Below are 53,637 nucleotides of genomic sequence, written 5' to 3' on the forward strand. Positions count from 1 at the left end.
CAGGACCCCAGAACCCTGAGGGATGGACCAGAAATGCAGCCAGAGCCGTGGAAGGTGTTGATGCCCATGTTCAAGAGGCTGCAGAGGCACTGGGGGTGACCCAGCTCCTGCTGAAGTGCTGAGAAACCCAGTAAAGTCTCAAACCAGCCCAGCTGGCTCTGGGGAGGGGACATTCCCCCAGCCCAGGTCCCACATGTCACTGCTGTGCCCACTCCCCCATTTCTCATCAGTCTCAGGTCTCTGCTGCAGCAGCTCCTCAGTGTCCTTCACCCCCCTCCATCCTGTTTCCACCTCCACAGGCTTTTCTGGGTCTGGCATTCCCAAATCATGGATTTGCTCCATGACTCTGCCCAGAGGCTGAGGAGGTGTTTGCTGTCAGGGTCCAGTGCTGTGACCCCAAGGAAGGGACAGAGTCCCCTCCTGTCCCTGCTCACTCAGAAGCATCTCCCAGGGTTTCTACAGCAGCTGGACCCAAACTAGCAGACAAATCCAGTGCTCCACAAGCACTGATTTGAAAAACGGGTCAGCAAAAGAAGCAGAGGAAGTTTTATTTTCTGTGTTCTCAGAATTTTAAACCCTGATCCTTGGAGGATCAGGAATACAGGGCTCCCTGCCTTAGAAACCCTGTTCTTCTGCTCCACTAAAAACGAAGATGAAGCAGTTCCTGCTCCTGGATCAGCTCAGGCTCAAATAAAGTCACAGACTTGGACAGAGGGACAGAAAGCAGGAAGATGCTGCAGCAGCAAAGTTAGAGATGAACAACAGAACAAAGTGTGCTGCCCCACTGAGCTGTGGGTGTTCATAAAGGTCCCAAAAACATCCCCGAGCTGGAAATCCCGAGGCACAAACAACTCCCGGTGTTCCCTGCATGGCTGGGATTCAGACCCGGAACGATGTGTGGCAGCTCATAAATCAATCCCAGCAACGCTTTGCCTTTCTCTGCAGGCACCTAAAGCTCAGCTTAACAAAGCTCCGGTTCACCACTAGGACGAGTCCAGCTCCGAACGGCCCCGCGCGGCTCCATCACCCGAATTCCAGCCGATATCCCCCGAATTCCAGCCGATATCCCCCGAATTCCAGCCGACACGGGGACGCTGCGACCGAGACACAGGAAGAACAACTCGGCTCCTGCTGCCGGGCGGGAAGTTGGCTACGGAGAATTTAACTGTGAGACACAATAATAAATGTCCGGGATCAAAAGAAACGCGGGAGAAAACAGCGGGAGGCAGCGAGGAAAGGGTTTAGTTCGGAGGCGCTTTTCCAGCCAAACTCGGCGCTCAAAAACCACTGGATTAGGTTGATACTGTGGGGAAAAGCGAGCGGTGAGAGGTTTAATCCGAGATGATTGTTTGCAGCAGGAGGAATTCCCGCACAGCCACGAACCTTCCTGGGAAGCTCTGGAAGTACAAGGCAGGAATGACTTCTCTGCTGACTGACAGCAGTTGCAGCCACGGTGTCGGGAGGCAGGAAAAAGTGAAAATAAAAATAACCTGCCCCTTACCCAGGTTATTGAATCTCCTGTCGCTGCAGGATGGAAGCAGCAACAATTCCAGGGATGGGGCGGCCACAGCTGTGCCAAGACCTCCCCACCCTCCCAGGGAAGGATTCCTCCCCAATATCCCATCTGACCCTGTCCTCTGGCAGTGGGAAGCCATTCCCTGTGTCCTGTCCCTCCATCCCTTGTCCCCAGCCCCTCTCCAGCTCTCCTGGAGCCCCTTTAGGCCCTGGAAGGGGCTCTCAGGTCTCCCTGGATCCTTCTCTTCTCCAGGTGAACCCCCCCAGCTCTCCCAGCCTGGCTCCGGAGCAGAGGGATCCAGCCCTTGGAGCATTTCCGGGGTCTCCTCTGGACTCTTCCCATCAGCTCCACGTCCTCCCCTCAGGTGTCACACCCCCACCCTCACCCCAAATTCCACCCCAGCCCATTGACTGGAAGCCGGGGGCAGATCCAGGTGACAGGTGGATCCCCAGGTAGCACAGGACAGAAACCAGCCCCCGTGTGCCCCGAGGTGTGTCCTTAAACCCTTCCCAACCTTTGCCACACTTCTCCACCTCCTGAAGGACAAATACCACCCCCCCATCCCAAAGCACCTGGGGCTAAACCTGCTTTTAAAAGTAGTTTATTTGGATTTTCCACATCCTTTAATGAATCGCAAATATATTAACAGAAAAGACTTTTTTTTCCCCCCTAAGACTGTACAATTTTTGAAATAAAAAGTCAAGAAAAGCCAAAAAAAAAAAAAAGGACAAATTACATTGTTTCAATGCAAATAGTAACACCACACCCACACTTTGCATTTTTTTTCCATAGTTTTGTTGTAAGAAATTCTTTTCAGTGGACACTTGCTCTCACCTGGCTGCCAGTGCCTCCATGCTCGGACTCTTCCTCCCTGTCCCTCCTCAAAGAGCCAAATTTTAGTCATTCAATAATAATCTTGTGTTTCTCCTTAGAAGGTAAAATAGCAGCAAGGGTTAAATGTGACTCGGGATTCTTGGAGAAAAAAGGAAAATCCCTTCCAGGTATGATGTACAGGTAAAGCCAGGGATGGTTTTATGTATTAAACCTTGCAGGTAACATGAATATCCTTGTCAGATCCCAGCTGAATTAAGAGCTTTTTCCAGAGGGTTGGAAGTTTTATTTCATTTTTTTAGGGAACAGAAGAAAAGGGAAAAAGCCCTTTAGATTCCAGGATCTCTGGTCCCCACCTAAACACCACCACTTGTTACGGACAAGGGAATAGCACCTGCTTCCTCCTGCTTTGGAAAACCTGCTGGGAACCAAAAGGAAGCCAATTAACACATTAATTAGTGGCATTCCACAAGTGCTGCCTCCAGACCTTACAGTGAGGTGCTGCTCGGACTCCTCCACGCCAGGGATGTGCTGGGAAGCTGCAGCTGGGTGGGAAAACCACCCCAGGAGAGACAGAGGAACTCAGAGCTGTGCCACAGGTGCCCCTCAGGAAACCTGAGCCCTGAGCCTTCCTCAGGGAAGACTCTGCAGGAAGGGGAATCACCCCTGACAGCTGCAGCCCCAGGAGGGGGGTGAGAGCTGGGACTCTCAATCCAGCCCCAACCAGCCGTGATTTTCCAGTCAATCCCTCGACCTTCCAGCCCCAGCACAGGGATGTGGCAGAGGCACAAAGCTCCTTCAGTGTCTTATTGTTCCTCAGACTTTGGAGATTCCTTTTCACACTGTGAGGGGGGTTGAAGCCTGTTTTCCCCTGCTCATCCTCCAACCTCAAAAAACACCAACGAACCAGAGAATTTCTATTTTTGCTCTGAACTTGGGAATGATTTTTCAAAGGGTAAAGGTGTCCATGTGGCTTCTGAGCAGAGAGGAGCTGGGACAGATGATGTCCCTCATGTCCCAAGGACAATTTAAAAGAAATTGAAGTGTAAAGGTAACTAAGAGACCCCTAAAAACTAATAGATCTTTAAAAAAAAATTAAGACTGATCACAACAAATACATTGCTATGAAATTTGTATCATTCCCAATTTATTAGGCATAAATTGCTCTTTAAAACTGCTTATATCATACACTTTCTTTGTCATCACTGCACAAAGGGCACCAATTGCTGCTGCAGGAGGCTACAGAGAGCAGTTTGGACTTGCTAATGTGGTGCAGCTTCCTCCTCAAAGAAACAGCCCCTGGAGAAAAGGAAAGTGTTCCTGGAGTGAGAAACTGAAAGAACAGCTTAAAAAAAAAAATAAGGAAAAAGACTGATAATTGCACATTTTTGCATCCTGCTTGGACCACACTTTACAAAAGAGTTTTAGAAGTGATCACAGGTCTAATGAGATACTAACCCGAGACAGTTATTGGAGGTGTTGGACCAAGGTTCTGATTGTATTAAGGCTTCCACAGTCTTCCCAGTCTCTCAGGATTAAGGGTTTGATGTTGTCACATTACACTTGTATCTCGTTTGTCTCTTGATTTTGCCCTTTATTAATTTTTATTCTCAAGAGGGGAAGAACAAGTCAAGGGGTGTACGAAGAACGAAGCGAGGTGGTGCTGACTCAAGTACAAAGTAAACACTGACCTTTCCCAAACCGGGTGAATAAATTAATTCATGGTTAGAACATGAAAGCATTTGATGAAAGCTTTGATCCTGCCATGTGATTCTCCTGCAGTTTGCACTCTAAGCAGGGCCACGGGGTGTTTTCCGTGGTGGGACACGCTCCCCGTCCTGTGTTTGCTCACTGGAGACACTGCAGCTTTAAGGTCATGGACACTCCCTGGCATTTAAGTTAAACACTACAATATGCAAAAGTCCTGTTTGTCACCACTGTCCTTGGAGAACTTGGAAATGAGGTTCAGCACTCTGCTTACCAAGAAAGACCCAAACTAAGACACATTTCTGGAAAAAGAACAAGACACCTCGTCATTAGTACTATCCCCACATCTACCGCCTTCCATACAGCAAACCACAAGTCTGTCTTCCATGATATTTTTTTCCAGCAAAGGGGAGTCCAAAACCAGCATTTCTTCCTCAGTCACTTTGATAAATGTGTAAGAGCCAAGTAGTGAGACTCAGCAGCAGCTGGATATTGCACTGCCACGGACCCTGGGACAGGTCGGGGCTGAGGTGCACTCGTGGTGTCAGTGGAGGTCGACGACAGTGCTGGCTCAGAGAGGTGAAGACCCAGGATGCAGAGGAAGGGGAGGACACGACAGTACCAGTCACACACACTCAAGCTCAGACAGTGGCTCTTGGAGGTTAAAATTCATCGCTTTCCACCGCGTGGAGCTGAGTGTCGTCCGCGTCCGTCATGCTGCTCTCCTGGGACTCGTCTGTGCCAACTGCAGACAGAGGGACACGGAGGGTCAGACCCCACGGGGCTGGTTCACTGCCAGGATCCCCCCACAACCTTCTCCAGCACCTCAAAAGCAACAGGTTTGGGCTTCCCCCCTCCAAGTGTTTTAAAGTCATGTGGCTTCTCCCGTTTTCCTTCAAAAGCTGAGCCCTGACAGCTTGAAGGGGTCTAAAGAAATCACAGACACCTGGAATGGTTTGGGTGGGAAGGGACCTCAAAGCTCATCTCAGTCCATCCCCTGCCATGGGCAGGGACACCTCCCACCAGCCCAGGGTGCTCCAAGCCCTGTCCAACCTGGCCTTGGACACTTCCAGGGATCCAGGGGCAGCCACAGCTTCTCTGGGCAACCTGTGCCAGGGCCTCCCCACCCTCCCAGGGAAGGATTCCTTCCCAATATCTCACCCAAATCTCCCTTCTTTCACTTTGAACCCATTGCTCCTTGACCCTAAATGAATTTCCAAAGGAATTCACACAAAGTACACACCAATAAACCACAAAGCACGTTAACAAAACCCACTGCTTGGCCCCATTCTGTGAAATGCCTGCAACCTCCAGCACTGCTCAGGGAGGGATCCATGGAGGATCCCAAAATTACCTCAGGAGGGTTGGGCAGCTCTCCCTGCTCCCCTGACACAGAACATGCCACACAGTACCTAAGGCCACCCTTAAATACTGAACTTCTATGCCTGTTAAGGTCAGAACAAAGGCAAATATCTAATGATGGGTTGTTCTTCCCACACAGGAATGTGACTGGACTCTGCTCTCCAGAGCACAATCGAGGAAATTAACTGTAAATTCCCAAATACTCAATTGTTTCATGTGGAGAAACACAGAGGCACTTTACTGGTTTAAAGAAAACACTCCAGGTTTCTGCACAACAGACACAGTCAGTCCCCCAGGGGGCAATTTAATGCCCAAAATGCCTTAAACTACCCAAAATATTCCAAACAATTTCTCCCTTTCCCCAGAACTACCTTAAATTACTTCAGTTTGTCTCATGTATCCCAAGAGATTCGTTCAGCTGAGGCTGTGGAACTCTGGGACAGTCTCTCTGCACAGTCAGGGAGGCTGGACTGTGGCACACAGCCCAACACTTTGGTTTTGTTTACATTTATTGGACAAATTAAGCTGTTGGTTTTTTTGCTTGGTTTTTTTTTTTGGGGTTTTTTTTTGTTGGTTGGTTGTTTTTTTTTTTTTTTTTTTTTTTTTTTGTTTTGTTTTTGTTTTTGTTTTTGTTCTTTTTTTTGTGCTGCTCATCAGTTCCAGTCTCTGTCTCCATCTCCTGGTCAGAACATGCTCAGCCCCAGTGAGCTGGGGCTTTAAATTAACCCAATTCCAGTAGCAGGAAAAAAAAAAAAGATGGATACTTCAGGAAGAGCAGTGCAGGGTAAGTTTCCCATATTAAAAAGCACACAGGATCAATTAAAAAAAAAAAAAAAAAATCAATGTGATAGACAGCTGTCAACTTTTCCTACTTTTTCAGCTGAGGATCTGGAATTGCAGGACAATATGTTTATTAATAAGAATCCCAGCCCTGCTATATTTTCTTCTCTTCAGGAAAAGAATTAAATTGCTTATCAGCATTTATTTTCTACCTCTACCTCAGTCTGCAAAGAGGTCAACACTTATGATTCTCAAAGGAATTTAAACTCATAATTAAAAGCTGAGAGAAGACAAACCTGGGCTACTCCTTTTTCATGGATTATTCCCCAAAGTGTTTTTATTTTATTTTCTCTTCATTCAAACCAAACTGCTTCCATGGCTTCCATCAAAAGCCACCTTTTATGTTTAGCACACCAAGCATTTTCACCCAACATCCATTTTAAATTCCTGACAAATTTCAGTTGCCTTTCAGTTACTTTGGAATGATTTGATGCTTTATGATGGAATATGTGCAGCCCTGGGAAGGTCTTGCTCTCCTGGGATGATATTATAGCCCTCATGATTTGCAGGAATTTACAGTTATCACAATCTCTGCCCTAATACACCTAAAGAAATGTCCCAGAGCAGGAAAAATGAAGGGATCCTGCTGAAGGAAGAGCCTCTGGAGTTCTTACTTGCTGAGCAGAACGTTTCACTTATTAAACCTGGGATTCTTCCTACAAGTGAGTGGGAAAAACCTCCTTAAATGACCAGGGGTTGGGAATACAAACCTGATTCATAGGGGTAACATTCACTGATTTGCTCCTCTCGAGTTATTGGCTCCTCATCATCAGGAAGGTAACGTTTATCAATGGCCTCTTTGATCTGGTTGTTGGCTCCTTTGGGATCCAAGTCCATGGCCCAGGAGAAGTTCATTAGGGCCAAATGGGTTTGACCCAGTTTTTTATAAACCTGAAAATCAATTAAAAAAAAAAAAAAGAAAAGAAAGCAGAAAAGGCTCCATTTACACGAAGCTGCTGCTTGAAGGTTTGGGCAACAAATGTACCAAGCCACAGTGAACTGGTGTTTTATGAAAAGCAAGAGAGGGAAGGGATGAAAAAGTTATTATATGAGTCCCAAAGGAAATAATAACTATGTGTAGAAAGAGCATTTCCATCCAAAAATTAAATTAAATCAGCAGCTCACTGATTCCTTATCATTAAGGGCAGATGAGCAAATAATTTATCTGTGTTAAACATTTAAACAGTGAAAGTATTTAAATTCATCAAGACATGGCAAGTCTAATGTCAGTTTAGGGGTCCAGCTACTCCTGGACAAACACCAATCAACACATTTCAGCCCAAACCCTTTTATCTCTCTCTACTTTAAAAAAAATAAAGAAATCTTGCTGACTGAGGGTTCTCCAGGACTGTGCCAGAGGTTTGTCTGGTTGTTTCCAAGTGCAGGAGTTATTTAAAGTTCCATAGCAGAGAAGGGGGTGGGAAAGGAGGATTTCTGTCACCAGGTCACTCCTCTGGCATTTCAAACCAAAAAAAAAAAAAAAGCAATTATTTCTTATTCAGGATTTCTGACACAATGCACTGGAATGTGATTCAATATTTAATAGGTACAGCTGCAAATAATCAACTCTGCTGGTGGATGGGCTACCCCTCCAAATTTTAAGGATTTCCACTGCTAACATCATTGCTGTTCTAAGCATCAAGTCTGGACAGAATTCCATTTCCAGGGACAGATGCAGTGGTGATGACACAGCCATGTGTCCCTTTTCAGTGAAATATCTTTATCAGGACCAATTTAGAGATCAGTTTATATGTATTTTATATCCTTCCAGGGCCTAAAGGGGCTACAAGAAACATGGAGAGAGACTGTTTCCAAGGGTCTGGAGGGACAGGACACAGGGAATGGCTTCAAACTGCCAGAGGACAGGGTTAGATGGGATTTTGGGAAGGAATCCTTCCCTGGGAGGGTGGGGAGGCCCTGGCACAGGGTGCCCAGAGAAGCTGTGGCTGCCCCTGGATCCCTGGAAGTGTCCAAGGCCAGGCTGGATAGGGCTTGGAGCAACCTGGGCTGGTGGAAGGTGTCCCTGCCCATGGCAGGGGGTGGCACTGGAGGATCTTTAGAGTCCCTTCCAACCCAGGCCACTCCATGAAAGCTTTTTAAAATTAATTATTTTTTCAGTTGACAGTGGTAAAATCAAAGCAGGCAAAAAGTAACACTGGCCTGGGTGATTTTTTCCTTGGTTTGTTTTATCACAGGAACAGCCTCCAGCTCTCTTTAACTGTCCTCTGCATTTAAAAGCTGATCCATAATAAACCTGTGAGCACTAAGCCTTATTTAAAGCTTTGGGAATTTTTAGAATACTGCTCCAAGTGGAAGCAGCTTAGTGACAGGCATCCCATTTTCTCATTAAGCAGCAAAGGAAACCAAAGAACTTGTGATCACAGTGAGGTTTTACCTACCTTTCCTATTAAAAAGTAAACAAGAGACTCTTTGGGAACAATCTGCTTCAATTCTTCAAGTTCTTGTAAAGCTGACTGAAAGGAAGGGGAAAAAAAAGTGTAGTGAGTACAGGCCAGAGATCTGCAACCAGTTGTGACATCACCAAACTGTGACTTATTAATTTAATAAGAAATTAATGTTGGCATTTCCATCCAGCTTATTCCATCAAGAACAACAGCACAGTCTCATGAGAAGCATCTAAAATTCCTTTTCAATTAGTTTCTCATTTAAAACTTGCAGCATATTATAGCCCCATTATTGCAGAAACAGAGCAAGTTTTTTGGGCTTTGGTCTCCTACAATATCTAAACTCTGATATAAAATGTCTTGATCCCAGCAAGGCTGAACAGGGCAGAAGACAAGCAGCTGGCAGTGTGTTCACAGTGGATAATCAGTGGAACTTCTAAAACATAACAGTGATGTATTTTGGGGTGTATGTACTAGTCTCAAGCCTATGCTTTTGAAAAATTCTGGGTTTAAATGTGCATTTTGGGGACTTCTACAAGAGACTCTGTTTCTATTATGCATTTGAAACCCAAAATATTTAGTCAGACTTCTACTTTACTATTAAAGTAATTGTTGATGCTGGAGCTACTTATTCTGCTGTGACAGTCACCTGGCATCACAAAGAAATTCAACATAAAAATACTTAGTCTGCAGTTGGAAATAAATATTGGTTTTAGTTATAAAAGTTCCATTCAATCCCCTAAAACCTGCTCATGTGAACACAGTTTCAAGTTGGGGTTTGCCACAGAAATTAAAGTGTAAACCCACATTCCTTTACCCAACAGCAGCAACATTTATCCCACTGTCCAAGTTCCCTCAGCACTGGTGCTAAAGGCCAAGACAGTTCATTAAGTTTTATGCAGTTTATGTGAACAGCACAACTTCAGTCTTGTAAGTCTGAGCCTGGGAAAGAAAGAGCCCAAAACTTTTATTTCACTGCTTCACCAGGGTCAAAAAATTCCTTCACCAGCACAGGGGCAATAAGATAGTGGACTATTATATTTTGTTTTCAAAATGTAAAAGCAGAGGAAAAATATCTATGAATGGGCAATTAAGTCCTTAATCTTCACACATTTTATAATTAATTTATTCAGTTATGAATTAAAATAAGAAGTTTTAAGTAAAGTTTTCCCTTTGCATGTGCACACACATTTCTGAAGTAAGGTTTAAAAACCAGACTGGGGCTTGTTTTCTGTGGCCAAAAAAAAAACAGGTCAGAGGAAAAGTCACTGGAATGAGACTGTGGGAAGATCTTCTCTTCTTCTAAACAGGGTTCAGGTCATCAGGGGATCAGCCCAAAACTGCTTAACTTCTGATTTTTCCCTCCATAACACAACCTTTGAAATAGCTGGTTTCTGATGCTGTAACTGGATATGGGGCAGTTTGTTGAGGTTTTTTTTGGTAATTTAGTATAAACTCATGATAATGGGTCAGAATAAAGTAATAACAACATAAACATGTAAGAAATTAAACATATATAAGGTATAAATATAGAAATAATTTTTAAAATTAATAATAATAAAAATAGTTAGAGTAATAAAATAATTAGAATAAATAAAATAAAAATCTGTTGGCCCCAGATTTTATTATAACGAAAAAACTTAATACAGTTCCCTTGGTGAAGGTGGCACTTTGCAAAGCAGATATTTCACAGGTCTCAGGCTCCTCCTGCAAGCCCTGATGCTCCCCAGAGTGTTCTGTAAACATTCAGCTTCCAGGGCATCCCCATTCCCAGCCACAGGAATTCCAAGGCAGCTGAAGGTTGCCAGGAGCCCCAAACCTCACCTTGTACTTCTCATTTGCAAACAACACCGAGGCTCTGTGGAATTTGCATAGGGGGTTCTTGGGGTCGATGTTTATGGCTTTGTTCAACGTGTCCAAAGCCTTCTCAGATTTTTTCAGTGCATGTTGGACCTGTCACAGAAAGGGAGAACGATTTTGAAATGGGAAAATAACAGCTCAGCTGCCAGGCAGGGACTCTGCTTACATTCTGATCCTTTAAAAATAATATTGGCCCAATTCCAGACCAAGGTTTAACAGGTTTCCTCACAGGAATTAAAATCCACTTTGTCTCCACCCCAAAACCTTCTCCCCACCCAAGGCCTTGCAGAAATCATTTAACCTCTGACCAGGAGTGAACACAAAGTCTTCCTCTGTATTTAAGGGAGAAGCAGCCACAGTCCCTGTCGGATCTGACACAGTTTTGGTGCCACAGAGCAGGAAAATGAGAGCCAGCAGGTCACCACCCCTCACTCCCACACAGACTTAACATCCAAGAATTATTTCCCAACTCTGTGAGCAGGATTTGCCAGCGAGGCCACGGGTTTTTCAGGACTGCAGGAGCAGAGGGACACACGACTGACTTTTCAAACAGCCCCATAAATTGAACTGAGGGGTGGTGCCTGAGGCCTCCTGCATATGGCCTGTTAATTAATTCCACTTGGCATAAAGTGGCCCAAGGAGTGGGTTGTCACATCTACACCTGCCTGGAATAAAAAGGCAAAGAGGACACAGAGCCAGGACAGAAATCACTGCACTCCCAAAAGCTGCAAAAGTGATTTTTCTCCTGCAAAGTACAGGATGAGAAGCCAAGGATAAAGTACAATTACTTACTACTCCGATGTGACACAGCAGGACTGAGCTCTGAGGGTTGATATCAAGTGCTTTCTGGAAATGCATTTCTGCTAAACTGAATTTCTCCTGTTTGTAATAAATCATTCCTAGCCCGTACCTGCGAGCACAGAAACAATTCTGTTAAGTAACACTTGTATTTTAATCCAATTAGCTCTTGGCAGTGAATGTGACGTGGCAGGAATGGTTTCTAGACCTGCCAACCCAGGGTGGGAAGGGATTTCTTGGGGGAAAAGCTGTATCTGAAATTTACTTGGTTTTCTTTATCAATTGGGCAGCTGAAGAACTCCAGGAAGACTGGCTAAACAGCCACAAATTAAAAGGAATACAACAGTTAAAGACTAAGTGACTTACACTCACAAATTTAACTTTTAGTGCTTTATATATTAAAAAGCTTTAAGAAATTAACTGTGTCCCAAGGTATGAAGGGGCTGAGTTCCTCACTGAACTTCAAGTGAGGAAAAAATAACTGGATGCACGAGGAATGCTGCACAGCAGAACAGAAGAGCTGGGGTAATACAGTCTAAAAGACCTGGGAAAAATCAAAAAACTCCAATTTTTTTGCCCTCCTTGTGAAAGTAGTTTAATAAAGACATGAATCCCACATCTTCTGCAGGAACAGCTTTGCTCTCTTCTGAGAGAGGAGTGGGAAGTTGGTTGTGGACTCCCCACCCCTGGAAGTGTCCAAGGACAGGTTGGAGCAACCTGGGCTAGTGGGAGGTGTCCCTGCTCATGGGGATGAGCTTTAAGGTCCCTTCCAACCCAAACCACCCTGGGATTCTATGAAATCACAGCAGTGGCAGCATCCAGAAGATATTCCTCCTGAAGGGATCTTGTATCCCACAGAACAGCAGGGGATAAACCCAAACCTACCACGCGTTATAGTGCCTGGGGTTGACTCTGATTGCATTTCTGAAACAAGCCAGGGCTTTGTCCAGTTCCTCTGTCAGCACAAACTCGTGTCCCAGCAGGGTGTAGGCATAGGCATAGTTTGGATCCACCTGGATGGCTCTCTGGAAGAACTTGATTGCAATGTCATGCTCCCTTTGGAGGCTGAAACAGTTTCCTGCAGCACACCAGGCCTGGGAAAAACAGGACAGGGTTGGAATCCTTTCTGCAGCTCAGAGTGACTAAATCTGAGCTGAACACATTTTTCCACACTGCTTTACATAATTAGAAATAAATTCCTCCTAGATTAAAAAAATAACAGTAATAAATCAACAGTTCAGTCTCATTCCTGTGAGGCAAAAACAGGCCTAAACACACCTCATAAAATAAATAAACAGCCAAGCTGAAACACAGAAATGGAGAATCTGAGGACACTCGACAAGTCTGTGCCAATTAGATCCTTTGATGACTAATGACTAAAGCTTTTGAAGCTGAAAAGGCCAAAAATAAACCATCTTTGATATTTAAGAATAATGAAGGGGCAGATGGTACTTTCACTCTTAAGTGACAAATCTGGAAACCTGCAGGGGAAAAATTTTAGCAGCAACCTCCCCTTTCCCTCCTGCACAGGAACCAGCAGAGACTGGGAAGCATCACAGCCTGGGGTCACTCCCTTCCCCCAGATTTTCAGCCTCAGTGCCAAACTACATAACTGTTCTCCACTCCTTGGATTAGAAGCTGCATTTCCCTCTCTCCAGCCTATCTCACTGCAACCCCCAGCTGCTTCACTGGGTTTGGTTTTTCCACTCTTAGACAAGCTAATGACAATGTGAACAGGAATTCTCTCCTCCAATAACAACAACAAAAAAATCCCAATATCCTCTACTCTTTTCTCAACTCTTAAGAGCACCTTTATAAATATATATATCTCTGATTTTTACTGTGGCACCAGTTTTGCCCCCAGTTTGTGGGTCCCAGGTGTTGATTCCTGGCTTTTTGTATCTCATGACTTTACACTGACAGACACTCTGCAGTTTAATGGACTTTGGCATAAAAATGTGCAACATCATGTCTGCAAATAAACTCTAGGACAAATATTTTAAATGCCAGTGAATTAACTACAGCAATTAAGAGGTGGTACAGGAAAAAGATATTCCTTATCTCTGCACCCTGGCAGCAGCAGGAGTGACTGATTAACCCATGATCTTCCTGGATGAATGGTGCCAATGCAAATTTAAATAACCATTAACACATAAAAGGTTTCAACCTGTTCCCTGGGAGCAGATACTTGAATTTTAAGAAGCCATTTTGGGCATCAAGACTTCAAAAGACAATCCTGCCACCTCCCTCTCCAGTTTTGCCACGTTCAGGTGTATCCCCACAGGAAAAAACACGATTAGAGCTCAGAGCTCACTGATTTTGCCACATCCAGTTCCCCTTCTCTCCCTCAAACCCAGAGCATTTGATACCTCCGGTGAGTTTTTATCCATGTCCGTCAAATCCTTGGAAAGAACTGAAAGGGCAACATCCTTCTGCAGATGCCAGAGCGTGGTTGAATAGATCTCCATGCCTTCTACTCTGTAGTTTTCAATCCTCCTGACTTCTGAAAATATTCTCTCAGCCTAAGAACAGAAAGTGAACTGAAAACCAAGATTCCACCACCAGAGCAGAGCACAGAGGTCAAGGTTAAAGGCTTCATGTCCAGCCTGAGTAGCCTCTCTGCTCTGGAAGTGTTCTACACAGAGCTGCAAGTTCTGGGACTTTCCCTTCCAGAGCAGGAACTGACTGTGTCCCAGGATATCTGTGCCAGCAGGAATGCAGCCAGTCCTCCCTCCTGCTGACTCCGACTGAATTCCCGTTTCCGTCACAGCGCTTGAATGAGGCAAAAACAGTCCCCACAAAACCAGGGAGAGGAACAGACTTATGGGCCAGTTATGATTGTTAAACATCCTAATAAATAGTGACAGGACACAGGGAATGGCTTCCCACTGCCAGAGGGCAGGGTTAGATGGGATATTGGGAAGGAATCCATCCCTGTGAGGGTGGGGAGGCCCTGGCACAGGTTGCCCAGAGAAGCTGTGGCTGCCCCTGGATCCCTGGAAGTGTCCAAGGCCAGGCTGGATGGGGCTTGGAGCAACCTGGGCTGGTGGAAGGTGTCCCTGCCCATGGCAGGAGGTGGGACTGGAGGATCTTTATGTCCCTTCCAATCCAAACCAGTCTGGGATTTGAGCTGCAGCCTCAGCTTTGCAAATAAACTATTAAGCAGCCCAACGGGTTCCATGTCACAGTTTAAAAACCCCCTCTGAAACCTTCTGGGTCTGCCTCCTGCACACATTCTGCCAAAAAGTGTTTTAAAAATTTGAAAAAAATTTGAAAAAAATTGGGCACATCAGCTGCCAGGAACAACAGAGCCAAGGAGAGTTAATCTGTGGGGTTACCCTGAACTGCTCACTTCTGTTTTGGAAGCAGTTTGCCACCACCTCAGCTGTGCCAGTGCTGCTGAGGCTGAAAGGGAAACTGGGTCACTGATGTGATCTGAATGAACTAAAACACAGAGGAGGTTTTTGGTTTAGGGCTCAGATTGTTTCAGTGATCTGATTTCCAACACTGTACAACCAGTTCCATCAGCACAGCTGATGGGGAGAGACGAGCAGGAGACCCCAACAGTTGGGTGCAAGATCAAATAATATGAAAAGAAACCTTCAGGAAAGCTCAGTGATGAAGCTCTACTGATGCAGATTCAACACCTAAACCCATTCCCATCTATAACCTTCATATTTCCACACTTATCACAACTGCAAACTTGGCACAGATTTCGCGGGAATTCCGCAGGTTTCAGGCAAAAAACTGCCAAAGGAAAGTGGAAAGAGGAAAACCAACCCCCCCCCCCAGGTCCTACCTGCATGTACTCTGCCAGCTCAAAGTAGGCTCTCCCAATTTGGCACAGCACCCAGCCCGTGTAGTAGTGGTGGGAGGGCAGATGGCTCAGGATATTTATCGCTTCCTTGCAGTTGTAGGAACACAAGGCCAAATAACCCTTCCCCATGTCCCGGAGAAGGCTCATCAAACCTTCTGGGAGAAAAACACAGTAAGTAAAGAGTGGCAAAGGAAAAGAAGAACAGCTGAGATTTATTTCCTCGAAGCTGCTCATCCCAAAAGCTCTCCCAAAGGCTCTGGGATTTGCCTCTTTCCAAACACAGCCTTAGACACTCCGAACCTGGGCACGATATTCTGAATATCAACCTCTGGGAGGGAAGTCAGATGGTAACGAGTTCCTAAGGAACTCTGGAGCTCAGGGCAAAAGGAATTCTGCATTTCCAGCAGCTTTTCAAGCATTTCACTGGGTCTGAGCACAGTTTCCACGTGGTAGCCATGGATACACATCTTCCTGCTGCCTGGAAACACTGCTGAGCCAAAAGGGAGGGCTTCAGCAGTTTGCCTAAGATTTTTCTCACAGTCTCAATAAAGAACTTGTTTTTAAACAAATGGGAAATATGAAGGGAGAACAGACCACATAAACCCCACTTTGAGGGAAGATGGCTGGGTTATGAGCAACTCCTTTGAGCTTCCAAGGATAATACTTGAATCATTAGTACTTTACAACAATTTATATTATTCTATTAGTATTTTGTAATATAATGTTTTAATATAATTATAACAGTATAATATATTGTACTGTTATAATTAATATACTAGATGTAATTTATAAGACTTTATACATCAACAACTAGAAAATACTTTAATAATTAACAAGAACCAGAGCTTGCAATATATATCTGCTGACAATTAGCCACTTTTAACACTTCTTCACGTGTTGTGAGTTAAGAAGAGACTGAATCAAATGAGTTTTTATAATCATACAAAGGTGAGAGCTGCAGGCTAAATGAAACAGGAAACAAAGGAACACTGAAGCAACATTATTTTTTCATTCAACATTAAAAAAAAATAGATATATTAAATTTTACTACAGTCCAGTAGTGTTCAAACAGACCTGCTGCTGCCTTCTGGAGCGTAAAAGCTTGGATTTGTGGTGCAACAGTGGAAATTTTCCCTTCTGAAATGATGGAAGAGTCCAGTTTGGTGATTTCCAAACTGTCATTTAAGTTTGGTTGAGTTATTCCTCCCTTATTTGTTTTACTTTTTGTTTTTCTGTTTGGAATCTTAGGTGGAAACTTCATTTTTAATTTTTTGCTATTTTCCTGCAAGTAAGAAGAGTGAGAGTTACATATCAAAGAGTCTTTTAAATTCAGAAAACTAAACCTGAGTGAATCGTGTAAAATTATATATATAACACTAAAGAATCACTAAAGAATCTGTTCTTAAGCTGCTAAAATTGCTATAAATATTGGAAATTAAGAGCTGGCACAGTGGAATGGGTTAGAAGCCCCAAATTTCCTGAAGGATGGGGTTTGTTACCTTTGTTGTAGAACTATCACTAGTAAACAGGCGAGAGCTTCTTCGAGGCAGTGAGTTTGGTGGAGCAGCAATTGTGGGGCTCAATACCTGAGGTGTTGTACTGGAAACCAAAAATAAAACAATTACACACTAAAAAAAAATACAGCCCTTTGCTCCTTTTTTTAATAATAACAGCTTTTATGTTTGTTTTAAACAGAAATGCTCAAGTACTGTAGCACAGATATTCCTGTTTCAAGGGATTAAACCCCCCAAATTTACTTGTTGCATGTCAAGAACAAGAGCAGAGTTTTCTTCCAGCTATTTATTTACTGATGAAAATGGTGTAACTGCACAGGAGATTCAACTGTTTAATTTAAATTACCTCAACAAACAACTGGAGTTATTGCACCTAACAAAGAACCCCACACTTCCTCATCCAAAGAGGAATTCTGCAGGAACACCTCACAAAGTTGGACAAATAAAGCACCAAATTCCTTCAAGAAAAACAGAAGCAAAAGTCAACCCCAAGATGATTTGATTTCTTACCTTGTCTGGGGACCAGAGCTCTGTGTTTGTGCAACAAGAACTGGAGTGACTTCCCGACTGTTCCCACTCTGGGAGAAGACAGATTTTGTTCCAGCCTGGCTTATCCTGCTGACAGTCTGCACAACACAGAGTTTCTACAGGTTTGTTATTATGCCACTGAGGAATCTCCACCTCTGCCACACCAAACCCAACCCCTCCTGCCCACCAAAAACTGCCTGAGGAGGAGAAAGGGAATTATTTCAATAAAGGGGAAGAGTTCACCCCTTCCAAGGAGAAACCATCCAGAGTATTTCTCATTCTACCAAGGAATTTGGTGCACCAAGTTTATCAAACTTTATGCACATCATTTGAAGATAGAAAATCTCCATCTAGTGGCAAGAAACTACATGTTAAAAATATTTGTGTGAGAATAAAAGGGAATTAAAAGGTGTCATATTTAAAATTTCTTTTCTGCAGAAAGTTGTCAAAAAATCCCCATGGAAAGGAAAAGATTTTTGAGTTATCCTATTACAATTCCATCCAGAAGCCATTTATTATTGACACCTCTCCCCATCCCAAGGAGAAACCATCAAAAGTATTTCTCATTCTACCTGTTAAATTGTCAGTTTATGATAAACTTAATAAAGTTTATCAGCTTTATGCACATTATTTAAAAGATCTAAAATCTCCACCTTGTGGCAAGAAACTGCATGCTAAAATATTTGTGACAGCATAAAAGGGAACTAAAAGATGTCATATTTCAAGTTCCTTCTTTGCACAAAGTTTTACAAAAATAAACCATGGAAAGAAAAAGATTTTTGAGTTATCCTATTACAGTCCCACCCATTCCCCACTGACACTGCACAGCACCTGAGCCTGTTTTAACACACCTGCCCACAGCATAAACCAGAATTTCCCAATTTAATTCTTTACTGCACGAGCCTTTGGAGCAGACACAGAACTAAACTGCTTCATCAAGAAGGGACCTGAATTATGCAGCACAGAAAAACCAAGGGATAAACACCTGCAGCCAAGTTATTACAAGTCAGTTGAGCAACACTGTGCACACACACATTTTGGTGCCTTTCATTTGCCAGGCAACATGAGTTAGCACTAAAACACTTGTCTTAACTCTCTGAAGATATAAAATGTGAACTTTGATGCCTCCCCAGGCACAGCTGAGGTGTGGGAACTTGGAGCTGTGACAACTTAACTGTGGACCTGAGACCCAAGGAACGAGGTGAGGTAGAAATTCACTGTCTGACGGGCTCAGAACAGATTCTTCTCCCCCTATTTTTTAAAAGAAAAGCTTCAAAAAAAAAAAAAAAAAAAAAAGAAGTCTCTGCCCACTCCAGGGACACCAACATTCAACTGTTTGGAAGGGATGTTCCTTAAGACCCCAGAAAAGGCCAAGTGGGATCAGGGAAGCACCAGCAACGCTGATTTATGCATTACCCAACCTCTGCTCTGTCCTTCCCTTCCCAGTTCCTGTTATCAGAGGGCAGTTTAGGCAGCCACAAGCACACTTGCCCACTCAGATAGGAAGCCTTTGGATTCATCCTGATGTTTCATTCCCTTACGTAAGTGTTTCCTAGGAAACTGCCTGGGTTCAGCCAGGCACGGTCTCACCACAGCTCCCCCGAACCTCGCCCAACACTGAGAGCAGAACTGGAACTGGCCAAGTCATCCCTTGCACTGGGCAAAGCACAGCCCAGAACTGTACTAAAATGTATCAAATACCTGTGTTTTGGCAGTAGCACTGACGCATTTGGGCAGAGAGGATAAGCATGGAGCAGTAAACTTACACCTCGGTGCTGTTGTGTCACACTCAAAGCAACAAAACAGCAGCAAATCCCACTTGATTCCATCACAACTTTCCAGCTCTCAGAGCTGCACTGCACTATTTCCATTCTCAGACTCGTGGAAATTCACCTCCCTACACATGCACAATCCACTGTTTTCAAATGTGCCACGGGAAACTGCTTGGCCCTGAGCAACTCCAGGCTGGGAATTGGATCCACGTGGAGCACTCTCTCCCAGCAGACTGTTTTAGCACAGCTCCCAAATTTCCCTTGCAGAAGGGCACAGCAAGATGGGCACTGAGATTTGTCCAGAGCAAACCAGTAGAAATTCAAATTCTACTTTTCAAGGGATTCAGGAGTGCTATTTGCACCGAGTTTCTACGTCAAAGAGTTGCCCCCCTATAAAACACCAACACTCCCCATGCAACTTCTAGATTTGCTAAAATCACAGGGAAAGATCCTCAGGTTTTAGAAAGGAACAAATAGTTCTTCAACAGTCACCAGCATTCCACCTCTCATTTATCACTATGACAACTACAGCACTTTCTTCCTGAGTGAAAAAAAGACAATTTTTAGTTTCCTCTACACAAGACTTTGCTGAGTGAAACTGCACCATTCTCTCAGTTCCCCACAGACCACCAGCAGGATTTTTATTACTCTGGTCTGCAAGAAAGCAGAAGCTTCAGCTCCTTCTGAAAATACACTAATTAAACAAAACTTAAAACTGTAAGTCTTCACGCTCCACCCTGTACATTGAAAAGTTTGAATCTTTTGTTGTTTAGAAGCATCAATATTTATACAATTCTCTGTGACAGGAGGTGACAGAAGACATAGCAACTTCCTCAGGTTACTCCAGCAACACCAGCAGGGCAGCCTGGACATGTCTGTGCATTTTGGGTGGGGAAAAAACTCAGCTCATGTGGTTTTTTATCTGTATTATGGATGTTCTTTAGAGTGCACTGCAATGTCAAGCTCTTAGAGCAGCAACTCTATCCCAGAATGCAAAATACCTTCTTTGAAGGTGCTCCGGTGGATGGCACATCGATTACAGAGGAGGAGTTTGTGTAGTTCTGTAAATAGGTTCCATCTCCAGGGCTTGGGGTTTCTAGTGGCAAAATTCCAAAGCTGAGAACAAAACAGAGAGGAAGGGTCAGTGTCAGAGCAGGAGAGCTGGGGTTAAACAGAGACTCAGATCATAAAACATCCTGAGCTGGGAAGGACCCACAGGGATCATTGATTTAACCCCTGGCCCTGCACAGACACCCCAACAATCCCCCCCTGTCCCTGAGGGCATTGTCCAAACCCTCCTGGAGCTCTGGCAGCCTTGGGGCCATGCCCACTGCCCTGGGGAGCCTGGGCAGTGCCAACCACCCTCTGGGGGAAGAACCTTTCCTGAGATCCAACCTGAGCCTGCCCTGACACAGATGATCAACTTGTATTTCAGAACTACTTCACTGATTTATCTTAACCCTCTATATCTTATGACCCTCATTTATAAAAGACACTTTCATAGAAAATATTCTTGTTCCTGAAATCAAAGAGCACAGAACTTTGTCTGCCTGCAAAACACCCAAGACACAGACCATTCATGGCTTGTACCTTAATGCTGCCTAAATAAGATATATGGGACACAACATGCTCTTTACAAGACACCTATTCTTCAAGAAAAGCTCTTTAGGGTAGCCTTTCTTAATATATTTATTCCAGAGCAGAACCATATTCCTTTAGAGATTTTTCCAGTGTGAACATGGCAATAAAGCAATATCCTGAATCAAGAATTCCTCTCCAAACCACCGTTTGTTTAAAAACCAGAAGAGCCCAATGCTAGGACCAAGAGCAGTTACTGAAGTTGTTTTAGGTTTCAGTTCTGCAGCATTATTTACAATATTCCATCAACATGTGTGTTTGAGTGTGCAGCAGCTTCCCTGTTCCAAATCCCAAATTCCCAACAGCACTGCCAGTGTCCATCCCAAGGACTCACCTTGGAGTTAGTGGGCTCAAAGCTGCAGGTCCCCCCAGTAAACTCCGTCCAGTTTTTGGTTTATTTTGAGCCTGTTTAGACAATATGGCAGTTCCTGAGCCCAGAGGGACAGAATCTGACGAAATCACAGCTGAGTCAATGTAAGACACGGGAGAATCCGAGTTCAAGGAGGAATATTTTGAATTGGAGGATTCTAAGTTGATTCTGTTCAGCTCCTGAAGAATGGAAGGCAGCTGTTAAATACTCACAGTGTGGTTTCGTTAACACTTCTCAGTTAAGCTGGAAAAACTGCTTTAAATGATTTCAGCAAGTGATTTTACAAGGATTTCAGCAACACTCACAATTGTGTCCTGTGGTGTTTCCATGAGGACACTCTCAGGCTGCCTGTGGGATATGTTGTGATTAGACACCAACGTTGTGCAAGTGTTGGGCAGACAGCTGCTGAAGTTCTGTAAAGATGTTAATTTAAATGTTTGGTCAGGGTCTGGCTTTTCACCTGTAAGAGTGGAAGGAGATTTAAATAGTTATTCCTGAGTCCGTATTCTAAATATTCAGTCTGAAACAAGGACAGGGACAAAGTATTTTAACACATTTCACAGAATCATGGAATGGTTTGTGTTGGATAGGACCTTAAAGATCATCCAGTTCCAACCCCCTGCCATGGGCAGGGACACCTTCCACTAGACCAGGTTGCTCTGGGCCCCCTGACACTAAATCTGAAGTGTTCTTCCACTACAAACCCCTTGACAATCAATTTATAAATAGACTCGTTTTTTCAAGCTATTCTCAGAAACACAGTTTCTAAAGGTCTGTAGGTTGGAGAACACATGGTATTGTTAAACCCAAAAATGTATAAACAGTGAAAATGGAAGAAAACAATACAAAAGTCCCAAACACTGGCAAAGAGCTTTAAACTCATTGCTGCTCATGAAACCTCTCCCAAGAATTCTGCTGCCGTTTCCCTGACTAGTTGTGGACAAGGAGCAGAACAATCCTTGCCACAGGTGATGGCAGAAGGGAAAGGCTGACAGAGCCAGACACAGGGAAAACACCCTCATGAGTAAAACAGGTCTGCAGACTCACCTATTTCACATAGTGATTCAAAAGGGGACCAGAGGAAAGGATTTAAACTAAGGCTCTTTTGGTAACATTCTGATCCTTTGGCAAGCCGGTCTGTCTTGCTGCAAAAAAGAATGGAACAGTTCATGGGGGAAACTTAAGAACAGCACTTTTGTTCAAGAGAGCTTTCCAGAAGAGGAGTTGGAAAACAAAAAACATGTTGAGAGGCACAGCAACATTCCTCATTTTTCAAGCCACAGAGAAATATTGAGCTCCTTTGAAGTTATTTGACATATTTAGACACAGTTGTCAAAAAAACAAAAAAAAAAAAGTTACATAAGCACTAGAATAGCTTGAGAATTTTCATTTTAGGAAGATGCTGTTCTTTGCAACAGCTTGTTTCTTTTTTGCAAACAGCAACCTGACTGCCAGCCTTGCAGCCATTTTAAATATCTATGGATAATACTTTTGCATCTAAATTAGGGGTTGAACTGAACATTTAAGCATTTGGCTACAAAGAAATTACTCTGAAAATAATTGAGAACAGATATACTAGAGAAGAATCCAAGCACCCCACTACTCCTATTCAATCATTACCATTTACTGAAACCTTTCTTGTGTCTGGGCAAAAGCAAAATGCTTAAAGTTGTTAAATTATTCTGCCTGGCATCCTCAGCACTTTGATTTGAAGGTTATAGCTACACATGTGCAAAACAGACACAGAAAAATCTAAATGGCAACACTGAAAAACAGGCCCTGAGAGTCTTTCTTAGGGAAGAATACAGAGCAAATCCAAAGGTAAAATCCCCAAAACAGCAGACTCTGGGATTGCATATTTAACCACCTGGGAAAGAGGAATTTGTGTTTTCAGTCAGAAGTTTTGGGTGAAAACCAAACCATTCTTGCATTCCCAAATTAGGTGGATTCCACAAGCTGCTCTATCATGCTCCAAATTGGTGTAACCCAGAGACAGGTGTGTCCTGTGGTGACTAAAGGTATGTTTGACTAAAATTGGGCTTGGCCAAGTAAAAACTCCCCAAGTTCTATTGGGCAAAATGAAAAAGCAACTTTACCAGTAGACATGTCCCAGTAAGGAGAGTGTAAAGCATGCAGAGTCACCAAACTCCATAACAATGTCATCATGGCTTTTCTGTTTATTCAACACTCCACCAGACAAGATCTGCTCTCCTTCTGCAAGCCTTTTTAAAAAACAAGAGGTTTAAAGGGGTTACAAGGCTCACAGTACTGGCAGTCCAGTGTTTTCACCCTGCTGCAAACAAAAACAGAAATCCACTGTCAGTGTTCACAGGTTTCAAACAACAAACCAAAAGTTCCTGCAAATGAATGTTAAATAATTGATGGGTTCCTCTACAACAGGGAGGTTCAGGACTCTGAAGCCGAACAGCTCTACTGGGAGGGGAAGAAAAACAAACCAAACCCCAAATCCCACCCCACTCCAAAACCAGAGACACAAAATACAACAGGACTTTTCCAAAAGTGATTGATCTTGGGATGGAGGACAAGAAAGTCTTTCAGACACTCGATTTTTGAAGGTGCTTTATGTACTAGCAAGCTAAGACAAGGCTTAATTTGGCTTTGTTTCTTAGAGAAATACAACCTGTAAGGCCCCACACACTCAGCTAAGATCCAATTTTGGGATGTGGCAGGTATTTTGTATTTTAATGCCCTGCTTTCTTGCGAGAAGGACTCAAAAGGAGAACAAAGCTCAGTTTGCACCTACTCCACGTGCAGCCAGTGGTGCCACTCACATGGAATGGGCCACTCAGTCTCAGGCTTGAAAATGGCTTTATACAACTTCTGGGCATCTTCTGGCATCTGAGACCAACCCCTGCACAAGCAAATCACCTCTTCTTGCCTCCACTTGAAATTTTACTTGTAGGAAGATGCTGCTACCAGCACTGACCATTCCCAGGCAGAGCTGTGTAAATGAGCTCACAGAACTACCAGCAGTGACAGTTAAATGTAACAAATTCTGAGGAATATGTTTAAGAAATCTTACTGACACCAGTTCAGGAGCTGATGTACTATGTGCACACAGCAGATTTTGTAAAAGCAAGGGAGAGAACAATCAGCTTTGAATTTATTCCACGGGACCTTTTGAAGCAGAACATTAACATGATTTCCCTTTCAATGGAAGGTGCAAAGAAATCTGTATCCTGACAGCTCCAGGAGTGGAAAAGGAAAAGTCAAGACATCTTGGCTACTGTAAAGATGTCAAAGGACTTGCCCACTAAAGAGAGTAGCAAAGACTAAGGAGCTTTCCCTGCACACCCTGGAGAGGGCTGTGTTTGGCTACATGTCATGAGGAGGATCACAAATCCTGCAGAATAATCACATCATAGCATGTGAAACTCCAAACATCCCCTGACCAATTCTAAGGAAATCAAACATTTTTTTTTTTGACATTGAAAGAGGGACACTCAAAAAACCCAAACCAAAAAAAAAAAAAAAACCAAAACCAAAAACACAAGCTGCTCTGTAGAGAGACATTTAAGCTTCTGTAAAGAACCCCCACTGCATTTTAAGCAGTTTGGACAAAGTTTTTGCCTTTCTTGATGCCTCACCCTTTCAAATCTGCACCTCAGCCAGACAGTTGCCTGCATTTGAACTGGAAAAAAAATAAATCTATGTAGACATGAAATACCCTTATGAACAAACTCTGAGGGCATTAGAGCCTGAAGCTCAAGCCATTTCAGTAAAAAAAACTTGCTGTTAGACCACAGCAAACCTGCAGACACCTTGACAGTATGATTCTGTAAAGATTAATTCTGATGTTGAATACAGGATTCTTGGATGTGGATTCCAGGCTGGTTTGTCCTGGTTTTTTTAAAAACAGAGTCCTGTCTGCCACCTCTTCCCTCACCCCCATTAGCAGTAACTGCATAAGAGGAACAAGCTCAGTGTTTGAGGGAAGTGGCCAATCCTTAATGGAAACACACTGGAAACACTTCAGGAAATAGGCAAAATATCAGAGAAACACAAACCCAAAGCAAACACTCGATGAGTCATCTCTGCAATCAATGTTTTCTCCCTCTACACAGCTTGACAACTCCTGTCTAAGTTATTCAACACCTTTTAGAAGCTTCTGCAATATAGGTTAATGCTTGTTAGGTCCATATCTGAAAGCAAAATGAATTCAACTGAGAGCTGAAGGCCCAACGAATTTCTAGTTTATGCAACACCACAGCTTTCAGAGAGAAATCCAAGCTAAAAAAACAAATGCATTTGTAAACCCTGGAAAGAACATAAAGGATTTACTTACTTGCTGAGGTCCACACAACATTTTGCAAGCAGGTATTTGCACTGGGGGGTGGTACAGCTGTGTCCCTTTAGGAGCCTGTAAGCTTTATAGGCCTTTCCTGAGCGGTAGTAACACGTGGCCAGTAAAAACAGTGCTTCTTCTGAGTGTACTGAAGAGTAAAATACATTTTAAAAAAATCATCAGTTAGCTGTTCATCGTGTTACTACAAAGAATTTAGAGGCAGGGAGTAAAAGCCAGCTGGGATAAGATGGAAAAAAAATGGGTATATCAGAGAAATTCACTGCTAAACAAAGTGCATTTCTTTATGCATTGGCATTTCCCAAACTTCCATGCCATTGGATAGTCAGAACAACTCCTAATATCTACTGCTGCAAGAGAACTTTGATCCTGCTGGCTACCCAACCTAAAGGAGTGATTAGCCAGCTTGCTGTAAAAACAACAGCAAGCCAAGCAAAGCAGCCATTCCAGAGCTGCTGTAGCGACCTTTTGGCCACCCCAAGACCTGGCTCCAAGTCTCACCACACCTCCCACTGACACTTTGCACTGGTTTAAGCAGTGCAAAAACACTGGCACAACCGTGGCTGTTAGGAAGTACAACAGCTTTCAGAAGGAAGATCTATTCCAGCCCAATTAGCCAGTTTTAAGCCCAATTTCAAGTAGTCTTTCTGTGCCTGCAATTTTACTTCTGTTTGTGTTTTAAAGCCCTTGATGCTTTACCTTCACATCACTCAGTGGAGCACATTTGATGATTTTAATGACAGATTGGATGATTTTACAACTCTGTCACCTCTCCCCCAACACTGAGTCTTGTCCTTTTTGCTGCCTACCCTCACTATTTGATTGGGAACGTGGCTTAACCATCACCATTCAGATGCTTTATTTATTTTATGTTGGTAATGAGTGACAGGGACAAGTTCTCCTACAATCTGGATGGGGCACTGAGCAATCTGGTCTAGTTGGAAGTGTCCCTGCCCAGGGCAGGGGGTGGAAATGGAAGGTCTTTAAGGTCCCTTCCAACCCAAACCACCCTGTGATTCTATAAATCCTCTTCCCAAGCTGAGGATGTTTTACTCAAAGAGCTTGACTTGGCATCCAGTGTTCAGATTGAGGCCAGACTGCCCAATTTCACTTGTGATTACAGCAGAAAGGACAGAACTAACCCTCTGAATCCTTCCTGTAAACTCCCAGACTTGGGAGCCATGGTGGCTTAGCCCATTCTTTGGACTTTGTACTTCCCCAAATGTTCCACTCAAACCACCCTCATCCAATGATATATTTTAAATCAAAGGCTGTCCATGAACACAAGCAACTGCAAACTCTAAACAATTAAGAAACCCACATTACTTTATACTTTTCAGAACACACTATCCTGCAAATGGAATTCAGCACTAAAAGACACAATTTTGATGCTTGTTCATCTACCTACAGGGACCCCTTCAGAAAAATCAATATGAGCACTGTACAAAAACCTCTTTGGGAAATCTGCCCAAATCCTTTGCCACACTGAAAACTGACTCTTTTAAGTCATCACCTAGACAGTGACAATGGAAAAAGAGGATGTCCAAACAGAGGGTATTCTGTTGGCTTTATGCTAAAAACACCAGAAGATCTTTTTGAAAATTCAAGTTAAATCAATTTTTATCCACTACTTTAACAGGCTCAGAGCTCTGGGAAACGACCAAGCCACAGATGTCCCCACAAGGACAGTAATTGCAGGTAGACTTAAAAGAAGTTCTTCTCAGGGTGAAATCACTGCTGCCAACGTGGAGCCACAGTATTCAAGTTCTGTAGCTTCTACTCTGCAGAGTAACTACTTATTTTAACCAGGAGCCAGATGTTTTGTTAGCAGTTAATTGCTTGCACCAAGTGACAGCGTTCATGCTGCTTTCCCTCAGCACTGCTGGTCACTGAAAAAAAGCTGTTTGAAGTTCTCCTGCAGAGAATTATTCTGTAAAGATGTGTCAGTATTAAGGCAGATATTTTTCCTCTTGGTTGCTGCAAAAAGGGGATTCTCTTCGTTCCTACATCCTTGGCAATTACCTTCAACCTCCCATTTCTGTCACCCCTAAAACACTATTCCCTTCATGCACAACTGGATTATTGAGTTCCATAATATTCTACACAACACTTCTCATTTGAGCACCAGATCAAACACCCAGGACTTCATTTGTAACCTTGACATGAATAAAAAGAGGGTTTTTTTTAATAAAAAAAATTAGATTTGTGCTTGCATTGTAAAGAGGTGCATTGAGAGCATGGCAGGCAGGGAAGCAAAACATTTCATTACAAAACAGAGCATGAAATAGCTTATACAGTTTAATTAACATTATAAGCTCAGGTTGTTTAGCATGAGAAATTATATTTAATTATACAGGTTTGGGTTTTTTTCCTAGCAGTGATTAGGGGACAATACCTTCCAAAGTAGAGAAGAAAAGCTGACCACCAATATCACAGAGAAAGAAGTATAGAAGATCAAAAAGCTTATCTGAGGTCATGGAAGAAAGATTAAAAGGAAGAAAAGGGGCTAAAACACAACAAAAAATGTGTTTGAAAGTCCCAGGAAAACGTGGAGATGTGTTACTGCTGCCTGCCCAGTATCCAAGACATCCCAGACCTGACAGCACCACAGTGAAGTAACAATTAACAGGAATTCAACTGCAGACACCTGTCCCATATGTTCTGATTCTCACTGTCTCACTTTCTCTCACAATCACAAGATTCTCTCTTTCAGCCAACACACCAGCCAACGTATCTGAACACCATTATTAGCAAAGACAGTTTTCAATGTCAAGCCAATTTGCAGAATTCGTGTGCTGCACCTTATCCTCAAGTGCCCTTGGAAGACATGCAATGCTTAAGGTTATTAAAAAAAGCAACACTCTCCCACTTGATATCAGAAAACAGATCACTGTAAACATTGTACTTAAACACACAACTCCAAGTCTAATTTTTTTAAGGAGGTTTTACTGTAAAATGACATTGCTGCCGTTCCCCGATTTGATTTTCCAACCTAATCGCGAGGTATTCTTCTGCTTTCCCCAAGTAGAAACTGAAGCTTCATTATCAGAACAGGAAGAAAAACCAAAGCTGGAGCAGAGGCTCAAAAATCCTAAATTTAAAATTGAAAAGAACCACCCCCAAACCATCAACTTTATATTTGCAAAATACCTACCTTCTGCATACAACCTCTCTGCCAGGAACACGGCATCGCGGTAGGCGTAGTGGTTAAGTGCTTGCCATATAGCAGCCTGCAAGGCAAGGGAATAACCTGGATTTAGAGGGAGATTTAAAATTGCAAAATTCATTAGCTCTTACTGGCAAAAGGCAAAGTTCAATTTGGTTTTATGGAATCGTAAAAAAAAAAAAAAAAAAAGGGGAGGGGGAAGGATAAACACGCCGGTCGAGTTGTAGCTGTTTTGACTTAAGAAAAACCCAGCAAAATTAGCACTGAAGTCATGAACCAATCCAAGAATGTTGTTCACTAGTTATCAGACACAATCTTCTAAAAACCTCAGAAATAGTGAGTTTTAGCCTGGTGCAAAACTCGGCAGGAATGACTGCAAACTACACCAACCAACACATTCGGTAAATGTAGAAGCAAACCCACCTCCCCAGCTGCTCACCAGAGCATATCCCATTAAACCATCTCCTCTTGAGATGCCAAATCAAAACCCAACAGGACTAGAAATTTCTCAGTGTCCAAGATGGTCATTCTAAGACTTGTGTTGATTAAGAATGTTATATATAAAGGATTTTCTCTGAAGAGGCACCCGTGTTCCCTGATGAACACGATCCACTGCTTTTCGTGTGGTGTTTTATTTGGGTCTTGGCTCATCAGCCACCTCTTCACTGCCACTAATTAGGCTTGTGAAGCAGCACCCAAGAATGAGTGCAATGTAAATTAAATGGACAAATTGATACATACAGCCATATAGAACAAAACCTACTCCTGAATTCAGCTCATGGACCCACACTTGGTCAAATCCAGCTCCCTCCTTACGGGTGCTCTTTTCTTTTTCATGAACACCAAGCCTGAGTTTGTGACAGCCAACATTTGTGCAGACTGGAAAGATGGCACCACTCCAGTGAAATCCAAACACACACACAGGTGTACAAACTGTGCACCACTAAAGCAGGGTCATAATTACTTGCATTTCTGTCACCATCAGCTGAACTACAAAAGCTGTCCAGCCAAAGGCCAGGGCTGGCGTGAGAGGGTTTCACACAAACTACTCAGCCAACTTCCCTCAGATCAGGTTAAAAGTCATCTGTTATCCGTAGAAACGGGATGGGATGGGAAAAATGATGTCTTTTAAGATATGTTTAGCCTTTCCTCCCCACCTACAAGAGTGGTGTGCAGGCTGGTGCTCTGAGGGTTGGGATCAGGACAGCAGTTCCTTCCCATCTGATGTCTTTGCTCCAGTTCTGAAGCCGATTCCCACCAGCAGCAAAGAGCCTTATTGCAGTAGTTTTGCCATTAACGATCCCAAACAAGATCTGAACTCAAGGCACAGTGGTCTAGGATTTCTCTAATATTCACCAGCAACCAAAGACAAGCAGAATCAGCTTCTGATACCCATCAAACACTCCAAAACTAAGAGATCTCCCAGAATGAAAGCAACACCAGCCTGCGATGCAATTCCCGGTGGGAAAGGCAAGCGCCAGTTTCATCTAAAAAAAATAAAAAATATCCAAACATCACGGAGTTACATGTACCATATGCTCCCTCTTCCAACACAAACTTGACAAACACAGGGTGTGAAAACTGCGAATTCTCTTCACAGGATGCCCACACAGCCGTCATGAACAGCACACACCAGAGTTCCCAAGTACTACACACAAACATTATACACAAAATCTCCACACAGACACTGTTTTCTCCTATCAGTAGGTCCCAAGAATACAGTTAAATAGCCAACTGCTGCTTTTAAGCTTGTGTGAAAGGATTTTAAAGCGTTTTAAAGTGAATTCTCTTAGTTTGATTGTTATAATACAAACTCCTTATTATTTCTCTCTGCTTTTATTCCACACTTATCTAAGTGCAGCCTCAGAGCCTGCCTGAACTGATTATTCCCTGTTACCTTGAAGCACTCCCAGGCTGCCTGTGGTTCCAAGCAGACAGAGCAGTACAAAAACTGAGGCAGAAGGTCAGGGCTGAAATCTTTCAGGCCATATCCAAGTGAGAGCAGCCCAAGGTCTTTGTGTTTTGCTCCCAGAAGCTCCTTCACCAAGTCACAAGTGACATTCAGATGAATCCAGCCAAGTTGTGTCATCTCCAGGTTAAAAATCCTGCCTTTGCAAGGCTCAGCGAGCTTACAAAACAAAGGTGTGGGGGTGGGAGTGGTGAAATCAGGGTCATTTGACTTCTCAAACAAGAGCAAGCTGCCAGGAACAATCCTGCCAAAGGCTAAGAGGGGACACAAGGGATTTGGGGCCATGTCACAGCCACATTGTGAGAGTTACACTACACACCAGCTCAAATAACAATCGTTGCTGAGCAGAGTCCCAGTGAAAGCACAAGTGGCTGGTAGAACAGTATCCCTGTTACATAGCAACTGTCACTCTGCAGCCCAAAAGGTGCCTCGTGCCCTGAGCTGATCAATGCTGAGGCCTGGATCCTCACACATACTCTCCTAAAAGAGCAGGAAGAGGGAAAGGAAGGCAGCAGGGAATCAGCCATACTTATGCAGTGACGATTTTCCACGAGAACAGATGTCCAAACTATGACTCTGCCTCAAAAAAGAAGATTTCTTGTGCACCTTTTCAGACAGGAACATCGATCTCTTTAGAGCACAGTAATTTGGTTTGCTCTAGCAGAGGCACAATGCACCTACATGGCATTAGTGGTACCCAACAATTGCTAAACCACAACAGGAGAGTGTTCTCAGCCCTGTTCTCAGAGCTCTATCATGGACAGGAGGGAAGTTGGAAGCATTTCCAAGTGTTATTCAAGCGTGCTCACTGACCAGATGAACCTCCAGGTCCTAAACACTCATTTTAAAAATAATTATATTGCAAATGCAAAGCAAACAGGGAATTCCAAAGCTACCATACCAGCCACAGCCCTGCAGTGAAGCATCCTCAGAGAGGAGAGCAAGAAAATAAAACCACATTCAGACAGGTCCATCTTCTATCCACAAAATCCTGTCCATTTTCCAAGTGTCACTTCATTTCTAAGCCAAAGAGCTCTTAAGGAGACATTCTCTTCTGACAGTTATATAGCCTTGGAAACGAGTTTCAAAGCTTTTTAGCCTGTATTGCCATGCTAAGCAGATTCTACCACGATTTAAGACGTCTCCAGGGTGGGCAGAGGGGAGGAGAGCTCTGGCTGAGCTGTGCTGCCTTTCCCAGTTACCAAACTCTGCCCCCTGAACACACAGACCTCAGTGCTGCACGTTCGCAGCCAAGTTCAAGCACCATTCAAGTGAGTCACAGCAGATGATCACCTTGAACAGCTAAATTCCAAGCAAAGTGTTCATTTTGTTTCCAAGATGTTTTTTTCAGAAGTATTTGGAAGGCATCCAGCCTCAGCACACATGGGATACAAAGTTTTCTGTTGGAGTGGAAGGGTTTTAAATCGACCACATCAGAGCTGTAAACTCTGGCGTTTTGTTCAACTTAAAAGAATAAAAAAAAAAAAAAGTTAGTAAAAATCTAACCAGCGACCAGGATGCCTTTTGGGACATTACTTTCATGGAATTGCAGCCCAAGATTTATAAAGCTACATCCAAACACAGATTCTGTTATTTATCTATCATGCTGCGATAGATAAATAACATCACAGCTGCAAGGATGGCATTTTTTCCTGGAATGCTGAGCCCTGTAGACATCTGAAAGGCTGGGAGAGAACTGACAGACAGGAAAAATTTCTGCAATGACAAAAATGAGAACTAGTGTTTAAAAAATTAGAAAAACAGAACTAAGTACACAGACTTCAGCTAAACTGGGAACTCCGAAACACAACGGGCTTCACCCAATCACCAATAATTTCTAAACTTACCAGTACTGCTGTAAGCAAGGGACAGCAGCAAAGCTGACAGCAGCAAAACCAGTGCTAAAGGAATGATGTGGCATTTGAAAGCAGAATCTAAGTAGATATATTTAATCTAGACAGATATATTCAACATAGAAAGGCCTCATCAAAACATCCAAGGTGGTAAGAGGTTAAGAATGGAGAATGGCATTAGAGAGGTCTTTTCCTTGCTGAAATGTGAAAAGCAGACCCCAGTTTTCTGTCAGAGAGCTCTCAGAATAGCACATATTTTCCACTTGGTCAGTCTAATTAGCACAGCACCGGAAACATTCAGTATTGTTTCCTGTCATTCACTCTGCACTGCATTCCTGCTTCCTCTCCCATTGTAATCCCATGTTTTCCTAGAGTACCCAGCTGGTGCAAAACACCCAGCCCAGCTCCAAGGGTAACACCAGTGCTGTGAGATGACCAGGGCAGGAGAGGGACCAGGTGGCCAAAAGCTTTTCCAGCGCTGCACTGACCCTTGGCCTCAGAGGGGACGAGCAGAGTGTGGTGGCATCGAGGGCACAAACCCCATGTCTACAGGGGTGCCCTCACTGTCACCACCTTGCACAAGCAGGGTCAAGCCAGAAGGGTGATTTTCCACAGGAGAAGACTTTCTTCCCCTTCCACCTTTTCATTAGAAGGAGAAGAGCCAAGAGCAAGAATTCTCACAGTGTTCGTTACAGAACACAACCGTGTTCTGCCAGGACTCCTGTGCCAGGAACCTCTTGCTGTAACTAGAAAAGAAAAACCCCAAAAGAGCCTGTTAAAAAGCTAAAAATAATAATAAAGAATGGGAACACGAATAAGATGACTGATTAATGAAGATCACGAAGAGTTAGAGAACGGGCATACAGCAACTGTGGAAAGAAAAAGCAACTCTCAAATGTGTGAATCACGTCTTTTGGATGGGAAGAGCAGGAAGCCCATCAGGGGCAAATGCAGCGAGACCGAGACGTGGTAGAAAACCGGAATTTACATTATTTTCTCTCCCAGGTCTCCCACCAACCCGAAGGGAGGGAGAAACGTCCTTCACTCGCACACGCAGGAGCCGAGCACGCCGTGAGCATTTAAAAACGACACGGCAGCAAACGCAGCAAGGTGAGCGAGGTATCAACAGGTCTCCCGGGGGATCTGCGGCGGAGGGGGGGACCTTTCCCGGGAGCCAAACCGGCCGCGGAGCCGCGGGGGGACCGAGGGGGGACACGGGGGCGGGGGCGGCCGGTCCCGGGGCCGCGGGGATGGGGCCGGGAGGCTGGAAGGGGAAGCCCGGCGGGAGGGAGGGCGGAGGAGCCGGAGGTCCTGCGGGCCCACGGCCGAGGAGCCCCCCGGGAGCGGCCCCGGCGCGGGCGGGGTGGCCTCACCCGGGCCGGGCCGGGCCTTGGGGCCTGAGCCGCCCGGGGGTCGGTACCTGGACGGGTTCCTGCAGCACCGTCATCCTGCTCTCCCCGGCCTCCGCCTCCTGGTCGCCGAGCCCGAGCGGGGGCGGTCCCGGTCGCGGCCCCGGTGCCGGCCCAGCTCAGAGCGAGTCCCGGCGGGGCCCGGCCCGGCCGCGGCTCATTTGAACCCGCACCGACCGTTACCGGAGCGAGCGAGGCCGGCGGGCGCCGAGTCCGCCCGAACCGGCGGCGGAAATACCCGAACGGGCCGCCGGAAATACCCGAAGGCGGGGGCGGAAAGAGCCGAGCGCCGACGGAAAACAGCTGGGAGAGCCGCGCTCGGCAGCGCTGCCGTGGCGGAGATGGCCGAGCCGGGCCGGAGATGGCCGAGTCTGGACGAAGATGGCCGACGCAGGGCGAAGCGGCCCGAGCCGCGGCGGAGATGGCCGAGCGGTAACGGAAATGGCCGAGCGTGAGGGGGCCGGTGAAGCTCCGGCAGGGCCTGGGGCTCGTCCCTCAGGGCCCCTTTGTGCCCACGGGATGTAGAAACTTGGACTTTGTGCCACAAAACGGGCTCTGGGGTCCCCGGGTCTGTGGGGAGACCCCACGTCCCTCGTGGTGCTGGTCCCAGGGCTCCCTCCTGCCGTCGCTGGCGTGTCCAGAGGCAGCTCGGCCCTGTCCCCGTTCCCACGGCTGGGGCCAGCACTGCCCAGGTCCTGTTCTGACGGGTCCTGAGGGAGGTTTAGCCACGATGTCACAGAATCATTCAGGTTGGAAAAGACCTCTGAGATCATTGAGCCCACTCTGTGCCCGATCCCCACCTTGTCCCCCAGCCCAGAGCACTCAGTGCCACGTCCAGTCCTTCCTTGGACACCTCCAGGGATGGGGACTCCATCACTTCCTGGGCAGCCCCTTCCAGTGCCTGACAGCCCTTTCCAGGAAGAAGTTCCTCCTGCTGTCCAACCTGACCCTCCCCTGGCACAGCTGGAGGTTGTTCCCTTTCCTCCTGTCCCTTGTTCCCTGGGAGCAGAGCCCGACCCCCCCCCGGCTCCCCCCTCCTGTCAGGGGGTTGCAGAGCCAGAAGGTCCCCCCTGAGCCTCCTTTTCTCCAGGCTGAGCCCCCCCAGCTCCCTCAGCTGCTCCAGCCCCTTCCCCAGCTCCGTTCCCTTCCCTGGGCACGCTCCAGCCCCTCATATCCAGAAGTAAACCACACAGATTTGCCAATTACAATTTGGTTTGAAGATGCCATGTCTCCTGGCACACAGAGCTTTCCCAAAAGAATGGGATAAAGATGCACAGCTAAGCCTCAAGTTATTAAAAATACCGACCTACCAATAGCCACCTGCAAGTAGCAGAGGCCTTCCTTCTCCAAATCCTTCTGTGGGCTTCCTGAAACACAATCAGCCACAACACCACCCTTACACACACCTACACACGGACTCTGTGCTCCGTCCTGCTCTTCCCAGTGCTTTGCACTTGCACTCAGCTGCCCGAAGGCCGGATCCTGATGTGCAGCTGAACACACACGAGCAGGGGCTGCATCTTTACGTGAGGATAAAATCTGTGTGTGGAGCAGGGAGGGCTCAGCCTGCCTCTTTCCCTTCGTCTCTGAAAGGTGTAGTTGTGTTTGTTATCGGCAGCAAATCTGCAGGTGTTTGCTTTCAGGGTGTGAGCAGGCAAAGCTTTCTTCAGTCCCCCACCTGAGACAAATAACCAGATGGGACACAGGAGCAGTGCTTTCCCCTGGGATGGACACCTGGCTCAGTGTCAGCTTGACCCGAGTCATTCTGCCAGACACGAGGGGGTGAGCAACAGGACAGTGAAGTGTCACCTCCCCAGAGGCCTTTGGTGATGATGATGATGATGGTGATGTGTGTGTACGTGGCCTGGGGCTCTGAGGAGCCTTTCAAGGAGCACAGTTCATGTTCATCGTCCTCCTCCTGATCTTGTGCACTGCTGATAACTCCTGGGGATGAAAGCTGGCTCCGTCTGTCTCCCATTCCACAGGGCACAGAACTCCTGACATCCAGACCTTCTTTGGTATGAGAGTCTGTCTTATCACAGCCTGAGGAGATACAGGCTCTCCCGAGTGTGGGGGTTCCTTCTACCTCTCCTCAGAGTCCCCTGGATGCTGTAAAGCATCCAAACTGTAAAAGGTCAGTGTTCACTGTTGTCTTTGGAGATCTGGATTTACAGAGACTCCTCCAGCTCAGGTCTGCCTGTGGGATCACTCACTGGCATCCACAGAAGCTTTTATAAATGTCTGTGGGATAAAACCACTCACTCTGTGGAATCCTCAGCTTTTCCAGAGGAGGAGAGGAGCAGCTTTTCCAGGGGAGGAGGCATGGAGGCACATTCAGAGGTACAGACATATATACTGTGCCTGTTCAGGTGCATCAATCCAACCTGCTTTGATACAAACCAGCTCTGCTTCGCTACAAACCAGCTCTGCTTCATCCTGAAGAGGCAGAGCAGGTGCCCAAAGTGAAGCACAGCAAGCTCTTACCCCGAGGCTGCCTCAGGGGCTGGATTTTTCACGTGGAAAACTATGCTTTCCTGTAATTCTGTCATTTCCCACTGCTCTGTTTCTGTCTGTCTCTTTGCAGGTCTCAATTTGGTTTTAATTTAGTGTCACTGCTGTCAGCACAGGAGCTGGAGGTTTTAAATACAGACCCTGTGCCCTGTGTAGAGGAGTGAGAGTGCAGCCTTTTGGCTTGCCAGGGCAGGGATATCATGGCTGCAGTAGGGATGTCATGGCTCCAACAGGGATATCACAGCTATAGTAGGGATGTCATGGCTCTAACAGGGATATCACAGCTATAGTAGGGATGTCATGGCTCTAGCAGGGATATCACAGCTATAGTAGGGACATCCCAGCTCTAGCAGGGATAGCAGAGCTATAGTAGGGATGTCATGGCTCTAGCAGGGATATTGCAGCTCCAGAGCCCCCCGTCCTTGCTGTGGATTTCCTCTGTGAGTCCAGGAAGGTCTCTGCCTCTCCCCTGCTTATTCCTCTCCACCACAGCACGTTCCTCTGCAGGAGTCGATGCCACAGCGGTGACAAGGACAAACGTGACCCCAGAGCAAACAGGGTCCCTTCTCACCCCGTACCCCAGTCCTTTAAGAGGTTAAAACACTGGATAGTACATTAAAGACATGAGGTGCCCAGATCCTGCCTAATGGGAGCTGTAGGAATAGCACAGAGAGGAGCTCAAATCTAATCTTGCATCTATAAACAGCTTATGTTGCTTTTTATGAGCAGTTGAATCAAAGAGTGGGAATTGAAAGCAGCTGTTACTCAGTGACTGCGCAGGAACGAGCGAGTGGCAGCTGAAGTCAACCCCGTCGGAGCAAAACGCCTTCCATTCCCAGGCAAAAGCAGAGGGAGGGCGTTGGAAAAAGGGACAAATCAAAGGAAAGTGTTTTCTGCTCCCAGGTGTTGTGCTGCCATGAATTATTCACCACCTGTGGTGATGCTCTGATGATTGTTTTGCGGGTAGGAAGAGGGAGAGAGTCCCCAGCTTGTATCACACAACCCCCAGATGGCTCCTGGAAGAGAGGAACCATCCAGGGAGCCCATCCTGGCTGGGCTCCATCCCAGGCAAGTCACCACCTGCACCCCAGGGACCAGTCACCCCATGCCATGAGGGTGGAGGTGGCACTGCCCCAGAAATACCTGTTCTTTCCCCCATTTTCCTTCTCCCTTGCTGATTCATCAAGGCTCAACTTCCAGGAAACCTTCAAAACTAGACTTTTGGATCTGTCCACAATACAGAAGAAATAATGGTTTTGATGTCTTATCTGATGTTTTGGGGTTTTTAAGGGCCTTTTCCAGCTGGGACAGGCAGTGTGTTGATGAAGGAGAGGTGCCTGCAGGTCTCTCCTGTGACAGGGACAGGGCCAAGCAGGTCCCTCTTTGCTCCACGGTGCTGTTCACCTGGGACCTGGAGGGAATGCTCATGGGGTAACATGGGCTACAGGTTTGAAAAAGGACTGGTTTAAGGGCTGGTTTAAGAGGAGGTGAAGACCCTCCCAAAAACAGGGCGTCTGTTTGATGCAACATGTCCCTCATGCTCTCATTGCTCCAGGTCTGCATCAGCAAGAGGTGGCCAGGCCCACGCCAAGGGTGGGGTGATGATCCTCACCCCCATGTCTGAACTCTTCCCTCACGTTCCCTGCCTCTTCCCCCTCTCCATGGGAATATCCTGTTACCCCTGAGAGCTGCTGGGGACCCAGGGGTCTCCTCCCCCCACCACATCCATGAGCTACCCAAAGCCAAAGCAGACAAACCACGTCAGGGAGGAAGGAATTCATTTAATGAGCCAAACGTCGCAGGGAAAACCCGAAAAGAATAACTTAAGGTTTCAAACCAAGTTGCAGGTGTCTTATTTAATACCAGGCTTAGGCACACACATGGAGACCAAGGAGTGGTGGCTCATGTGGAAACATCCCATGGAAAGAACATGGATGGAGGAATCTCCCTCTTCCTGGTGCTCAGGTGGGTTCAAACATTCCCAAGAGCCTGGGAGACAAGCAGGAGAGGGCTCAATGCAATGAGTCCGTGTGACAGTGCTCCTTCCCAGACAAACCCAAAATGTCAACAGCTGTCATTCCATGCCATTAAAAAAGAGTTTTATGTGCAAATAGTTTGGTGAAGAATTAAATCTCCTGGCAGGGTTTGCCACCCAAGCGTCTCTGTTGCTGAGCTGATGAGCAGGAACCAGAGAGAAATGGATTAAAAAGAAAATAAAAAGGATGCTGAACACTCAAAGTTCAGACTTCTGTCTGTGTCTGTTTTAATGTTCTGATGTTTAAAGAGATATGTGGGGGAGGAGATTTTTAAATGTTTAATTTGTGTATTTAGTAGCATCTGAGGGTCATTTTTATGTCTTTTTTTTTTTTTTTTCCCCTTGCTGTTTCGCACAGCTGAGGGGAGGAGAAATGTTTAAGGAAAGTAAATAGATAAGAAACCATAAGAAATTGGCAGGGGAGCCAGCAATTTGGATTTTCTTTTAAATTGAATAGATTTCAGAGGGATAATTCACCCTAAAAGAAACCTGTTTCTCTGTTTTCCTCAGGCAGACTTATAGGAACACAAAAAAGCTTCACAAGCATCCACGGTACATTTTCCATATTCTTTCTAATGTCAATAGGAACGTTGATATTTCTCAGCTCAGAAATTTCCTCTCTAAGTACTTTGTATTTTCTTAACATCGAGTCATTCACTGCTGCAGGTCTTAAAATATTTATTCCCACTGGCTGTTGCTGATGACCCCCTTAGCTCCTGGTTGGTTAGAAAATGTAGCACCATAAACCACCCCAACCTCTTTCTTTCCTCTTTCTTTTCCCCCTCAACCTCTTCCAACACAATTACCCAGGCCAGGATTGACCAGCACAGGAGTGATTCTGGCCCAATAAATTCTAACTGGCAGGAGGAACAAATGAGATTCCTTATCATCAGCACAGCTTTTTGTGCCTGCAGAGCTGGGATTGTTCCCGTGGCATTAATCCACTGCAGGTTTGGGTTTTGGTTCCTCTGCCCCTGGCTGTTCCATGCAGGATTTCCAATTTTGGAGGAAGCAGCAGGAGACCCCGTGGACTCACCTGAAGTTTTTCCTTTCAGCCAGACATGATGTGCTTGACAAAAGCTGAGGAGAAATGAGAGTGTGAGAGGTCAGAGGATGGTGTGAGCTGGGGGAGAGGGTGGAGGGGCAGCAGGGGGGACCCCCAGCTGGGACACATCAGAATGCCAGGACTGATATTCCATCTTCTGTTCCCACTTTTTACGTGCCCCCCCCCACCTGGTTAGAGTGATCCCAACCCCTGGAGATGAGCTGATACAGTTATCCCCAGTTTTCTGAGGCCAAGGGGAATGGGTCCCCTCTTTTCCTCAATGCTCTCCAGTTTTAGTGGTTCCCAAATTTAACCACCCCCTATTCCAGATTTTCACCCTCTTGGAGCCACGAGTGATCCAGGTCTCCAAATGTTCCCAATTAGCCTCTGCTGTGAAAGATGCTGGCTTTGTTTATTTTTGATAGCTTACAACAAAACAGTGCCAAAACCAGGGATAAAACAGTCCCCAAACCCTTGGAAACATGCTGTCTTCGGCTGCTTTTCCTGGAAATCACTGGCACAACCGCCTTGCTCCCAGCCCAGCTGACTTGTCTCAGTGCTCTTTTAGGAAGGGCTTTGGAGGGTGGTCCACACCTCCCTCCCAGTGATCAGCAATGTCACAGAACCATGGAATCATTAAGGTTGGAAAAGACTTCTAAGATCATTGAGTCCAACCGAAATTTTCATCCTAAGACAAGACAACCGTGCCTGAGTTGGCCCCGGTGGGAATCTCTCACTCTCACCTTCATAGTTGATGCAGCCATTGGCATCTTCCTGCCCTGCCATGAGCTGCTCCACCTCGCTTTCCGTCATCTTCTCCCCTGGAAGAGGAGGATGGAGGTGTGAGGGGAAGGATTCTCAGCCTGCCAGGACCTTCCCGTCCTTGTTCCAGAGAGCCAAAGCCACCAGAGGAAAGGAACAGGGGATTAGAGAGGAGCTGTGTGCCCAAACAGGTGGGAGATTGTGGAGAGAGGACCAAGCTGCAAATGTTGTCTGATAACTGAGGGTGTTCTGGACTCTCCACCTCCCCTGGGTCACGCCCAAAGCTGCGGCACAAGATGGGAAAGGCCCCACAGTCAGGAGCCATTGGCTCCTACGAGGGCCTGCGAGCAGCAGGGTGAGAAGGGTCCCTGCAACACCAGACCAGCCACTTGCCCAGGCAGAGCTGGGGGTGGCCCTGCCCTGCTGCCCTCCCGGGCCAGCCCGTACCCAGCGTGACCAGCACGTGGCGCAGCTCGGCCCCCATCACCATCCCGTTGCCCTCCTTGTCGAAGACGCGCAGCCCTTCCACGAAGTCCTCGAAGGTGCCCTGCTCCTTGTTGCGGGTGAAGTGCTGCAGGATGGGCAGGAAGGTCTCGAAGTCCAGCATCTTTGTGTTCATTTCTGGAGGGGAGGGGGGGAGGAGGTGGGGTCGGAGATACATTTATGTCACAGGATGTTCTGAGTTGGAAGGAACCCACGAGGATCATCGAGTCCAGCTCTTATGTGAATGGCCCACACAGGGATCAAACCCACAACCTTGGCCTTATAAGCACCGGGTTCTGAGGCCAAACTCAGCCTCTGAGGGCCTCCTGCTTAACCCTCCCGGGCTCTTTTCCATCAGAGTACAGAGGAGAAGCCTTACGAGGAGATGGAACTATTCTATTATACTTGAGATTGGAAGATCCATATGAGGAATAAGGTATTGACATCAGGGGACTGCACAAACACCCCTGATATCAGCCCAAAATTAAAGCAGCAGGTGGGTCCTCTCTCACCAGGACTATGTGGCCACACTGGGACTGGTCAGGTTACACCAGTTTGTACCAGTTCAGGATAAGGTGTGCTAAGCATCATTAGCCACCATCCCTGGGCGAGCCCCACCTATCCCTTATGTCAGCCATGGTATGGGGAAGGGGAGTGAAGGAACTGCACAGGAATGAAGCCCTTCTGCATAATTTCCTTCCCAATTCCTTCACCTTGCCGGGCTGTTCCTACAGGGAACATATGCTCCACTTACAGCCAGGGAGCTCAGGGATTGCTTGTCCCACCCTGTCCCCAGTTTGCTGTCACCTTCTGGTTTGGGCTTGCCCAGCACCTTCAGGACCTCTGCGTTGGTGGGGTTGTGGCCGAGCGCCCGGAGCACGTCCCCGCACTGCCCGTAGCTGATCTGCATCGTCCCCGCGGGCGTCCGGTCAAACAGCCCGAAGGCTTCTCTGAACTCTGCGGGGAGGAGGCGCTCGGATGTCCCCGGCTGTGCCCGCCCCATCTCCCACCCCGCCGAAGCCAGTCCTGCCTGGCGGGCAGGGAAGGGGTGGACGCATGTGGGGTGGGTGCCCTCTGAACGCTGGGTGAGCTTGAGCAAGGCGGGCTGGAGGCTGCCAGGCTCCTCGGAGGAGTCGCTCAGCTGCTCGAGCAGGTTTTGTCACCCGTGCAGAGCTGGCTGGGTGACCTGCTGGATCCCTGCACCCCCGGCAGCAGGCTCTGCTGCGGGACATCCCTGCTCATCCCCTTTTCCACTGGGATCTCCCCTCTCTGGGGCTGTCCCTGCATCGCCCGGAGGCTACTCCTCCCACCAGAACCCCTGACTTTGACCCAGGCTGCATCTCACACCGTGAATGAAAATTACCCTTTCCCTGCTCCTTCCCTTTCCCTGCCAGGCTCTGGATGCTGCTGGGCTTTCCCCCAGGAAGGGATTTGATGTGTGGGGCCCTGGCTCTCATGTCTGTGGTGAAAAACTACCTGGAAAAGGGATTCCCCATTTCTAAAGCCATCTCTGGGAGAAACTGAGCTCGGCACTTACCTTCGATCTGCTCGGCTGTGAATTCAATCTGTGAAGAGAAGGGAACAGAGTTGGGCGTGAGGGGGGTGCCACTGCCGAGGGAAGAAAGGGGCTCTGCCACCTCTTTGGATCTCCCCCTCCCCGGGCTCGGGGCAGGAGCCGTATCCGTGCCGTACCCAGCCATGCCATGCCCAGGAGCCCTTGCTGCTGAGCTGAGATCCCTGCGGAAAGCGCAGCCAGCAGCGGGGCGGGGGGCAGGCAGGAGGGATGCTCAGACCACAGTCAGGGCAATTTTGAGTGGAAATGATGTTATTTTTAAGGCCTGATCTCTAGTTCAAGTGATTAAACAGCCTCAGCGTGCTGAGCCTGCTCTTAATGACCCTCCTGCCACAGCTCCAGCTCCAAAATGTGACTGCCCCGGGGAATCACGGGGAAAGCAAGCTCCCGTTGTGGAGACTGGGATAAAAGAGGCTCTTACGTGGAGGAGGCAACACAGGCAACAAAATACTTTAGGATGGAGACAGTGGGTGGCAGGGAAGGTTTTTATTGCTGCTGGAGTCTCAGCAGGAGCTGTGGGGGTTTGGCTGCACGACCGGAGCTCTGGGCAGCAGCAAATCCACAGCGGGTCCCTCCGGTGAGCGCCGTGCAGGGCTGGGTGGGGAAGACTAAAACATCCCCCCGGTGAGGAGAGCATCGCTCCCAGCCTGCTGCATCCGCACAGTCCGGCAGTTTTCCCCTCCCAAACCTGGCTCCCAGCCTGGCTGACGCCTTCTGTGCGGCACTTTGCATCGCCCGTGCCTGGCAGATGACGGGCATGGAGGAAGACGGTGACGTCTTCGTTCCTCACTCACCTTCACGCTCTTGGGATCGAAGGCAGGCTCCCGCTCCGAGCCTGCTTTGGCCGATTCCTTCTTGGGGTCGGGTTTCTTGAGCGGCATCGCCGGGATTTGCGGAGGTGCAGGGGGACTCCTGCCGCCCAGCGAGGGAAGGGAACGGAGGGATGAAAGGCAAAGGCTGCTCCTTCCCTTATATACGGAGCCCAGTCCTCACCCCGGAGGGGCAGGCCAGCTGCTGGAGCAACTGCTACTTACTATAAAAGGAAGAAAACTCAAACGAGAGGGGCCCCAATTTGACAATTGCCCATTGTCATCACCTCCTGGCTCCGAGGAGCCACCGGCCGCCCCCCCAGCTGCAACAGGGGGGACACGTCCCCCTCCAGCACCTGCACCGGGTGGGCTGCATGGGGGCTGCTCGCTAATGACCACTGAAAACCTAAACTCCAACGGCCACGGGGGCCTGGCAAGGAAACAGCAAATGATGGCTGATAAACCTACTGTGATACCCACGGGGAGAGCGCCTGTCTCCAGGCAGAACTGCGAGGGCCGGGGCTGCAGAGCCCTTCTAAGCCCAGGGTTTATGAACTGCTCCTTCAAAGGAGCTCAAAACCTCTCTGAATGATCCCCCTGGCCTCGTGCTCAGGGGCTGGTTTGCCCCATTGTCTTCCCAGGGCTGGATTGTGCCCTGGAAAAGGCCATGCTGGAGGTGCTCACCTCCCTCAGGTGGCTAATGGGGTAATGCAAATGATGGCCAAAGCCAGCACTGAATTCACCAGCTCAGGGTCTTTCCCAGCCCTGCACCCCCCATCCTGAGCATCCCCAAAACCTGCAGGGCAGGTGGGATCTCCTTTTGGCTCCCCTCCAGTCACTGGGCAGGCTCCAATGGGAGACATTCCTGCTCTCACCCTCCTCTCCCAACTGTTTGAAGACCCATGGAATAGGCAGAAGAACTCATCAAGGTTCAGCATCCCAGGAAACGGGGCTCCAGGGTTACACTGAGACATCCTAAACCATCAACTTAAACATAGCCAGGTTGTACCAGGGCACAGGAGGAGGAAAATGCTCTCAGGCACGTGGTGGGATTGTTCAGATGTCCTGTGCAGGCCCAGGAGCTCGACTAGAGGTCATTCGTGGGTCCCTTCCAACTCAGGATATTCTGTGAAAACCCATCCCAAATTTGCACTGGGATCCAAGAGCTGGTGTTCTGGTAACAGAAGCAAATGGACAAAAAAGTGATTTACAACAGATGAGAGTGTCTTCTGTGCTGTGGAGGTGCTGCACAGCCTCATCTCTCCAGCATGGGCTTAAGTTGGGCTCTGGGTGGAACAGAGTCCTGTGGGATGTTGTTAGTCCTGGTGCCAGAGCTACGAGGTCTCAGTGCTGGCTGGAGCCTGAGCCATGATATTTTTACATAAATATATATAAACACATTCTATATGTGTGTATTTAAGTGTTGTTTATACATAGATATAGAAAATGCCATCATATTTGTAGTTTTAGTGGCGCAGTCTTGCCATGACCAGGCAGATCTAATCCGGCTGTTCAGGAGCTGCCACAGGGCCAGGAGTGATGGGAATGGGGGTGTCACCAGCTCAGCCCTGTGCTCAGAACCCCCCAGTCTCTTCCTTGCTGAAGCCAGAGGCTGAGCCATCACCAGCTGGGTTGGGGGGGTCACTCAGGAGGAGGGAGCAGCCACAAACTGCTGGGAATTTGCTGCGTGCTGTCATTTCCTGAGTGCTGTCGTGGAATGGGGAGCTGAGGGGGCTGGATGATGGGGCTGGATGGGTGTCATTTGCAATCATTGCTTTCCAGAGCTCTCTAGAATATAACAAGTCATTTAGCAAAAAAACACCCCAACCTGTTTTGCTAAGTGTGAACTCGGAGCCTGGGTCGAATTTCACCTGGGAAATCAAGGGAATCAAATTGCCCCTGAGCTGCCTCCCCCTCAGCATCCATCCGACTCCAAAATAACCTCACCTTAACTCCATCCTCACTCCTCGGCAGCTTCTGGGTCAGAAATGAGACCCAGCAGAGCCTTCAGAAAACGTTAATCCCGCAGTTCAGCTGTTTATCCCTCCCCTGCCCTCCGCGGCCGAGCAGCATCCTGAGGATCCCCGGCGGTGCCGCTCGGCAGAGCAGCGCCCTGGGCTGTGTCACACCCACGCCGGTGGCTAAATTGGGCTGGGGGGCCGGGCAGCTGCCGAAGATGCCCCTAATCCCTCCTTGGTTGTCAGCTGATGGCCACGGCAGGGCTTGTTTTCCTGTCTGAGTCGATCGGCGGGAGAAGCAGCCTCTCCTGTGCCCTGTCATTCGGATTTTCCGTGCCCCCTCAGCCGTTGATCCTCCTTCCCTCGCCACGGGAGCCCAGCAGGACCCTGACCCTCCTTCACACAGCCACAGGGGCTCGTGGTTGGGACCAGTAAAACCCCGAGGGAGGCTCAGGGGCTCTGCTGCTCCCTGCAGGGTTGTGGTGCTGATGGAGGCAGCCAGAGCTGTGCCTGGACATGGATTACACGGGCCAGGGGAGAGGCCCAGGCTGGGAGCTGCTCCTCCTGGGATTTGACACCGGGCTGTTGAATTTCAGCCTCATCCCACCAAGGATGACCTGCCCAGGGAACAAGGACTCCCCTCTGGGTGCCCCCTTCCCCGGGGGGGGACATTTGGGCTGCTGGGGGGACACAGGGTGTTGGAACTGGTGGGGTGGTGGGAGCAAACTGAGAATCAGCATGATCCCAACAGACAGGGGACAGCCCTGGGCCTCCCTGGGGGGATGCAGGTGACAAGGGATGGCTGTGACAGGGACAGTGTCAGCTGCAGTGGGACCAGCTCTGACACGAGGCCCAAGGACCCCCCGGCTGTGTGAGACCCCATCCAGGTGGCAGCTCCATGTCCCTGCCCAGCTGATGGAGCCTCCAGCCCCTCTCTGCAGGAGCCCCAAGCAGTGAGGTCACAGCAGGGGCTGGGGGAGCAGGACTGATCCCAGCACATCTCCCCAAAACACACCCCAAGCCCCAGAGAAGGAAAAGGGTTAAACTGGCGTCTGCCTGGAAGACATCCCTTCTCAGGAGCATCAGTTCAAGGTGCTGCTCACGTGCTTGCACCCTCTGCCTCCCTCCTCCAGCCACCTCCCCGGGATATTCCCCACCTTCCCCGGGCTCCTCGAGACCACTCTTGGGCTGGAGGGGACTGAGGAGCCTGGGGGCAAGGGGAGGATGCTGTGACAGCTGAAAAATGAGCCACCAAGCAGTGAGAGAAGTTTCTGAAAAGAGAAGAGGAATCTGCCTTGAACGAAGAGGATTTTAGCACCTAGGGCTAAGCCAATAAACCTCCGCCGTCCCCATCCGAACGGGAATTGTTTGCACACGCTCCAGGAGCTGCTTAAAGCTGGCGAGACACGGAGAGGGAATAGGATCAAGCATTGTGGGGGGAGAAACCCCCCCTGCCTGGAGAGCCTGCGAGCAGATCCCGATAGTGCTGCCGGGACAGGGGGCTCGCCCCGGGGCTCCCCCGGCCCTGAGCTCCCGGGGACGGGCTGTGCCCCCGCTGCCTCCTCACCTCGGCGGGGCCAGGAAGGTGCTCCCAGAAGATGCTCTGTCCTGCTGAACACACCAGCCCTCTCCGTCACCCACGGCCTCGGGCTGGCAGCGATTCAGGTCCCTGAGGTCCCCGTCGGGTGACACAGTGGCACCATGGAGGCATCGGTCCCCGTGGGAGGTGTCACGGTGGCTCTCCTCTGCTGCTGCCTCCTGAGCTCTGCGTGGGCTCTGGTAAGTCCGCGTGGCCCCGTGGGCTGCTCCGGTCCCTCTCCCGGCTTTAAAGGTCGCTGGTTGTGCCGCCCTCCCCCGTCGGGGCCGTGTGCGCTCCCGGCCGCACGTCCCGCTCCGCGGAGCTGCCGGGCAGGAGCCGGGCGGGGCGGGCAGAGCATCTCCACTCCTGCTAAAAGCTTTTCCAGCAGCCATGGAGGCACTGTGGCGTGATGGCTTTTCCATTTCTTGGCTGCATCCAGGGCAGGGTTCAGCGCCTCAGAGCGGGCGGTTTACGGTCAGCACGGGTGAGGTTGGGGGGATGAGGCCAGGGCAGAGCTGGGCACACCCAGGGTGACTCCCAAAGCCAGGCCCTCACCCTGCTGGGGCACCCCCAGGACCCCAACTCGTGCCCTACATCCCTAATGAGTCTCCCATCCACACACCCACCCACCCAGACGCTGGGTTTGGGAGGAACGTGGATGGGAGTCCTCTCTGGGTCTGGAGTTGGCCGTGTTCCCATGGACTGTGGACAGTCTGGGAAGAGCAAACCCCCTGCATTCTGGCTCCTTTTCACTTCCAAAACTGTTTCCTCATCCCAGCTCCAAATTCCTTGCAGCAGCTCAGCCCAAAACATCCCAAAAGACATTTGCACATGTGGTGTGACCAGGAGGCTGAAGGTGTCCCAGGCTGCACCACCTGCCCCACCCAGTTCCAGGCACTGGGCACCCACTTGCTTGCTGAGCACTTTATCCAGAGGCTGCCAGAGCTGGCCTGGAGAGCTCAGCGTGGGAAACAGGGACACCCAGCACCACCAGTGGGGGGATGACAGGGAGGGCAGGAGCCTGACATGCTGATGAAACATGGACACGGACCATAAACAGGGTGGGAGGGGACTTGGGGTCACCCTCAGCCTTGGAAGAGGGAAAAATGAGAGCAGGAAGGCAGGAAGAGCTTTTTTTCCCCTGTGTTGTTGAATCTACCCAAAGCCACCCCAACCTGACTCTGCTGGAGAGGGTTGGGAGAGCGTGGCCTGAGCTGAGGGGTCACTTTGGTTTGGTTTGGGCAGGTTGACCCTGATGATGTTCTCACGAAAGAAGAGCAGATCTATCTTCTGGTGGAAGCCAAGGAGAAGTGTCAGAGGGACATAAAGGCCCAGCTGGAGAAGATCAGAGGTATTGTCCCTCCCCTGTGCGTGGGAGGGTTACACCCTGGGAAATGCTGTACCCACAATGGGATGGGGCCAGGGACATGTGGCTCCTGAGGGTTTGTGGAACTCCTGGCTGCTCTGGGTGCAATTAGGTGCTAATCAAGGCATCACACTGATGAGCCAGCGCTGGCTGCAGCGTTTTCCAGACAGGCCCAGGTACAACAGCAAAGGGAGGTGAGGAGGGGCCTTGGCCCTCCTGGAAGAGGTGGGGTGGGATGGGATGAGATGGGGTGGGATGGGATGGGATGGGGTGGGATGGGATGGGATGGGATGGGGTGGGATGGGATGGGATGGGATGGGGTGGGATGGGATGGGATGGGGTGGGATGGGATGGGATGGGGTGGGGTGGGATTGTGTCTCCCTCCCTGGCTCCCACACACTCCCCCAGCTCTGCAGCCCAGGGTGACGTGTGGCAGCGTTTTCCTCTCCCTGGCCCAGCACACCCTGGGGAAGGTGGAGGTTGTGCTGAGGCCCCAAGGGGAGATGTGAGATGTGAGATGTGTCTTTGCCCTTTGGCCAGACACCAGCTGCCCTCCGGAGTGGGACGGGATCATCTGCTGGCCAAGGGGCTCCCCCAGCCAGGAGGTGTCGGTGCCCTGCCCCGACTACATCTATGACTTCAACCACAAAGGTGAGTGCTTGTACCTGGGCGGGGAGGTTTGTCACCTGTACCTCAGTGACAGTCCACGGAGCAGGGACACGTTGGGGCATCCCACGGGCCCTTCCACTGTCACAGTGCCCTTTGCTGTCCCCAGGTCACGCCTACAGGTACTGCAGTGCCTATGGGACCTGGGCCATGGCCCTCAGCATCAACAAGACTTGGGCCAACTACACTGAGTGTGCTCTGCTCTTCTCCTCCGAGGGCCGGAGCCGTGAGAAGGTGACCTTGCCTGCCAAAGGTGCTGGGAAAGGGGTTGGGAAGGAGACCAAGCCTGCACCAAAGGCCAGGGGAATTGCTGGGAGAAGGAGGCTCTTCCTGCTCCACTCCCCAAACCAGCCCTGCTCCCCCTGTGCTCTCAGCCCAGGGGTGGGGGGTCCTGGCTGTGGAGGGGTCGTGGAGCTCAGCCCTTCTCTCGCAGGAGGTGTTTGACCGCCTGCACCTGATGTACACGGTGGGCTACTCCATCTCCCTGGCCTCCCTCATCGTCGCCGTCTGCATCCTCTCCTACTTCAAGTAAGGACAGGCCAAAGCCCCAGCCCTGTGTGGGGAGAACCCTCCTCCTCCCACTGCCCACACCCCCAGCCCCTGAGGAGGGGGGGCAGCCCCGAGGGAATGGGAACTGACCCCAGGCCCAGCACAGACATCAAAACACCCCCGGCGTGACCAGCTCCATCTGCTCAGCCCTGCTCTTGGAAGGAGTGGACACCCCACTTGCCCCCACATGTGGTTCCTGTGCCCAGGGGGGGCTGACACCCCGGTGCCCATCTCTGGGACCCCCCACTGCCTGAGCCCAGGTGTGATGAGTTTGTTGGGCAGCCGGGGCCGGGCTGGTGTCACACCCCTTCTCCGCAGGCGCCTGCACTGCACACGGAATTACATCCACGTCCACCTCTTCACCTCCTTCATCTGCCGCGCCGTCAGCATCTTCGTGAAGGACGTGGTGCTCTACTCAGGCCCCCTGGCCAGCGAGACCGACAGGATGAGGGAGGATGATTTCAAGGCTGGAATGGGACCCTCGCAGGGACAACGGAGCCACCTGGCAAGTGGTGCACTGGGACCGGAGGCAGGATGGGGGGAAAGGGGGATTTAGGAGCCCTGGTACAAGGGGATCCTCCCAGACCAGGGCTGTGCTGCTCAGGGGGAGGGGATGAAGACCCACCTCTGGGTCTGCCTGGCTCCTCCTCCTCCTGGTGCCACAGCGAGGGTCAGAGCACCGAGGATGTTGGTCTGCAGTCTGTCCTGGGACAGGGAATACCTGTGCTATGGGAGACACTGGAATATCCCAGGGTAGATGCAGGTCCCTGCAAGAGGAACATGGGGCACAGCTGAATTTTGCTGGTCAGAAAGCAAAAGCCACCAGGTTTTGCTTTTGGGGACCAGCCTGACACGGGCACCTCTCTGACCGTGTTCACAGGTTGGCTGCAAGGTGGTGGTGACTCTCTTCCTCTATTTTCTGGCCACCAACCACTACTGGATCCTGGTGGAAGGTCTCTACCTGCACAGCCTGATCTTCATGGCCTTCCTCTCCAACAAGAGCTACCTGTGGGTGCTCATCATCATCGGCTGGGGTGAGCACAGAGCCCAAGCCCAGCCCTGCTCCCTGAGAGCAGCTGGGAGCTGTGGCATCGGAGAAGGGCAGTGGGAGGCAGGAACTGGTTTGATCTGCAAATGTGATGCTTCATCCCTGCTCCTTGCTCTGGTTCTGCCCCTCCAGGTCTCCCTGCCGTGTTTGTGTCCATCTGGGCCAGCGTCAGGGCCTCGCTGGCAGACACACAGTACGTGACACCCACCTTCTCCTGCACCCCTTGGGGAGGGAAAGGGGGGTTGCTGGTGCCAGCAAAGTGTCTGGGGGCACCAGAGCTTTTGGAAATGAAAATTTTCCAGAAGAGAACTAAGAGGAGGCAACACATGCTCAAGGCTTGTTCGTGACACTGTCAGGAATGCAGAGTGATGGGTTTTGCTCTGCGTTTGGGGGGATGGTGGATGCAGGTTTGCACCATAAACTGATCAGTGCAAAGACAGATGTTAAAGGGCACGTTCTGGAGTGAGGCATTTTAAAAGGACAAAGGCCACCAAGTGTTCAGCAGGAATTTGGGATGAGGTGGGTGTTGGTTGGGGGAAAAGGGAGCCATCAGCCAGCAATTCTCCTGACCAGGGATGTCATGTTTCTCCAAGGTGTTTCTTTACTGGTCTTCTCAGGTGCTGGGACCTCAGTGCAGGGAACATGAAGTGGATTTATCAGGTCCCCATCTTGGCTGCCATCGTGGTAAGAATCACAGAATCATAGAAATATGACTCTGTGACCTCTGAGTCCAACCTTTGAGTGATCTCCACCTTGTCACCCAGCCCAGAGCACTGAATGCCATGTCTAGTCCTTCCTTGGACACCTCCAGGGTTGGGGAATCCACCACTTCCCTGGGCAGCCCCTTCAATTGCTTGAATCCTGTGGCTGAATCTCCCAATCCCTTTTGGGGGAAGGGTATCAACCCAGAGCTCCTTTGCTTGTGGTCACTGGGGTTGTGTCCTCAGCACCCAGAGGGATCCAGGGGCACTGGTCCCTCCCTGCCCTGGCCATGGCATCACCCCCCTGTCCCTGCCTGCTCCTCACCCAGAGCTGCTCAGGCACACCCAAGTCACTGTGGGCAGCACCCAATGGGGTGTCTGTTGGCAGGTGAACTTCTTCCTCTTCCTCAACATCGTCCGGGTTCTGGCCTCCAAGCTCTGGGAGACCACCACGGGCAAGCTGGACCCCCGGCAGCAGTACAGGCAAGTGCTGGCAGCAGCAAAGCCTCCCTGGTCCAGCCTGGCTCCTGTCCTGCCTGTTCAGCCTGAACAGCTCCCAGAGGGTTGTGAATGAGGAGCAGAAGTGTGGGAAGGGCTGGAGGAGGGAGGGAGGGTGGCAGGATGATGGCAGCCGGTGTCTCTGGCATCTCAGCCGGATTCAAACAGGGCTCAGGAGCTCAGGCTCTGCCTGCTCCCATCTCCGAGCTGGACACGAGCTGTCCAGCAGGTCCCAGCTCATGGCTCCAGGTTTGCTCCTCTCAGGAAGCTGCTCAAGTCCACGCTGGTGCTGATGCCGCTTTTTGGAGTCCACTACGTGGTGTTCATGGCCATGCCCTACACCGAGGTCTCTGGGGTCCTGTGGCAGATCCAGATGCATTACGAGATGCTCTTTAACTCCTCTCAGGTGCGTTGCCTGTCCCAAGCACCGAGTGAGGCTCCTCCAGGGAGGCTCAGGGAGAACATCCCAGCTCAGGCCTCAGACTCTCTGGGTCTCTTGGCAGGGCTTCTTTGTGGCTTTTATCTACTGCTTTTGCAACGGGGAGGTGAGTGAGGAGCGTGAGCAGCTGAGCTCCCTGTTCCAACCCCTTCAGGGCTGGGGACGTTAACACACAGCCCCGGGATGGGATAGCCACCAAAAAACCTGGATCCATCCCTCTCAGTAGGATTTGGAGGGAAGGGAGGGGAAGGGGAAGGAAAAGAGGAAGGGAAAGGAGAAGGAAGGGAGAAGAGGGATGGAAAGGGAAGATGGGAGGGGGAAGGGGAAGGGAGGAAAGAGGGAGGGAAAAGTAAGGGAAGGGAGGGGAGGGAAAGGGGAAAGGGAAGGAAGGGTATGGAGAAGAGGGGAGGGAATGGGAAGGGGGAAGGGAAAGGAAGGGAAAGGAGAAGAGAAGGGAAGGGAAGGGAGAAGGGAAAGGAAGGGAAGGGAAAAGGGAAAGGCTGTTTCGCTGTGCCTGGGCACAGCAGCCCTCTCACACCTCTCCCTCAGGTGCAGGCAGAGATCAAGAAAGCCCATCTTCGGAGGCTCCTGGCGCTGGATTTGGGGCAGAAGGGTCGTGCCGGGAGCTGCTGCTGTGCTGGGCCGGCTCCCCACGGCCCCCGGGGCTGCGGCACCGGCCCGGCGGGGCCAGGGGGCACCCGGCGGGGGCTGCTGCTCCCGGCCCCCCCCAGCCTGCCGGGATACATCCCCAGCTCCTGCGCCTCCCATCACCTCCCGCACTGCCCCGCCCAGGAGATGAGCCAGAAAACCCGGGGGGAGAACACGGTGGATCTGACGGACCTGACTCAGTGCCACCCCAACCTCACCAAAGAGCTGGAGACGATGCTGTGAAGGGAACGAACGATGTTTCCCGAGGGTGTTTCCCAGCTGTGCCTGGAAAGATGCTGATCCTCACGCTGCAGGCTCCTTCCTGCATGGAGAGCCAGGGCAGGGAGAGCAGCTGGAACAACCCAGCTCCCTCACAGCCAGTGTGCAAAGGGACCACGAGCTCTCACTCCTCCCTACCTGGCCCAAAAATGAGCCATAAAAACCTCATTTTCTTCCACATGCAAAGTGACTGATGTGATGTCTGTGCACGCAAAGTCTTGAGTCTTCACCAGGAAACAACCCTCCATGCTCACTCCTACCTTTTCAGCATGTGTAAAGCCAATTCCATGAGCTCACAGTCCTGCCTCTGGAGCACCTTGTCCAGCCTGGGAGAGCACAGAGTGCCCCCAGAGCCCTTCTGCAGCCCACCCTGCCCTCACTCACATCCAGCTCATGGATGGTGTGAGCAGGGAGCAGGAATCACTGGGACACGGTGGGCTGAGGGAGGCAGGACAAGTTCCACAGCCTGGAAGGGTGCAGGAAATGCCTGGATCCCCACACTCTACCCATGAACTCACAGCCCCTGCATGCAAGAGTTGTGGCCCTGTCATCTCCCTGCAGGCGAAAAACAAATAAAGAGAGTCTGTCTGGCTTGTTTCCATCCTTGTGTTCCATCGTGGACACAGCAACAGATGAATTAAACACCGTGTTTATGGGTTTATACCATGGGTGGGAAGAGACCTTAAAGCCCATTTCATTCCAACCCAAATCACAGAATCTCAGACTTGTTTGGGTTAGATGGGACCCTAAAGATCCTCCAGTGCCACCCCCTGCCCTGGGCAGGGACACCTTCCACCAGCCCAGGTTGCTCCAAATTTATCCAACCTGGCCTTGGACACTTCCAGGGATCCAGGGGCAGCCACAGCTTCTCTGGGCAACCTGTGCCAGGGCCTCCCCACTCTCAGAGGGAGGAGTTTCTTCCCAATATCCCATCTAAACCTGTGCTCCTTCAGTTTAAAGGCTCCAGAAGACAGTGCAGGGTGAGGGACACCAACACCTCCCAACCAAG

General features: G+C 48.7%; 3 protein-coding genes and 1 long non-coding RNA gene across 9 annotated transcripts; 2 read left to right on the forward strand and 2 right to left on the reverse strand.

Moving 5' to 3' along the window:
• Positions 1 to 2,101: 2,101 nt before the first annotated feature.
• CDC27 (cell division cycle 27) lies at positions 2,102 to 33,847 on the reverse strand. 6 transcript variants are annotated; one of them, XR_004360914.1, is made up of 20 exons: positions 33,691 to 33,847; positions 28,437 to 28,512; positions 25,265 to 25,412; positions 23,055 to 23,180; positions 22,006 to 22,103; positions 21,264 to 21,418; positions 20,923 to 21,137; positions 19,952 to 20,066; positions 17,161 to 17,294; positions 16,636 to 16,735; positions 16,211 to 16,418; positions 15,119 to 15,291; positions 13,689 to 13,841; positions 12,205 to 12,413; positions 11,314 to 11,431; positions 10,486 to 10,614; positions 8,656 to 8,730; positions 6,967 to 7,147; positions 3,806 to 4,799; positions 2,102 to 3,646 (listed from the first exon to the last, which is right to left on the reverse strand). XR_004360914.1 is itself a non-coding variant. In XM_032711193.1 (19 exons), the coding sequence occupies exons 1-19, from the start codon at positions 33,715 to 33,717 to the stop codon at positions 4,717 to 4,719; spliced, it is 2,520 nt and encodes an 839-aa protein (XP_032567084.1). In that variant the 5' UTR covers positions 33,718 to 33,847; the 3' UTR covers positions 2,102 to 4,716. The 6 variants fall into 6 exon arrangements, 5 of the variants coding, with proteins under 5 accessions (XP_032567084.1, XP_032567083.1, XP_032567086.1 ...); XM_032711193.1 differs by having other exon boundaries at positions 2,102 to 4,799; positions 15,119 to 15,288; XM_032711192.1 differs by having other exon boundaries at positions 2,102 to 4,799.
• A 19-nt stretch (positions 33,848 to 33,866) lies between these two features.
• LOC116798641 lies at positions 33,867 to 38,433 on the forward strand. The gene is made up of 2 exons (XR_004360915.1): positions 33,867 to 34,428; positions 36,920 to 38,433. It is a non-coding gene; the product is annotated as an uncharacterized LOC116798641 (long non-coding RNA).
• Positions 37,952 to 43,059, reverse strand: MYL4 (myosin light chain 4). Its single transcript, XM_032711198.1, has 7 exons — positions 42,883 to 43,059; positions 42,053 to 42,080; positions 41,323 to 41,472; positions 40,480 to 40,653; positions 40,014 to 40,091; positions 39,262 to 39,305; positions 37,952 to 38,179 (listed from the first exon to the last, which is right to left on the reverse strand). The coding sequence occupies exons 1-6, from the start codon at positions 42,967 to 42,969 to the stop codon at positions 39,277 to 39,279; spliced, it is 546 nt and encodes a 181-aa protein (XP_032567089.1). The 5' UTR covers positions 42,970 to 43,059; the 3' UTR covers positions 37,952 to 38,179; positions 39,262 to 39,276.
• A 3,497-nt stretch (positions 43,060 to 46,556) lies between these two features.
• Positions 46,557 to 52,592, forward strand: LOC116798539 (parathyroid hormone/parathyroid hormone-related peptide receptor-like). Its single transcript, XM_032711036.1, has 13 exons — positions 46,557 to 46,634; positions 47,680 to 47,785; positions 48,341 to 48,451; positions 48,576 to 48,700; positions 48,900 to 48,994; positions 49,334 to 49,520; positions 49,896 to 50,049; positions 50,196 to 50,256; positions 50,681 to 50,747; positions 51,153 to 51,247; positions 51,527 to 51,668; positions 51,766 to 51,807; positions 52,251 to 52,592. Exons 1-13 carry the CDS (start codon positions 46,557 to 46,559, stop codon positions 52,590 to 52,592), a joined length of 1,605 nt encoding a protein of 534 aa, XP_032566927.1.
• Positions 52,593 to 53,637: the final 1,045 nt, after the last annotated feature.

The sequence above is a fragment of the Chiroxiphia lanceolata genome, chromosome 26 (assembly GCF_009829145.1).
Source record: "Chiroxiphia lanceolata isolate bChiLan1 chromosome 26, bChiLan1.pri, whole genome shotgun sequence".
Lineage (NCBI taxonomy): Eukaryota > Metazoa > Chordata > Aves > Passeriformes > Pipridae > Chiroxiphia > Chiroxiphia lanceolata.

Coding starts and splice junctions, on each gene's coding strand:
- CDC27 (XM_032711192.1), bottom strand. CDS start 33,717: ATGACGGTGCTGCAGGAACCCGTCCAG. Junction 21,138..21,263: donor AAACACCACAGGACACAATT/GTGAGTGTTGCT, acceptor TCCATTCTTCAG/GAGCTGAACAGAATCAACTT. Junction 17,295..19,951: donor CCGGAGCACCTTCAAAGAAG/GTATTTTGCATT, acceptor ACAAACCTGTAG/AAACTCTGTGTTGTGCAGAC.
- MYL4 (XM_032711198.1), bottom strand. CDS start 42,969: ATGCCGCTCAAGAAACCCGACCCCAAGAAGGAATCGGCCAAAGCAGGC. Junction 41,473..42,052: donor CACAGCCGAGCAGATCGAAG/GTAAGTGCCGAG, acceptor TCCTCCCCGCAG/AGTTCAGAGAAGCCTTCGGG. Junction 40,092..40,479: donor CCACGTGCTGGTCACGCTGG/GTACGGGCTGGC, acceptor CTCCTCTTCCAG/GGGAGAAGATGACGGAAAGC.
- LOC116798539 (XM_032711036.1), top strand. CDS start 46,557: ATGGAGGCATCGGTCCCCGTGGGAGGTGTCACGGTGGCTCTCCTCTGC. Junction 48,452..48,575: donor CTATGACTTCAACCACAAAG/GTGAGTGCTTGT, acceptor TGCTGTCCCCAG/GTCACGCCTACAGGTACTGC. Junction 50,748..51,152: donor CCATCTTGGCTGCCATCGTG/GTAAGAATCACA, acceptor GTCTGTTGGCAG/GTGAACTTCTTCCTCTTCCT.